Consider the following 72,089-nt stretch of genomic DNA (forward strand, 5'->3'; position numbering starts at 1 on the left):
TTTGTTTCACTAAGCTTACATACTCATGTGGTCTTACCCTTTCATTTTCCTTTGCAAACCAATGTTGAGCCTTTTTAACCCCATTTATTCTTTACTTTAGCTCATCACTAACTCTAAGCAGAAACAATAATGTCATTAATTTGAATCCTTGGTTAGTTTAGACTAGTGAGAGTGTTCATGATTTAAGTGTGGGAAAATTGGGTTTGGAAATATTTGGTTTGGGAATTGAGTATGTTAGACTTCTTGTGAAAGTGTGAAAAGAATGTTGAGGACATGTTCATGCATTCAATACCTTAATCATATGCATTGAGAAAAACAAAAGAAAATAAAAATAAAAAAAAAGAAAAAAAAAAGAGCAAATAATAAAAGGGGATAAAATACCCTAAAGTAAATGGTGATAGCAATGCATATGTACTATACTCAGAATAAGAATGCATGAATATGTGGAAAGCATATTTAATGGGTAGCTAGATTTTGCATTTTGATTACGTGGAATGTCTTAGGTTAGGTGGGAAGTTTAGGTTGATCAAGGATTCAAATTTTAGTCCACTTAACCAAATACAATCCTACCTTGACCCTAACCCCATTACAACCCTTGAAAAGACCTCTTGATATGTATATTTGTGCACTAAATTTTTGTTAATTGGTAGAAGAAGAGCAAGCCTTAGAAAGCAAAATTAGTAGAGAATTGAGAGAATCGAACCTTAAACACTTGAGTGATTAGAGTGTATACACTTCCGGTGAAGGTTTGATGCTCGATTCTTTGTTCCCGGCTTTCATGAGCTTTCTTCTTGCAAGTCTATTTGTACTTCATTTATGATTTGAATTAGTGGAACCCATTTCATATTTGTTCTTGGAGAATTTGATTTACTTTTAACCAAGTAGGTAGAATCATTTTTACATGTAGTTGCATTCATATAGATACGTTGCATTTAATAAGTCCTACCATCCCTCTTCACTCTTTTATAGTTTCTCTTGAGCTTAGCATGAGGACATGCTAATGTTTAAGTGTGGGGAGATTGATAAACTGCTATTTTATGGTTTATTTTGTACTGAATTGAGTGGATTTTATCCATTATTCTCACACTTATTCATAGAATTTGCATGTTTTATATTTTCCTTCCTAATTTTGTGCTATGATTGAAAACATGCTTCTTTGGCCTTAAATTTGCTAATTTTAATCCTCTTATTACCATTCGATGCTGTGATATGTGTGTTAAGTGTTTTCAGGTTTTATAGGGCAGGAATGGCTTAGAGGATGGAAAAGAAGCATGCAAAAGTGGAAGAAACACAAGAAATTAAAGGAATTGCTAAGCTGTCAATCTTGACCTCTTCGTACTAAATCGATCATAACTTGAGCTACAGAGGTCTGAAAGAGGCGGTTCTAGTTGCGTTGGAAAGCTAACATCCGGGGCTTCAAAATAATATGCAATTTGTCATAGTTGTCTTGCAGTTAGATCATGCGTACACGTCGCTCATGCGTTCGTCTCGCAGAATCAGCGTGACCAGTGCAAGAGGCAAGCGACGCATACGCGTGGATGACGCGTACGCATTACCAGGAATTGTTCAGCGACACGTACGCATGGCTGACGCGTACGCGTGACAGAGTGCCACGTGCTGCAATTGCAGAAAATGTTGGGGACGATTTCTGGGCTGCTTTTGACCCAGTTTCAGGCCCGAAAATACTGATTAGAGGCTATAGAGTGAGGCTGGAAGGGGAATCAATCATTCAATTTTCATTCACATAATTTTAGGTTTTAGGTTAACTGTAAAATGGATGGATGAGATCAAAATAAGGCTAAAAATATACTATACATATCAGAATTTCAAAACACAAATATCAAGCTCCAAACTCGACCTGCGAAGCTAAAGCAAGCCAGACTATATAATTATATATGTATAAAACCCAAAATAAAACTTAAACTACATAACAAAAACATGTTTCTCCAAGTCACCTCTAGGAGGGACAAACATAAAATATATACAGAGGAGAATCTATATACATATATACATAGCATAAATACAAAATACAGCATCGCAAAACAACCAAACTTCACTTGCACAGGAAACTCTAAACGCTCAACGAGGTGCCTCTCGACCTGTATTTGAAAAACAACAGAATATATATGGAATGAGAACCGAGGGTTCTCAGTATGGTAAAGGTGCCCACAAAGTTAATATAAAAGTCCCTGGAAAAGCCAAAGGCTTTCCTAGAATTCCGACAGTTAGATTTCAGCTTAAAGACCCAACTAAACCAGAAATTAGGTAAGTTATCTAAGGCATTCAAGTTCTAAATCTAAATTTAACTTAACACTTCACTCTCTATCTCCTTCAACCCTCCAAATCACCGGTGGAACAACTCATCCTCATACCTTTGCCAAGAGGAATTTCTCAGAAAGCATACACATACAATTCAAGTAAGAAAAACATAGACAGGGATACAATTACAGCAAATAGAACAAGTAACAGATAAGCAGAGTTAAGCAATTAAGCAAAGCAAAACAATGCACACCCAAGCAAAACATACAAATGCACATGATGTATGCCTGTCTTATGACTGATGAGTCTCATCTGTCAGTTATAAAGCCAAACCCGACATCTCTGGTAGCTAATCCGAACACAGTCTCTCTGTTGTGCATTAATACCATTAGAGGAAATACGTGCCCTGTCACCACTAGAGAGATTATGTGCCATGTCACCATTAGAGGGAATAGGTGCCCTGTCACCCTTATAACTAGAGAGAAAACACAGACACACTTGTCATCAATCATCCTCAATCATGTCTCATTTATCATAATCATTCAATTTCATTATTAAAATCAGTTTTCATCATTCTTCTTTCTCATCTCTTTTTCGGAGCAAGTGGACAACGCTACTGCCTCTTACTCGGGGTCTCAACTCTTAATCAAATTTAATTTCATTTTCAAATCTATTTTTTCAATGTCATTCAATTCATTCAGAAATCATACTTTTGAAATCAAATCTCATCATCATTCCTTCAAATTCAATCATTATCATTCCGTTCATTAATAATTCAAACTCAAAACGTAATTCATTCTTTACTAAATGAAACAAACTCAAAACGTAATCCTTTTCTTAATAACTCAAAATCAAATTATAAAATCCCTAAAAAATCTAAATCTTTCTAAATAACCACTTCAAGTCAAAACTCCAATTCTTATAGAAATTTTGGAAGTATCTCCTCTAAAACTCAAACTCCTGCCACCCTTCAAGGGCCCCAACCACCAAACAAAACACCTCTTAGACATTCAAATCGTTTCCAGTATCAAATTATTTCAAAATCAAACAAATTCCAATATTAAATCTTTTCTCAAAACTAACCTACTCCAATAGCAAATTATTTACAAAAACCGAACCACACATCATATACCATATACATAATCCATAAAAAATTCATTCATTTCATTCCTATCTTAAGGTCTTCTACCCTAAGTTTTCATGTGACAATAAACATTAACTATGAGAAACCAAAACCATACCTTGGCTGATTCCTCCCTAAGCTCAGAACTCCTCAAAAACCTCTCTTTTCACAAGCTCCAAGCTTCCAAATGTCAATTCCTCAGACTTAATGAGCCGGATTTCGTTTCAAACCGCCTAATTAAACTCCAAATCAACAATAATACAATCTAATTCATACAATATCACTATAATCATTATAGGGTTCACTAATTCAATATTTCACAAGGGTTCAATTGTTCCTTACCTTACCCATAGATCTATTGGATAAAATTCAGTGATTATCCACTATTAGAGTTTACCGAAATCATCAAAATCATTCAATTTTTCAATATCCAAACTCTAAAATCACAAAATTGAAGAGAAGGAGAATTGAAAAAAAATGCTAATTTATTACATTTGTTTTTTGTAGGATTTGGTCTCCCAAAAACACCAATGGTGCCTCAACAAAAGGATTGCCCTGGTGGTTGCAATTATCTAATAAATGCATGTTATCCACTATTTCCTGCGTGTAATAATGGCAATTGTACATGTGCAAAGTTAGACAATAACAATGCAAGCACAAAACAAGAACGCTACTATGTCATAGATGGTGAAAAGGGAAACTAGTAGCTACATGCCTACAATTAGAAATAATGCTATATTAGTTTACCTATATTTTAATAATAAAAATCTTGGAATTTAATAATTTGTTATGACTCATGAATGTAAAATTTGTGTGGTCTTGTGTACTTATATATTACCATAGAATTATTAAATAAAGAAATAAATTTACAAGTGGTAATTTCATTTTTTTTTTGTTAATACCAACGCTATAGCTATCCGTAAACATAAAAAATAAAAGGGATAAGTACGATTTTGGTCCCCGACGTTAAAGGTCAGAATCGAAACCGTCCCTGATGTAGTTTTCGACTTAAAACCGTCCTTAATGTTACATTTCATTTTAAAATCGTCCTTTCTAATAAATTTTTTTAATTTATTCCGAAATTACCCTTACTTTAAAAAAAATATAAAATTAAACAAAAAAAAAAAAGAAAACGCGTTTTGTTGGGGGAGGGGAGGGAGGCAAAGGGTATACCAAGGGGAAGGGGGAGGGGGAAGGGGAAGAGGAAAGGGGGGAGGGGGGACGGCGCCGGCGGCGAAGCTTGGAGGGGAAGGAGAAAGGACGTGGGGTTCGGAGTTGGGGGAAGGGGAAAGGACGTAGGGTGGAGGTGGGGGGAAGGGGAGAGGCGGAGGGGGGAGGGAGAAGGGGAAAGGGGAAAGGGGGGAAGGGGATGGCGGCTGTCGCTGTCGCCTCGGCTGTTCCCACCGCCGCTGGATACGTCGCGTGCGTCTGCCTCTGCCTGGCCTCCACCTCTGCCTCGCCGCCTCTGCCTCTGCCTCTGCCTCTGCCTCTGCCTCGCCGCCTCGCCGCCTCTGCTTTTGCTTCTGCTTTTTGTTTTCTGCTTCTGGTGTTGTTTGATTTTGTTAAATTTGTGTTTGAATTTTGTTAAATTTGTGCTTCTGGTGTTGTTGATTTTCTGTTAATGTTTCTCTGTGTGGAGGTGGAGATAGAGGTGGGGGGTGGGGGTGGTGGAAGGGAAGACGGGGAGGGGGAGGGGGAAGCAGGGAGGCAGTGAAGGGAAGGGGGAAGCAGGGGAGGCAGTGAGGGGGAGGGAAAACGGGATGGGGGGAAGGGGGAGGCAGTGAGGGGGAGGGGGGAAGGGGGAAGCAGGGAGGCAGTGAGGGGGATGGAACATGGGGTGGGGGGAAGGGGGAAGCAGGGAGGCAGTGAGGGGGAGGGGATGCGGGGTGAGGGTGAGGGTGAGGGTGAGGGTGGGGGTGGGGGGAGGGGGAGGCGGAGGCGGAGGGAGACGGCGGCGGCGTTGGTGGTGGTGTTGGTGGTGGTGGAGTGACAGTGGGTGTTGATGATGATGATGATGGTGATGATGATGTTGATAATGGTGGTAGAGTGGCAGTTGGTGGTGGTGGTGGTGAAGGAGGTAATTATGTTGGTAGTGGTGAGGGTATTTTTGTCCAAAAAAAATTAAAAGGACGATTTTAATACGAAAAAAAACATTAAACACGATTTTAAATCGAAAATTAGAAGAGGGACGATTTCGATTCTGATCCTTAACGTCAGGGACCAAAATCGTACTTATCCCAAAATAAAATTATCAGGAAAATTATTTTACCAACAGTTAATGAGGTTGATATTAATAATAATTATTTTTGACGATCACAAAATTGATAAAATAGATTCAAAAATTATCAATAATAAGATAATTAATGGATATTTTGCCGTTAGTAATATTAAATTTTTTAGTAGTAATAGAATAAGTTAAATTTTAAAGAAAATCAATTTTATTTTAAAATAATAATAAAACACAGACACACTTGTCATCAATCACATCCTCAATCATGTCTCATTTATTATGATCATTTAATTTCATAATTAAAATCAGTTTTCATCATTCTTCTTCTTCATCTCTTTTTCGGAGCAAGTGGACAATGCCACTGCCTCTTACCCGGGATACCAACTCTTAATCAAATTCAATTTCATTTTCAAATCTATTTTATCAATGTCATTCAATTCATTCAGAAATCATACTTTTGAACTCAAATCTCATCATTCCTTCAAATTCAATCATCATCATTCCTCCCATTCCGTTCATTAATAATTCAATCTCAAAACGTAATTCATTCTTTATTAAATGAAACAAACTCAAAACGTAATCCTTTTCTTAATAACTCAAAATCAAATTATAAAATCCTTAAAAAATTCAAATCTTTCTAAATAACCACTTCAAGTCAAAACTCAAATTCTTAAAGAAATTTCGGCAATATCTCCTCTAAAACTCAAACTCCTGCCACCGGCCTTCAAGGATCCCAACCACCAAACAAAACACCTCTTAGTCATTCAAATCATTTCCAATATCAAATTATTTCAAAATCAAACAAATTCCAATATTAAATATTTTCTCAAAACCAACCAACTCCAATAGCAAATTATTTACAAAAACCGAACCACACATCATATATCATATACACAATCCATCAAAAATTCATTCAGTTCATTCCTATGTTAAGGTCTTCTAGTCTAAGTTTTCACGTGATATTAAACATTAACTACGAGAAACAAAAACCATACCTTAGCCGATTACTCTCTAAGCTCAGAATTCCTCAAAAACCTCTCTTTTCACAAGCTCCAAGCTTCCAAACGTCAATTCCTCAAACTTAATCAGCCGGATTTTCTTTCAAACCGCCTAATTAAACTCCAAATCAACAAGAACACAATCTAATTCACACAATATCACTATAATCATCATAAGGCTCACTAATTCAATATTTCACAAGGGTTCAATTGTTCCTTACCTTACCCACAGATCTATTGGATAAAATCTAGTGATTATCCGCTGCTAGAGTTCACCTAAACAATCAAAATCATTCAATTTCTCAATATCCAAATCCTAAAATTACGAAATTGAGAAGAGGGAGAACTGGGAGAAAAATTATAATTTCTTACCACTTTGTTTAGATAGAATTGAAAAGAATTTTGAGACAAAGACGTTGTCGTTAACGGCTTGTCAATCGGAGTTCCGAATTGAAAGTTATGGACGATTGAATTTTCGGTGACAAGGGTTAGGGTTTTAGCGTTAATTCCCTTTCCTCAATGTGTTTGCACAAGTGAAATAGGGAAAAGAAGCTCACTGCCTGTTTATAGGGTGGGCCTTGGGTTCTTGGGCCTAGTTTGGGTTCGGTTCGGTCTGTTCGGTTTAATCTTGAGCTAAGTTTTTTAAAATTCGTGTTAAAACTCATTTTAATTATTTCTACTTTATTAAACTATAAATTTAATTTTTTAATTTCGTTGATTAATAATTAATTTATTAGTTAATTATTTACTAATTATCTGGAGTTTACAATGTTAATCTGTTATGTCATCGTGTCACGAGACTCTTAACATTATCGTCATTATCTAACTGACAAAAAGATCAATATGATTATTAAAATTTTTTAAAGACCAATTTAAAAAATAAATTATTTTTTATGGACAAATTTAAGGATTAATTATCCCTAAATCTTAATTATTATTTGTTATATTATCATGAATGAGGCTCCTACTAAAGATACTACATCAAAAGATTTCAATTATTACTGCATAAATTAATCACAATTAATTATCAACAAAATTTAAATCCTGCACTTTTTATGGGTAAACTAGCATGTGCCATCAGGGCACATTTTAGAATTTTCAATTAGAAAAGTTAATTTAAATTTCTAATATATTTATTGTTTATTTATTAAAGAAAACAAATTAATAATTTTTACTAATGGTTAGTTTAATATGTGTTTTTATTATGGTATAATTTAGCTAAAATCTTGTATTATTATCGAACCCACTTTGGCCATTTTGGCATAGGACTAGCAATACTAGCTCTATAAATGGATATTCAATCCAACCCAATTCATTCTGATAAAGTTGAGAACATAGTGAATTAAACTGCAGGCAGGATCAGGTATATTGTTAAAAAATATATTACTTGTATATTGTTAAAAATTATATTACTACCCGTATAATGAAGTTAGTAGAGATTAAACTCACACATCCTTTTTTTTATAATTTTAACATAAATTTTTTTATATTTTGTTGCTTTTAATTTTAATATGAATTTAATTTTGTATTTTTTATTTTATTAATATATATGAAATATGGATTGATTACATATTCTGTTTGATTGAAAATTTTTATTTTGTTGCAGGTAAGGCTGAATAGAGTCGGGTAGGAAATATTAGGGTATGACTAGGATTAAAATTAAAAAATTTTCAATGCGCAAATAAGATATAATTAAATTTTAGTGATAATTTAAATTCACGATGATAGAGTTTAAATATCTTCGCCCCTTTCCCCCAAAAAATTTCAACTATTTATAAAGTTATTAGTTTGGAAAACACTATGATTTTATTTTGTCAACATTAATTAAATGATTGATGTAACACCCTACCACACAGAACTTTACGCTTAAGCCATAAAACAGAGTTGGTGTGGTACTACAACATTTAAAATAAAATATACATACATAATATAGTTGAAAAAGTATAATATTCGAGGAGCCTTGAAAGTTGGTTAAAGCAAAATCGTGAAAATAAAAGCGTAACGCTCAAGATAATGTTTACTTGCATATGAAGAAAAGTAAAGATACACATACGCAATATAAGAAAGGAGTGTCAAATGATACAAAATATTCAAGCTCCGGGCTCAACCGGCGAAGTTAAGGTTGGCCGGAGAATATCATATACATACATATACAATCCAAGTCCCAAAATTGTAAGACCCGGTTAATTAACAGCTAATTAACCCATAAATGAGAATTTATTCTAGAAAGTCAAAAATGTTATTTTTATGGCTTAATATGATAGAGGAAATTGAGACGAGAATTTCGATACTAATTTTATAGAAATCGGACTAAGATTGGACCGAACGGGCCAAACCGGTCCAACCGGACCCAAAGTGGGCCCTTGGCCCAACATAACTAAACCAAAACCCTAGTTTTCAGCACTCTCTCTCCTCACAACACACTCAAACACGCTGAAAACTAATATGGAGGGGGGAAGAACACTCTCTCAAGTTCTCTCCCTTGGTTGATCTTCAAACCACCATAACTTTTGATCTAGAGCTCCGATTGCCGCTCCATTTGCGGCCACGCGTTTACCCCGGAGAGCTCTACAAAACCCATACAATTAATCTTGAGGTAAGCCACGTTTTACTGTTTGAAATTCCAGCCCTTGATTTCGAGTTTCATGAGCAAAAATGTTGAGATTTTGGGTTCTTTGATGTTATAGGACCCAACTCTCTTGAAGGAGAAGGTTAATCTTGTCTCCTTAGACCTTGGGTGTGGTAAGATTCTCAACCCTAGCGTGATTTATTGTTCTATGATGTTTGGGTATTGAGATGTTGTGTATGGGTATGATGATTGTGGCTTAGGTTGTGTATATGTGAATATTGGAGCTTGATTGGTGATTTTGGAAAGCTTGGAAGAGGGTTTTGTGTGATAAAATCTGTTCTTGGAGGTGTTGATACCTTGAGATCTTGTGGACAAGTGGTTTGAAAGTGCTCCGGTTGAGCTTGGGAAATCGGCTAAGGTATGGTTTTGGTTTCCCGTATCTAATATGTAATGTGGTAGGAAATACCTAGGCTAGAGGCCCTAAGATAGGCATTGAATTGATGATGTTGTTGAATGATTGAGATATATGATGTGATCATATATGTGATTATGAATATTGATCCCTTGATTGTGTGATATATGGGAAAATGCATGTTGTGATATATGCTTGATGAATGATTGAGGTTGAATTGATGGGTGGTACCATGTTAATGGTGAGTATGATGATGATTATGTATAATGATGGTTGATTGGAAATGGAATTATTGGAAATTGGGATGAGGAAGGATGTATGACATGATATTGTGTGTGTCCTTTAGCCATTTGATTGAGAAGTGTTAAAATGGTTGGATGTGGTTTTGGAAATTTTAGTAAAATTTCAATGTGTGAGTTGAGGATGGCTTGATATTGATTTTGGTACATTTTGAATGATTTCAAAGAAAAGGGTTGAAATTGGCATGTTTTGATTGATTTTGAAAAGAGTTGAAAGTGGCTTATTTTGAAAATGGCACTTTGTGGTTTTGAATGAAAATATGGTTTTTGGGCATACTTTGATGGGACATAACTTGGACTACGGATCTTTGATTTGTGCCAAATCTGTTTAGAAATGAAATTGGATCCGGGATGTCCATGCCGTTTGAAGAACGGGTGAAAATGATTTAAAATGAGAGAGTTATGAGCGTCGGAAGATTGGGGGTTGAATCTGTGAATTCTGCAGCTTTTAACTTAGAAAATTTTTAGCAGAATGACCCCTCGCGCGTAGGCGCACTTGGCGCGTACGCGCCGTTCTTCGAGAAAGCAACATCCACGCGTGCGCGTGGTGTGCGCGGGCGCGTCGATGTGCTGCATCGAATGCCCAACCATTTTCCAGAGAGTTGTGCCAGAGTTGTGCCAGTTTTGTGCCTGGGGCACAATGTATTCGCGCGTATGCGTGGCTGACGCGTGCGCGTCGTTTGGCTAATTTTCAACCCACGCGTTCGCGCGTATGACACTTGCGCGTCGATGAGTTTTTAAGGCCATCCACGCGTGCGCGTGGAGTGCGCGTACGCGTGGCCCTGTTTTCATCCCAAAGTTGATTTTTGAGTTTTAAAGGCCAAATTTCATACTTCTAAGCCTCCGATCTCACCACTTATGTCTTGAATCATTATGATATGCCTAGCTATGAGATAAGGAGCTAGTGAATGTGGTAACTTGCGAGTGAAGCAAGGGAAAAATGAATGATCATTGAGGATCAAAGATGATTATGTGAGATGCGGAGAATGGCGGCGGAAGTGCTTGTTACCATGGGCCGAGGGGCCGTAATTGTTAATGAATTGGCCGGTTTTGGATTTAACCGTGAGCCGGATGGCTAGATTATTGCCGTGTTACGGCGGAGCCATGATTATGGCTAAGTATAAATGCATATATGCTGTTGAATGAATTGTGAATGTTTGCACTTCCACCATTGGAGATGAGGGTTTCCCTGGGTAGTAGCAATGGCTAGCCACCATGTGCTCCAGGTTGAGACTCGAAGCTCTGTTAACCCAATGTCGTAAGTGTGGCCGGGCACTGTGAAAGGCCCGGATGAGCTCGCCCCCATAAATATTCACCAGTGATGGTGATGGATAAATATTCACCAGTAATATGGATCATGATTATGATCAAGTTTATGATGAGTATAACTCGAGTTGGGGATGCACGACAGAGGGACAGTCCAATGGTTAGCTACCAGGACTTGTCGGGTTGGCTCTATAACCGACAGATGATATCATCAGCCACTAGGGACAGGCATGCATCATAAGCATACTACATGAATTGTTTGAGATTGCCTATTTGACTGCATATTACTTGCTAATTGTCTAAATGCCTTATCTGTTCCTATTTGTAAATCTCTTGTCTGATATAACTGTGTTTGCTATATTATACTCCTGCTGGTGGTTGGGAGGTTTGAAGGAATTGGAAAGGGAAGTATTAGTTAGACTGAAGAATCTTTAGACAGTTGCCACTTATGGTTTAGCTTGTTTATAAGCTTTGATTTTATCTGGAGGAAGTTCTAGGATTGCCTTCGGCTTTCCTCTATTATTATGTATTATATATGTGGAAGCCGTTACCATGCTGAGGACCTCTGGTTCTCACCCATGCGGATTTTGTGGTTTTCAGATGCAGGACGCGAGGCTTCTCGTTGAGGCATGCTGGAGACTTCTGGATTAGCGAAGATCTTTGTTCTCGGGGCTCTGTTTTGGTTTATATATCTTGTTTAGATACTTTTATCTCCATTAAATAATACAAACTGTGATGACTCCTTCTAGAGGTGATTTTTGGAGAATAGGTTTTCTGTATTTGTGTCCCTTTGGGTTTCCTTTGGGGTTTCCCTTATTTTATCATATGTATATATTGCTATGCTCAGGCCGGTTATCTTCGCAGCCGGATTTTGAGTCTTGATATTCCTATTTTTGACACTCCTTTGTATATATATGATCTCGCGTTAGCTTATCCCTGTTCGTTACGTTATCGATCGGAGTGTTGCGCTTTCGAGTTATGGTTTTTGTTTACCCCTTTTTCTATAAAGGCTCCTAGTTATAATCAATTATTCATACTACTAAATGTACTAAATTTTGGTTTTAGAGGTCGTAATACCTTGCCATCTCTGAATTATGACTTAAGCATAAGACTCTGTATGGTAGGGTGTTACATTATGGTATCAGAGCAGTTCGTTCCTGTAGAGCCTGAGGAATGGACTGACTATGCTTCTGTGCATTCTCTGTGTGTGTGTTATGTGCTACTAATATATCTACTTGATATAATTGGCATAAACGTTCATGAGCATGCATTTGGGACTTTGAAGCACTAGACTTCCGATATTGAGACTGATCAACTTAATATCGATTGTTTGGTGTGTATAGGGACCAGATGGCGCCTCGTGTACGCGGTAGAGGTCGTGGGAGAGGTCGTACTAATGCTCGTGCGCCGGAGACTAACCCGAATGACCCGGTGAACTTTATGACTGCGTTGGAGAATATGGCTGCTGCTATGCAAGCCACTGCTGAGGCTCTTGGTCAACAGATGAATAACCATGGTAATGACGGAGGTGGAGTTCAATGCCCGATGACACTGGCGAACTTTTTGAAGGTTAATCCACCGAAGTTCAAGGGAACTACTAGCCCGACTGAAGCCGATACGTGGTTTCAGGCTATGGAGCGAGCACTACAAGCGCAGGTGGTGCCTGAAGGACAGCGTGTTGAGTTCGCTACCTATTTGCTCACTGGTGAAGCGTCACATTGGTGGCAGGGTATCCGATGCCTCCTGCAGCAGGGTGATGACTATATCACCTGGGATGTCTTCCAAGAGGAGTTCTATAAGAAGTACTTTCCGACTTCTGCTAGGACGGCCAAGGAGCTTGAATTGTTGCAGCTGAAGCAGGGTACTATGTCCGTATCTGAGTATACTGACAAGTTTGAGGAGTTGTTCAGATTCTCTCGTATGTGTCAAGGGACTCCGGTGGAATATGAGGAAAGGAAGTGTGTTAAGTACAAAGGAGGACTCCGGAGTGATATTTTCGGTTCGGTGGGGCCAATGGAGATTAGGACTTTCTCCGAATTGGTGAACAAGTGTAGGGTTGCTGAAGAGTGTGTGAAGAGGGCAGCCACTGAGAAAGGAAATCACAAGGGATCATTTCCACAAAACCGAGGAAAGAGCTTTGCACCTAGAGGTCCGCCCTTCAAGAGGGGAGGTTCTTTTAGGAGGCCCAACAACAACTACTCCCAAGGGAAAAGGTTTGGGAAGCAGCCTCAGAATGATCAAGCTTGTACTAGGTGTGGGAGTCACCATCCGGGAGTACCATGCAAGGCCGGATGGGGTTTGTGCTACAATTGTGGAAAGGTGGGGCATAAAGCCGCAAGTTGTCCAGAGAAGCAAAAGCAAGGTGCTGGGAAAGCACAACAGACTGGTCGGGTGTTCACCACCTCAGCTGTGGGTACAGAGGGATCCGAGACACTCATTCGAGGTAACTGTGAAATGGCTGGTCAAACTTTAAATGCTTTATTTGATTCGGGAGCATCGCATTCATTTATTTCATTTGAGAAAGCCCATGAATTAGGATTGAAGATCGTAACCTTAGGTTATGACTTAAAAGTGTATAATGCTACCCATGAAGCCATGGTAACTAGGCTAGGATGCCCGAAAGTTTCGTTTAGGTTCAAGCAGCGTGATTTTGTCCATAATTTAATCTGCTTACCGATGATCGGTCTTGATCTTATCTTGGGATTGAACTGGTTATCCGAAAACCATGTCCTGCTTGATTGTTCTACCAAGTCGGTGTACTTTATGCCGGAGGATACAGAAGGGCCGGTTGTGGTGAATAATTATTACTTGAATTCGATGATGGTGAACTATTCTGGAATCGAATGTCAGGGTATCCTGTTGTTAACCGCGGGTGTTTCGGGTGATGATCAAAGGTTGGATCAGATTCTGGTAGTGTGTGAGTTTCCAGAAGTGTTTCCCGATGATATTGAGGAATTTCCACCTAACCGAGAGGTCGAGTTTGCTATTGAATTGGTGCCTGGGACGGGACCAATCTCAAATGCTCCTTATAGAATGTCACCATTAGAGATGGCCGAGCTAAAGTCTCAGTTAGAGGAATTGTTGGGTAAGAACTTTATCCGACCAAGTGTTTCCCCGTGGGGTGCTCCAGTGTTACTGGTAAAGAAGAAAGATGGAAGTATGCGACTCTGTGTGGATTACAGGCAGTTGAACAAGGTCACCATAAAGAATAAGTACCCATTGCCGAGGATTGATGATCTCATGGATCAATTACAAGGAGCTGGGGTTTTCTCCAAGATCGATTTGCGATCCAGTTATCACCAGATAAGGGTGAGGGGTGAGGATATCCCTAAGACCGCTTTCAGGACTCGTTATGGTCATTACGAGTACACTGTAATGTCCTTTGGGTTGACGAACGCTCCTGCAGTATTCATGGATTACATGAATAGAGTATTCCGTCCGTTTCTGGATAAATTCGTTGTTGTCTTCATTGACGACATACTGATTTACTCCAAGACTGAAGAAGAGCATGCAGAACACTTGAGGACCATGTTGCAGATTTTAAAGGAGAAGAAACTCTATGCGAAACTGTCTAAGTGTGAGTTTTGGAAGGATGAGGTGAAGTTTTTGGGTCACGTGGTGAGTAAGAAGGGAATAGCCATAGATCCAACTAAGGTAGAAGCTGTGATGGGTTGGAAGCAACCAACCACAGTAACTGAGATAAGGAGTTTTCTGGGTTTAGCTGGCTATTACCGAAGGTTTATCAAAGGCTTTTCGCAATTAGCTTTGCCGTTGACAAAGTTAACTCACAAAGACACTCCGTTTGTTTGGACTCCTGAGTGCGAGGAGAGCTTTCAGACATTGAAGAAAAAGTTGACCACTGCACCTGTGTTAGTGTTACCTGAGCCGAATGAGCCTTTTGAGGTGTACTGTGATGCGTCGTTAAAGGGCCTAGGGTGCATGCTGATGCAGCATCATAATGTGGTGGCGTATGCCTCACGACAGTTAAGAACTCATGAAGTTAGTTACCTTACGCACGATCTGGAACTCGCTGCGGTCGTGTTTGCTTTGAAGGTGTGGAGGCATTATCTCTATGGGGTTAAGTTCCAAGTCTTCTCCAATCACAAGAGCTTGAAATACCTCTTTGATCAGAAAGAGCTTAATATGAGGCAAAGGAGGTGGATGGAATTATTGAAGGACTACGACTTTGAGTTGAATTACCATCCGGGAAAGGCGAATGTAGTGGCGGATGCGTTAAGTCGGAAGTCATTATATACGGCTTGGATGATGCTTCAAGAGGAAAAGTTGCTCAAGGGATTCAAGAGTCTAAAAATTGGTGTTCGAGAAGTATCTGGAACCTTGTGTTTGAGCCAATTAGAAATCTCAAGTGACTTTAAGTTCGAACTCCTAAAGGCTCATGAAAACGATGAAGCGTTATGGAAGGTGTTACCGGCTATCGAGCAAGGAAAACAGTGGAGAGTGTCGGAAGAAAAAGACGGGTTATGGAGATTCAAGGGTAGGATCATTGTGCCGGATGTTGGCACTTTAAGGCAAGATATCTTAAAGGAGGCACACTAAAGCGGATTCTCCATTCACCCGAGAAGTACTAAGATGTACCATGATTTAAAGGGGATGTTTTGGTGGCCGGGTATGAAGAATGATGTGGCGGAATATGTTTCAAAGTGCTTAACTTGTCAAAAGGTAAAGATTGAACATCAAAGACCTTCCGGGATGTTGCAATCCTTAGAAGTTCCGCAATGGAAGTGGGAAAGTATTGCAATGGACTTTGTGTCGGGATTGCCAAGGACTAGGACTGGTTTTGATGCTATCTGGGTGATCGTGGACCGACTGACGAAGTCAGCTCACTTTTTACCCGTTCGGATGACTTACACCCTTGAGGAGCTAGCTCGGTTATACATAAAGGAGATTGTGAGACTCCATGGTGTACCTGCTACTATAATCTCTAATAGAGATCCTCGTTTCACTTCGAGGTTCTGGGGTGCATTTCAGAAAGCTTTTGGAACCCGATTAAGCTTGAGTACAGCTTACCATCCTCAAACAGATGGTCAATCCGAGAGGACGATCCAAACACTAGAGGATATGTTGAGAGCTTGTGTTTTGGATCAACCAGCGAGTTGGGATCGATATATGCCATTAGTGGAGTTTGCATACAATAATAGTTACCATGCGAGCATCGGAATGGCTCCGTATGAGGCATTGTATGGGAGGAAATGTCAATCTCCGCTATGTTGGTATGAAGCTGGAGAGAAAGGCTTGTTGGGGCTGGAGATGATAGCTGAGACCACTGAACAAGTGAAGAAAATCTGAGATAGGATGCTTACGGCGCAGAGTCGCCAAAAGAGTTATGCCGATCAGAGGCGGAAGCCCTTGGAATTTGAAGAAGGAGATCATGTTTTCCTTAAGGTTACTCCGACCACAGGAGTAGATAGAGCGATTAAAGCAAAGAAGTTGAATCCTCGATACATTGGTCCATTTCAGATCCTAGAGAGGATTGGGCCGGTGGCGTATCGGATGGCTCTACCACCTCATCTTTCGGACCTGCACGACGTATTTCACGTGTCGCAGCTTCAGAAGTACACTCCTGATGCTAGCCATGTGTTAGAACCTGAATCGGTTCAGTTAAGAGAAGATTTGACGCTTCCAGTGGCTCCAGTCAGAATTGATGATACTAGTATCAAACGGTTGCGTGGAAAAGAGGTTTCATTAGTCAAAGTGGCTTAGAGTCGAGGCGGTGTTGAGGAACACACTTGGGAACTTGAGTCGGAGATGCGAACGGATTATCCGCATTTATTCTCAGGTAATTGAATTTGAATTTTGTGGGCAAAATTCCCAATTAGGTGGGTAGAATGTAAGACCCGGTTAATTAACAGCTAATTAACCCATAAATGAAAATTTATTCTAGAAAGTCAAAAATGTTATTTTTATGGCTTAATATGATAGAGGAAATTGAGACGAGAATTTCGATACTAATTTTATAGAAATCGGACCAAGATTGGATCGAACGGGCCAAACCGGTCCAACCGGACCCAAAGTGGGCCCTTGGCCCAACATAACTAAACCAAAACCCTAGTTTTCAGCACTCTCTCTCCTCACAACACACTCAAACACGCTGAAAACTAATATGGAGGGGGAAAGAACACTCTCTCAAGTTCTCTCCCTTGGTTGATCTTCAAACCACCATAACTTTTGATCTAGAGCTCCGATTGCCGCTCCGTTTGCGGCCACGCGTTCACTGCAGAGAGCTCTACAAAACCCATACAATTAATCTTGAGGTAAGCCACGTTTTACTGTTCGAAATTCCAGCCCTTGATTTCGAGTTTCATGAGCAAAAATGTTGAGATTTTGGGTTCTTTGATGTTATAGGACCCAACTCTCTTGAAGGAGAAAGTTAATCTTGTCTCCTTAGACCTTGGGTGTGGTAAGATTCTCAACCCTAGCGTGATTTATTGTTCTATGATGTTTGGGTATTGAGATGTTGTGTATGGGTATGATGATTGTGGCTTAGGTTGTGTATATGTGAATATTGGAGCTTGATTGGTGATTTTGGAAAGCTTGGAAGAGGGTTTTGTGTGATAAAATCTGTTCTTGGAGGTGTTGATACCTTGAGATCTTGTGGACAAGTGGTTTGAAAGTGCTCCGGTTGAGCTTGGGAAATCGGCTAAGGTATGGTTTCGGTTTCCCGTATCTAATATGTAATGTGGTAGGAAATACCTAGGCTAGAGGCCCTAAGATAGGCATTGAATTGATGATGCTGTTGAATGATTGAGATATATGATGTGATCATATATGTGATTATGAATATTGATGCCTTGATTGTGTGATATATGGGAAAATGCATGTTGTGATATATGCTTGATGAATGATTGAGGTTGAATTGATGGGTGGTACCATGTTAATGGTGAGTATGATGATGATTATGTATAATGATGGTTGATTGGAAATGGAATTATTGGAAATTGGGATGAGGATGTATGACATGATATTGTGTGTGTCCTTTAGCCATTTGATTGAAAAGTGTTAAAATGGATGGATGTGGTTTTGGAAATTTTAGTAAAATGTCAATGTGTGAGTTGAGGATGGCTTGATATTGATTTTGGTACATTTTGAATGATTTCAAAGAAAAGGGTTGAAATTGGCATGTTTTGATTGATTTTGAAAAGAGTTGAAAGTGGCTTATTTTGAAAATGGCACTTTGTGGTTGAATGAAAATATGGTTTTTGGGCATACTTTGACGGGACATAACTTGGACTACGGATCTTTGATTTGTGCCAAATCTATTTAGAAATGAAATTGGATCCAGGATGTCCATGCCGTTCGAAGAACGGGTGAAAATGATTTAAAAAGAGAGAGTTATGACCGTCGAAAGATTGGGGGTTGAATCTGTGATTTCTGCAGCTTTTAACTTAGAAAATTTTTAGCAGAATGACCCCTCACGCGTAGGCGCACTTGGCGCGTACGCGCCGTTCTTCGAGAAAGCAACATCCACGCGTGCGCGTGGTGTGCGCGGGCGCGTCGATGCGCTGCATCGAATGCCCAACCATTTTCCAGAGAGTTGTGCCAGAGTTGTGCCAGTTTTGTGCCTGGGGCACAATGTATTCGCGCGTATGCGTGGCTGACGCGTGCGCGTCGTTTGGCTAATTTTCAACCCACGCGTTCGCGCGTATGACGCTTGCACGTCGATGAGTTTTTAAGGCCATCCACGCGTGCGCGTGGAGTGCGCGTACGCGTGGCCCTGTTTTCATCCCAAAGTTGATTTTTGAGTTTTAAAGGCCAAATTTCATACTTCTAAGCCTCCGATCTCACCACTTATGTCTTGAATCATTATGATATGCCTAGCTATGAGATAAGGAGCTAGTGAATGTGGTAACTTGCGAGTGAAGCAAGGGAAAAATGAATGATCATTGGGGATCAAAGATGATTATGTGAGATGCGGAGAATGGCGGCGGAAGTGCTTGTTATGCCATGGGCCGAGGGGCCGTAATTGTTAATGAATTGGCCGGTTATGGATTTAACCGTGAGCCGGATGGCTAGATTATTGCCGTGTTACGGCGGAGCCATGATTATGGCTAAGTATAAATGCATATATGCTGTTGAATGAATTGTGAATGTTTGCACTTCCACCATTGGAGATGAGGGTTTCCCTGGGTAGTAGCAATGGCTAGCCACCATGTGCTCCAGGTTGAGACTCGAAGCTCTGTTAACCCAATGTCGTAAGTGGGCCGGGCACTGTGAAAGGCCTGGATGAGCTCGCCCCCATAAATATTCACCAGTGATGGTGATGGATAAATATTCACCAGTAAGGGTGATGGATATGGATCATGATTATGATCAAGTTTATGATGAGTATAACTCGAGTTGGGGATGCACGACAGAGGGACAGTCCAATGGTTAGCTACCAGGACTTGTCGGGTTGCTCTATAACCGACAGATAATATCATCAGCCACTAGGGACAGGCATGCATCATAAGCATACTACATGAATTGTTTGAGATTGCCTATTTGACTGCATATTACTTGCTAATTGTCTAAATGCCTTATCTGTTCCTATTTGTAAATCTCTTGTCTGATATAACTGTGTTTGCTATATTATACTCCTGCTGGTGGTTGGGAGGTCTGAAGGAATTGGAAAGGGAAGTATTAGTTAGACTGAAGAATCTTTAGACAGTTGCCACTTATGGTTTAGTTTGTTTATAAGCTTTGATTTTATCTAGAGGAAGTTCTAGGATTGCCTTCGGCTTTCCTCTATTATTATGTATTATATATGTGGAAGCCATTACCATGCTGAGGACCTCTGGTTCTCACCCATGCGGATTTTGTGGTTTTCAGATGCAGGACGCGAGGCTTCTCGTTGAGGCATGCTGGAGACTTCTGGATTAGCGAAGATCTTTGTTCTCGGGGCTCTGTTTTGGTTTATATATCTTGTTTAGATACTTTTATCTCCATTAAATAATACAAACTGTGATGACTCCGTCTAGAGGTGATTTTTGGAGAATAGGTTTTCTGTATTTGTGTCCCTTTGGGTTTCCTTTGGGGTTTCCCTTATTTTATCATATGTATATATTGCTATGCTCAGGCCGGTTATCTTCGCAGCCGGATTTTGAGTCTTGATATTCCTGTTTTTGACACTCCTTTGTATATATATGATCTCGCGTTAGCTTATCCCTGTTCGTTACGTTATCGATCGGAGTGTTGCGCTTTCGAGTTACGGTTTTTGTTTACCCCTTTTTCTATAAAGGCTCCTAGTTATAATCAATTATTCATACTACTAAATGTACTAAATTTTGGTTTTAGAGGTCGTAATACCTTGCCATCTCTGAATTATGACTTAAGCATAAGACTCTGTATGGTAGGGTGTTACAAAAATACTCAAAAAAAAATCCTAGTTCTCCATAAAAAGCCTCTAAGAGGTACATCAGTGTAACCGGCACAAAGGAGAAATCTATACATAAAACACCCAAAAGAAATATCCCAACTCTGTTGTGATAGGAACTCCAGACACCTAGCGAGGTTCCTTTCGACCTGCACATAAAAATAACAACATTTGTATGGGATGAGAACCAGGGGTTCTCAGCATGGTAATGATGTCCACATACATAATATATAAGGTCTCTAAAAAGTTAGAGGCAATTCTAGAACTTCGACACTCAGATTTAAATTTTAATGTTTATAAATTGAAGACCATAAATAGGGTAGGTGATCTAAGGTTCTTATTTCTAATTTCCTTTCTAACTTAAGCCCTAATTACCGCCTTCCTCCAATCCTCCGAAACTCCAGTAAAACCACACACAAACAATACAGACAAAGACAAACACGAGTACAGTTATTGCAGGTAGCAAGTATAGTAAATAGCATATTGATTCACATAGGCAAGCCCAATTAATACAAAATCAAACAAAACACACATATGCATATGATGTATGCCTTTTCTATTGGACGTGAGCTCATGTGTTGGTTACTTTGCCAAAATCTGACACACTCAGTAGCTAACCAGGATATCGTCTCTCTGACATGCCGCCACACTCTTGGGATATAGTGTCCGTCACACTCTTGGGATACAGTGTCAGTCGCATTTTCTGGGTTAAAGTGTTCCCACACTCTTAGGATATAGCGCCCACCACATTCTCGGGATATAGTGTCTGTCACACTCATGGGATATAGTGCCCAACACACTTTCCAGGGTAAAGTGCTCCCACACTCTTGGGATATAGCGTCCACCACGCTCTTGGGATATAGTGTCCGACACGCTCATGAGATATAGTGTCCGACACACTTTACAACAGAGAGAAAACTCAAGCATACTCATCATCAACAATCTCAATCAGGCCTCAATTATAATATTCATTCATTAACTCATATATGCATCTCCGGCATACTCGCAACATTTCTGCACTTTCTCAATTAATCATAATTATTTAATTATCAATCATATTTCAATAATAATTCATCATTTTCAATTAATCGGCATCATTTCAACCTCATACATCTCATACTCACCTCCCACACTTCCTCAGCTCATTTAATATCAAGTTCTTCATTTATAACTTTCTAACTCAAGTTCTTCTTTTCTCAACTTTTTTCTATGGGTCTACTATCCTTCCTAAGCTCCAAAGCAAGGTATTGGACCAAAAAGAATAGGCAAAAGAGGTTGGAAAGCTTGATGATTAGTAAAACATAAAAAAATCACATGTTCTCCGAAAACAGGGACTTGTGTACGCGCCTTATATAGCCGCGTACGCGGCCTTGAAAATCTCCCATCCTGCTTACGCGGGGATGCGAACTTGAAATGAAATCCTGTGTCGCGTGAGTGTGTCCATCATACGTAGGGGTGTAAAAAGCGAGGGTTTGCATATGTGGACTGCTCTGCGTACGTGAGACGCCTGGGCAATGCCCACCATCCGCATCGCGTGTGCCAGTCACGTACGCATGCCTCCATTTCCCTCCAAAAATCAGCAAAGTTGCAGAATTCACTTTTTGTGTACCAAACTTTAAACACACATAACTCTTTCGTTTTAAAATATTTTTTTATCCGTTCTTTGAACGACATAAACTTCATGGACCCAATTTTTATTTAAATCAAGTTTGACAAAAATTGAGGATCTGGAAGCCAAGTTATGACTCGCCGAAATTGGTCCAAAAATCAGTTTTTACAAAAACAACACCAATCTTCTTTTTCTACCAAAACCTCAAAACACATAACCTCTTTTCACAACCATTACAACCCCATACTCATAATCATTATCATTATTCGTTATCAATAACTGCTAACCAAATTACTCTCAACAATTTTCAATACAAACCATACATAATCCTCTCTATGCAACATCATTTCATAATTCATTATCATCACACAATCTCATCATCATTATTACTCAACATTTACCATCGTCAATCTTTTAATATACATTTCAACTGTCAAAATAACAATTATCAACACAAGTCATTAATCCTCAACCATACATACCATACAACCTATCTTAGGGTCATCTAGCCTAAATTTTCACGACACATCATATACTACATACGAGAAACCAAAACCATACCGTGACCGATTTCTCCCTAAACCCAAAGACACCTCAATTTGATAGAGTCTCAGCCTCTAGGCCACCACCAAGATCCCAGCAACCAAATCACAACCCAAGCTTCTAATTTCCACAAATATACTCCAATTCACATATACACTTCCTAATTCATATTATTACATCCACATACACAAGCTCAATATCTAAACTCATATAATCAAAGAATTCACAAGGGTTTGAGAGTTCTTACCTTACTCACGCATCAAATGAATAAAATCTAATAATTTTCTCAAGCTAACTCAAGCCTAAAACATCAAAATCACATAATCTATCAAACTCAAAACCCCCAAATTTTGAATTAAATAAAGAAAAAGATAAGTAAGATTTTGAGATTTTCTTACCAAATTATTTTGTGAATTTTGTAGATAATTTCAAGATGAACACGTGGCTGCTGACGGTTTATCAATTGGAATTCCGGATCAAAAGTTATGGACGATTTAATGTTGTGGTGAATAATGTTTGGGGTTTCACACTTTCTTCCCCCTTATGTCTAGCATTCAACGTGATTCCCTTTCTTTTTGGAGAAGAGTGGCCGAAGCCACATATTAGCGTGGTGTCAGGTTAAGTTTTGGGTCTATTTTGGGTCTGGTTCAATAAATTCAGTCTGTTCGACTCAATCTTAAAGCAAAATTTTTAAATTAGTGTAAAATATTATATTTTAATTATTTCTTCCATTCTAAATTAAAAATTTTAATTTTCTAATATTTTTAAATAATAATTAATTTATTGACTAATTCTTTATAAATTCGCAGATTTTACAATTGACTATTCTCTCGGTTAATTAAGACTTAGATTCAAATTTGACCAAAAGATATTTTATCAAATATATTTTCTCTTATATAAAGAGTATTACAAATAAATCAAATCTATATTATTATTATTATTATTATTATTATTATTATTATTATTATTATAAAATATTTTTTCTTTTATCACTTTATTTATATGCATACATATTAACAAAATTTAAAATTAAGGGAATTCTAAAGAATAAATCTATTAAACTAAACTTATTTAGAGTCAATAACTCAAAATGTTATACGAAAAATACAAATCACATTCAATTATTGCTAACATGATCATTAATTAATCATTGACTTATAAATTTTTCTTAAAAAAGACAAATATTGGATTTGTAAAAAATTACCAAAGCGGCAAATAATTTGGGGAAATAATATATTTTAGCATTAATTTTAAAAATAATTAATTTTGAAAAAAGATAATTTACTAAAAATATGAATAATGATTTAATGAGAGAACATACTCAATTTTGATAGTGGTTAATCTATGAATAGAATATAATCTACTTATCTACTTAATATACTAAAATTGGATTTTCTCCCAACTAATAGAAGCTAAGTGAGGTGTCAATTTCTTATGAATCCTTTTTTCCGCCAAAATGAATGCACTATTTTCTCTTCTAAATTTATTCTATAAAAATATCTATATTATAATTATACCATAATTTGTATTTAAGTAATAATGCATAATTATACTAATTTAGAAAAATATATTTATTATAGTTATAAATAGAATCAATTTTTAATGCATTATTCAACTACTTATCAATTATCAATCAAAAATATTTTTAATCATTTTATTTATACTGATAATAATAATAATAATAATAATAATAATAATAATAATAATAATAATAATAATAATAATAATAATAATAATAATAATAATAATAATAATAATAATAATATGATAATGGCACTGATTATTAATAACCAATTTATATTTCTCTAAATAAAATTATTTTAAAAAATATCTTTATTATAATTATATTATAATATTACAATTAATATTTAATGAATATTGCATAATTATACCAATTTAAGAAAATATCTTTATTATCTATCTATCTATTCTATTATATAAAAATAAAATTTTTGCACTTAATGAAGGAATGATGTGGCATACTCTTGAGGTGTTTCTTAATTTATTTCATTTAATTCGTTAAAGCAAATCAATTATAATTAATTAATTATATCAATTAATTAATTTGATTAGACATTCAAATTTTACCATTTATTATAATTTATATGAATTGATTAATTATATTAATTATTTGATTTGATTGGAGTAAATTACAAATTATTTAATAAATAATAAATATGATAACGAAATATATGAATTAATTTAATTAGTTTATTTTTTTCAATATCATCTATTTATACAAGATCAAATATTTTTTACTCATTCTCTCTTTTCTCTCCCTCCCTCCTTTTCTCTCTCTCTCGTGTTTAAGGTACAATTTTTGTAATTTATTTTTTTGTTTCTTTTATCTTTATTGATATATTTCATTTTTTATATTTTTTTAAAATTTTTGTTTATTTTAATTGCTTATTATTAGACGCATACTTTTTTTTAGCTTCTGATACAAAAAAGATGTGTCATCTTTACGTTATTTTTAAATAATCTTACTATAATTTTGTTTTGTAATATTCTATTTTGTCATGTGTACTTCAATTCATATATATATATATATATATATATATATATATATATATTGTTCATGTATGTGGTTTATATGTTAATGTTTTTATTAATTCTCTTTATTATTATTTTTTTGTATACCTCTTTGTTGCTCTTTATTTTAGTTATACTCATTAATTTCTCTGTATTGATGCTCTTTTTATATCGTGACAATTTAGAATGTATGTTGTGACCCATGTGATATTCGTTAATTTGGTGTATCTTTTTAGATAATTTATGTTATAATGTGTTTAAGGGGTAGACTTAAAATTATAATATGATATATAAATTTATAATATGATTTATAGTATGCTAAAATATTAGGACATTATCATATAGATATTTTTTATTTGTCCATTAGATTCAACTATATAGGATTTTAAAAATTATGCAATTATGTAATTAGTTATTTTTTTATATAATTATTGTATTGATAATTTATATTAGTGAAACTATTTTCATTATTAATATTTATAAATATGCTATTATTTGTATAATTTATTGAATCATCTTATTCGTTTAAATTTAATTTTATTGAATTAATTATTCAAGGTGCCATCGCTATTTTTATTTTTAAAAATTTTTTTTAATATTATTTAACAATTCTAATAACATAATAACAATTAAAAAAGACAGAACAAAAATTTTTTTAATGTGAAAATAGATCTAAAAGAATAAATTTATTTAATAATTTTTCAGGATATATATGTTTTTTTATAGATAATTATGGTAAGGCATGAAAAATTATTAAATTCTAACAATAATTATTAAGGACAAATAATTATTATAATTAAAAATAATGTCAATTTAAATGATATACAAATAAACCATGCCAAACATAACAACTTAAAAGGATTATTTTAAAATATTATAGTTTATGATATTTAATTTTTTTACTATTTATTAAAAAAACATAATTACTTAACGATATTTATTTTTTAAATTCCCTATGTATGTAGTTTTATTCTTTGCGAATAATTATATTTTTATTTTTTGATATAATCGATATATTATTAATAATAAATAGTAATTAACCCCTCATATTTTTAATCAAAACATTTTGATGATAGTTTTTATTTATAGATATTAATGGATGACTATTTCTTTAAAAATAAAATGTATTATGATTTTAGGTTATTTCATAATTAACAATAATACTTGATTATTTCTTTAAAAATAAATTGCATTCTGATTTTAGGTTATTTCACAATAATAATTAATGTTCATAATATTAAATTACTCTAAATTTTTTATTTTTTATCGTTAGTAGTTAATCCCAAATTAAAAAGATTATGTTGAATTGTTGAATAGTTCAAGTATAACCGAAGTTAATTTAGTTTATTTGTTTATTAATATAATTGATTGAAAGCATAAATGATAAATAAAACAAGCAAATAATTAAAAAAATAAAATGTTATTACTTAAAATAAATAACAAAATAAGTTATAGGGTATTATTTTATTTAAATTATTTATAATTAAAAGAATAAAAGGTCAGTAATTTTTTTTAAAATAGACATTAAATTTAGTTTTATGTTACTAGTTTATTTGAGTTGTTAATAAAATTTTATAATTTCTAGATTTATATCTACTCAATTTATGTATTTTATTTTATTCTACTTTAACAAAAAATTGAGACGTGCATTTTTAATTATTTATTTAGAAAGTATATAGCGAAATGAGTTATATCAATTATAATTAATTATAGATAATTGATATCAATTAATTGATTGTATTAATTTGTAAGATGAATAACGTATAATAAATGTTGTGAAATTAATTATAATAAATTAATAATTAATAAATAAAAAATTAAAAGGGAATTTTTTATTATTTTTTAATGGCTACACATTTTTATAATTTCACTTTCTCTTTATTTCTTTCTTTTACATTTTTTTCTTTTAATTTATTGAACTAAATCAATTATACTAATTATTTGTATTAACTAATTAAGTACTTTTTAATGGGTTATTATAACTATGCCTTTAGACCATAGGTTAAAATTATTATAAAAAATATTTTATAAAAATTGTTAAAAAATAAATATTTTTAAAATGTGTCCTTAAGACACAAATTAACTAAATTATTTTTTAATTTAATGTATTTAATTCATTCAATTGTATTAATTATAACTAATCAATTATGTAATTTGATTTTATTAGGATAAATATTTCATCATTTAATATTTTATTTGATTCATTAAATTACATTAATCATAACTTCAAATATTTAATTTAATTAGAGTAAATATCAAATTATTTTAAATTTATTTGATTCATTAAATCAAATTAATTATAACTAATTTATTATTTAATTTGATCGAGATAAATATTAAATTATTTAATAAATAATATATAAAGCAATGAAATAAATGAACTCAATTAATTTAATTTATTTTTTATTATTTTATTTATCCCTTTTCTTTCTCTCTATTTTGTACTTCAGGTAAAATATTTGTAATTTTATATTTTTATTTTTTATCTTAATTTTGCTAATATTTTTCTATGATTTTGTTTTATATTAATTATTTTTTATTTATTTTGATTAATAATTCTTAAGGGTATTATTATTTTATTTAAAAATAATTTAAATTTTTTGTAATATTTTTATAAAAGTTAATTAATAGGTTCTTCTTTAAAATATTTTTTTGAAATTTTTTTAATAAGATCGTATTTTGATTTTTCTCTTTCATCCTTTGTATTAATTAATTATATTAATCTTTTATTACAATACATTTTTTATTTACTCCACGCATTATCTTTTCTATCTTCTTTTACTTTTTTAATTGCTCTTTTTACCTTATTTTTTATTGTTTATTTTACTTTTACTTCTCATATATAGATTTATTATAATTCATCACAGGTTCTTTTTTAATTTAAGTGATTTTTTAGATTATTTTACCATTGATGCTTTTATTTTGTTTAGTGTGTATTTTTAGTCTATGTTTAATATAATAATCTGCAAATATCTATTCTATTATATAAAAATTAAATTTCTGTACTTAATGATAAAATTGTCATGGCATGTTTCTAATGGTATTTTTCGATTTATTTCTTTTTACTCATTAAATTCAATTTATTATAATAAATTAATTATATCAACTAATTAATTTGGTTAATTATTTAAATATCATACAATTTATTATAATTTCTATCAATCAATTAATTTTAATTCAAATTGAATGATTATTTTGTTACGAAATTATTATTTTCTAATCTATTTATAGGTAATACATATATTAATTATAATCACAAATTAAGCTATTTTACATTAAATGAGTTATATAATGGTCATCTCATTTATTATCATAAATACTGAATTAAATAAATCATTATTACTTTTAATTTAGAATTAAATGAGAATAAAATCAGAGATACTATTTTATTTGGCCTTTAGGGTTTAATGGGTGTCACACTCAAATATAAATAGTGACTTTTGGATTTTAGTTTCCAACACATCAAAGCCACCTCCGTAACCTTTTTTTTCGTAAAAGGAATTCCGATTCAACTCTATCAGGGATACATAAGGTTTTCAAAGAACAAGGAAATGGTATGAATTTTGCACAAATTCTAAATGCTCGAACTTACGATATTGTTTCAGTTAGTTGTCGTTACGAGAATGACTCTAATCTATACGTGTCTAAGAACTAGAATAGATTAAATATTATTTAAGTAATTTATTTCTAATATTAGTATTTAATTAAATTAATTTTAGAAAAATTTAAATTGTTGACTCAATTTATATATTACAACTATTCTTTTTTAATATATTATTTTTACATTTTTTAATATTAAATTTTTTTTCTGATTTTTAAGTTTATTTTATTTCTTGGATATATGTATCACCTTTTTTTCTCATTTTATATTTCAGATTAGTAATGTAATTATTAAGAAAAATGTATTTAAAAAAAGAAATATTAAAATATCACTATTTAAAAAAGAAGAAGAAAGATATGTAAAAAAACGAAAAATTAAAACATCACTATTAGAAAAAAACTGTTAATATGCTTATGAATAAGGTCGAGATTGAGGAATATATATAGATATAAAAAATAAAAAATTATGTACGATTGTAGAATAAAAAATAATCATATATATATATAACAAAATAATTATAATAAAAAATAATTAATATATGAATTTAAATATTTTTAATAACTGATAACATGGAGTTTAATAAAATATAATTTGTATATTTTTTTATTTTTGTATATGTATAAATTTATTTATGTATATGTATATATATTAAGAAAAACTACCGTAATATATATATAATTATTTAACAAAATTAAATATAAGGTTATGAAAAGTCCCATCCAAATTTAATAAGAACAAGACGACTTACATGAAAATGGTTCTCATTGATAATAAAGTAAGTTGATTATTTTTCATGATTCTTTTAAGTGATGCTAGGTCCATTTTATAAATATTTTTTGTTCATATTTTAAGTTTATTTGATAAGTAAACCCTTATACGAATCAAAGACAGACCGATTTTATAGATTTATAAGTGTTAATAGCCTTTATATTTAATTTATTTTATAGTGTGATAATAGCCAATATATTTGTTGGTAGATTTAATTATTACTATATTATTTATGATCACATTCAATATATATCTGATTTATTGAAGAAAGTAGATTATTAAAACAACTTCAAAGTTAAATATTTTATGTATGATATAATATAATTTATTGTTAATTTTTGGCATTCATCCAACTCTATAAATTTGCATCAAAAGGCCCTAATGGAAGCCATCAAAACACAAAATATTTTATTTGTGACTCCAACCTAGACTTTACTTTTTAGTTCAAAAAATTAAGAAAGATGGTGAGGATTACAATCAAGATATCATTTGTAATGATTCTTCTCGTTTTAGTAGCCACCAATGGTATTTTTTTTTCATCTTATTATATGTGTTTTTTTTTTCGATATCTAAATAATCATTTTACTAGAAACCTACTAGTTTTGTTTATATTTTGTGATTGTGTCTCTTAAAATAATTCTGTTAACTACTTTTTTTCAATCTCAAAATTGAGACTACAACACAGGAGTCTAGCGTAGAGAGAAAAAGATAAATAAATTTTTGATTTTTTATCACAAAAAATAAATAAATTCTTTATCAAATTAAATATAATTAAATTTGTGACTTTTGTAAATAGAAGATACATAGGTCTCTCTACGAATAGATCTATATGTACTCTCTTTATTTACAAAAATCATGAACCTATTTATAATTAGATTTGGTGAGCGACTTTATTTTTTTAATAAAAAATCTTAAAAAAAAAAAAGGAGAAACGTTTTAAAAGCCAATCCAGAATTCCAGACACATCCATTTGTTTTCTTCCTCTGTGTGTTTGTTAAAACATTTTAAATTTTCTACCATGATGTTCCAAATATATTATATATGACTATCATTTTTATTTTTAATTTTTAAATTTTTTTTTTGGGTAGGATTTGGTCTTCCAACAACACCAACAAATGTGATGCCTCAAAAGGATTGCCCTGGTGGTTGCAATTATCTAATAAATGCATGTTATCCACTCTTTCCTGCGTGTAATAATGGCAGATGTACATGTGCAAAGTTAGAGAATAACAATGCAAGCACAAAACAAGAAGGCCACTATGTCATAGATGGTCAAAAGGAAAACTAGTACCTAGATGCAAACCATTAGAAATAATGCTATATTAGTTTACCTATATTTTAATAATAAAAATCTTGAAATTTAATAATTTGTTATGACTTATGAAGGTTAAAATTTGTGTGTTCTTTTTTTAGATCAGTAACGAACAACTCGATCTTCTTAGAAAGTATACAGTACTAATGTCAAGTGATTAAATTTAATCTCCTTCGATATTGTCATCAAGAACCAAAATTTATGTGATCTTATATATATATATATATATATATATATATATATATATATATATATATATATTACCATGGAATTATTAAATAAAGAAATAAATTTACAAGTGATAATTTTAATTTTTTTTTAATATTTTGTCAATATCAACGCTATAGCCATCCGTAAAAATAAAAATAAAATTATCAGCAAAACTGTTTTACCAACAGTTAATGAGATTATTTTATTAATAATGATTATTTTTTACAGTCACAAAATTGGTCAAATAAGTTCAAAAATTATCAATAATAAGATAACTAACGGATATTTTGCCGTCGCTAATATTAATTTTTCTAGTAGTAATAGAATAAGTTAAATTTTAAAATAATAATAAAATTATTATTATTATTATTATTATTATTATTATTATTATTTGTCGAAGACATACTAACATCAAATTGGAATTTTTTAAAGAAACTCGATTTTATTTTTGGAGTCTCTTTTAGAAAAATTTTCAATAATTACTTTTCAAGAGTTTATATCAATTGCATTGGATGCACCTAGAGTTGTTGGAATATATCCCGAGATTAAGAATTCAGTATTTATTATAATAATGCAGCATTAGACAATAATAATGCAAGTACAAAAGACGAATGCCACAATGTCATTGATGGTGAAAAACAAAACTAGTAACTAATATATGCAAAATATCATTACAAATGTAATACTATTGATCAACATATATTAGAGATAGATTATGCTACGTGTATACTAATTAAAATTAGTGACTAAAATTTATTATTAATATAAAATATATGTTAAAATATAAATACATATTAAAATAAATTAAATCACACATATATTTATATATAAATATATTATTAACTGATTTTAGTAAATAATTTTAATGTATAAATAACATTTTTTATTAGAGATATATATGTGTGGCTTGTGGCTTAAATATGATATAAAATAAAAAATGCTACGTGCATATTAAAAAGCGGTTACCAAATTAATTATTATATATTTGTATATAAATATATTATTTATAATTTAATTTATTTTTTGTGTATTTTATACTAATACGCTAATTTTAATATATACCTAATACAATTATAAAATAAAATATCCAATAATAAAATTCTTAAAATTGAATAATTTGTTATTTATCATGGTCAATAGGTCAAGGATGTAAAATTTGTGATGGTTTATAGTTATATACTAGATTGGAATTACAGTAAAGACTCACTTAGATTTTTATCTATTTTTACAAAAGAAAACACAATTCTTTATAAAATAAGACATATTGACCAAACATTATTATTTTGAAATAAGACAAACCTCAATTAAAAAAATCATCAAATATTAACGGAAATTAATTTTAAAAGGAGAGGGTTTATTTGTAATTTATGTACTTTAAACCTCCATAAATTATTAATATGTTAAATTTTAAAATATTGATTTGACTTACGATTGTATTTCATAGGAATTAATATGACTAATAAAATCTTTTAATTAAGAACTAATTTAAAGAATGAATTATTTTTCACACGTAAATTTGAGGATTAATCCCTCCTAAATCTAAATAATTATTTATTACATTATCATGAATAAGTATTTGTTTGGATGCTATTAAATTGATAAAATAAGATTTTTTTTAATGAAAAAATATATTTTTTATTTTCTAGCGTATTTGATAAATTTTTAATAGTAAAAGTAAAAGCATTAGAAAAAAAATCTTTTTTAAGAAATTACAATTTATATTTTTTTAAAAGATCTTTTTTCTTAAAAAAAGATATTTTTTACATAATAAATAAATAAATAAATAAATATTTTTATATTATTATGCCCAAACATAATTGATAAATAAAAAAAATTACATAAAATATCTAAATATGAAATTACTTTTACTTTTCTGTACATCTTAAAAAAAAAATCATTCAAAAAAATTTTTCTTAAAAATTCACTCGAATAAACCCTAAACCTCTTCCTACTAAAAGTATATCATTAAAAAGATCTTACTTACTATTGCATAAATTAATCACAACTAGTTACCAATAAATTTTAGATTATACATTATATTATGGATTTAACTAATATGTGTTATAAGCTATGATGCACAGACATTGATACGGTTACAGGACACGACACAACACTAGACACGCCGACACACAAATTTTAAAATCTTATAAGAGACAGAGACACGTATATATACATATAAAATATAAAGTATTTTTTAAATAAATCGTAATGTTATTTTGATATTTTATTGATATTAAAATATAAATTAAGTTTTTTGATTATTTTTAATGTCTTATTTTAATTATATCAAGTATTTAAAATATTTTTTGTTTTAATAAATAATAGTATATACTATATCTAAATTTATTTTAAGAATATATGTTAAGAATAAGACTGGACACACTGATATTTGATCGCATTTAGGTGTGTCAAAGCATGTCTGGAGAAAATTTTTTTTACTTTTTATTAAGACACAGTTGGACACAGCAGACACGCATGTCGGATGAATGTCGGTGAATGTCGTGTCCGAAATGTGTCTGACACATACGACAACTCAACAAAGTGTCCGTGCTTTATAAATTATAAGAGCACATTTTAAGATTTTCGTTTAAAAAAATTTGATTAAAAAGGTATAAAGTTTAAAATTTCAAGATATTTATTATTCATTTATTAAAATAAACAATTTTAAAAAATTTTATTAACAACAACTCTAACCTATGTCCTTAAGTGATTACTAGTTCAGGAAATTTTATGATTTATTCTGGTCAACATTAATTAAATAGAGATTTAAATAGAAATTTATGACTATTTAATTCTCTCGGTTAATTGAGATTTAAATTCAAATTTGACTAAAAAATATTTTACCTATCATATTTTCTCTTATATAAAGAATATTACAAATAAATCAAATCTATATTACTATTATTATTGTTATTATTATTATTAAAAAATATTAGTTTTCTTTTATCACTTTATTTATATACATACATATTAATAAATTTTAAAATCAAAGAGATATCTAAAGAATAAATCTAGAGTGAATACACATTTCAATTTTTAATAATTTTTTTGAAAATTTATGAGATTCTCAATAAAAGAAATATTTATTTTGTTTTTTAATATTTAATTTTGTAAAACTAATTAGTTTCTCTATCAATAATCTCTCTCCAGAAAATATTTATGTGACACATTAATCACTAATATATTTTTATTTAATTTTATAAATAAAAATAATTTAAAAATTAATAATATTTTTTAATTTTATACAGTAAATTTAGCCAATATATTTGAAAAAGATAACAAAAAAAATAAACGTCCTGACAATACAATTATTTCTAAAAGATAATGAAACTCCTAATAGAAATGAATTTGTTAATACTAGTTGACTCTTAACAAATAAATCAACAGTTTAATATATAATGTAGGCTTATTTTATTAATACAAAAAAATATTAATAAAAAAGTTAACCAATCTAATAAAAATAAATATTAAGAATCAAAAAAATATTTTTTATTAAAAATCTCATTATCTTTTAAAATAATTGTCAAAATTATTTAAAATTTGCTTCCTCAATCTATTAAACTAAACTTATTTAGAGTCAATAATTCAAAATGTTATATGAAAAATGCAATGGCACTTTTAATTTCTGCTAGCATGATAATTAATTATCCTAAGGATATAATTGATCATTGACTAATAAATTTTACGGAATATAAAAAATATGAGAAACGTTTCTTTATGCTTCTAGAATGAAAGTAGTATTTTCCAAACATTAACTACTTACTTTATTTTTTGAGTACGTAATTTGTATATATTATGATTATAAATTTGAAAAAACAGAAAATTTGCAAAATAATATTATGATTATAATTTTTTTTAGAAAGACAAAAATATTTATTTAAAAGGACATAATAATCTAATCACTATACATTCATATGTGTCATATATATTACATAATATTATTAAGATAAAGTATTTTTAATTAAAATATTATTAAAAGAAGTGAACATGTATTCTTTATTAAAAATTATGTAATTATTTTATTTTATGCCGCTAAGTAAATATATAATAAATAATTATACTTATTAATTTTTCAAAAATACCATGTTATGTAAAATATGTTTTTTAATATGAATGTAATTTATTTTTATTAAAAAAGTACTTATATATTTGTTATGTTTAAAGAGATTAACTATTTCTATTCTAATAAAAAGTATCTTTGTAAATATATCTAAATACAATTTTTTCTATTATTTCTACTTTATTTCTGCTTATTAAAAAGTACTTCTTTTAACTGTATAAACAAACACAAACAATTTTTCAAAAATATTATATTTTAGCATTAATTTAAAAACAATAATTAATTTTAAAGAGAAATAATTTACTAAAATTATGAATAATGAGCGAATATACTCAATTTTTGTATTTGCTAAACTATGAACAGAATATAATTTGGTTTAAGGATTTTGAGCAAACATTCTTTTTGAGGGCTTGTGAGATCAAGAAGAATTTTTGGTTAAATAGCCAAGATATTAATATCACTTTAATCGATGTCTACAATAATTCTTTATTTGCTTTAAGTTGCACAATTATGTTGTTCGGGCATCATATGTATATCTCTCTTAGTAATAATAGCAATTTTTAATTACTACTAAAAAAAATGGTTGAATACCATTAAATTTATTGTCGAATTTAGCATTGAGATTATTAGTGAATTTACTGGCGAATTTGGTAATAATTCGCTGGCCAAAAAAATTACTGTTGAATTTTATTTTTTTGACGGTGAAATTGTCGGTAATATTTAGAGAGAAAATAAGAATAAGTGGCGCGATCATTACCAGCAGAATTACCTTTATCCGCCGATAAAACTCAATTAATGGAACGTTGCGTTTTGATCACGGGCAATACATTACTGTTAGATTTATCCGCCGAAAATTTTGCCCTAAATTAGAATTGCGCGTCCTCTCCCCTCATTTTAAAATACTCTCTCTCTCTCTCTCTCTCTCTCTCTCTCTCTCTCTCTCTCTCACAAACCACCTCTGCCTGCGTTGACACCACCAACAGCCTCAAAAGGATCTTCTCTTCAGTCTCACTGTTCATAGTACCGAAACACCCACATTCCAACTTTTCTAGCATCGCATCTCCTCTTACTCTCTCAAACTCTCATAGAAACGAAGCTCCTCCCTCTTTTCCGCTGTCGACATCGCCCCTACAACGCTCTAACTCGCGTCCCGCGACGGCGTGACCCTTTTCTCTCCCTCTCCCATCCTCGAAGTGCTTTTCTCTCTATCCTCCTCCACATTGCCACGCACTAGCAGTTGCCGTTGTCCTCCACGCACCAACAGTTGCGGTCGTCCTCTAGCATAGCAGCAGCACGCACCAGACGGTATCTGATTTAGGATTATTTTATTTTATTTTGATTTAGGATTTTTTTAATTCTATTTTGATTTATTTTTTTTAATTTTGTTTTGATAATTTTGTGTTTGAAATTTTGTTTATGATTGTAATTTTGAATTCTGTTTTTTCTTATTTTGTGTTTCAAATTAGGTGGTTATTATTCTAATTTTTTATTTTGTTTTTATGATTTTGCAATAATTCTGTTTTGATTTAGGGTTTCTTTTAATTCTATTTTAATTTAGAATTTTTTTAATTATGTTTTTATTTAGGTTTTTTAATTCTGTTTTGATCATTTTATGTTTGAAATTATGTGTTTATGATTCTAATTTTTAATTCTATTTTTATGATTTTTTTCAATAATTCTGTTTTGATTTAGGTTTTTTTAATTCTATTTTGATTTAGGTTTTTTTTTATTTTGTTTTGATGATTGTATTTGAAGTTTTGTTTATGATTCTGATTTTAGATTTTGCCTTGATGATTTTGTGTTTTAAATTCTGTGTTTATTATTCTAATTTTTAATTTTGTTTTTATGATTTTGTTTTAAATTCTGTGTAATTATACAGTTTGATATCAGTTCAAGTGAGAACATTGGTAACACAGAAAGAGCAATAAGACCTGGTGTTACTCATTCGAATGAATCTGTAAGTATAAGATCCCCAATTACATCGTTCTGATTTATGTTCTAGTATTGTTTGAGTTGATTATTTTTTGAGTTAATTAGTTGATTGTTAGTAATTGTCTGAGTTGGTCTAAACTTGTTATTCTCTGAGTTAATTATTGACTTATTGTTTATTGTTGTTAAATTTTTAAGTTTATTATTATCTGAGTTAATTATTTTCTGAGTTAATTAGTGTTGTATTTTCCTACTTATTAATTTAAAAATGATTGAATTTAAATATTTAAAATTATATGTTAAACTTTTAAATAAATTTTTTAAAAAATTAAAATTTAAGTTTACCATTGGTTAAATCTGCAGGTAATTATTAATTTAATTAGTAATTAATAATATATTATCGTCGGATTTAATGGGAGAATAATCCGACGATAAAAATTATCAGCAGAAATTTTTTAACAGTAATTAGCGGCAAATGAAAAAATCTACCGATAAATAATTACTGACGAGGGTTATATCATCGGATTTATTTCAACGATAATTCTGACAGTAAACATATTATTGACGAATTTTTTTAAATAAATATGACGTTATTTAATAATTTTTTTATAGTAAAATACAAGTTTTTTAAGTTTTTTTTATTTGGATAAAAGTCGAAATAACAATAAATTTATTTAATAATTTAATAAGGTAGAAATCTTTAATCATTACAAATATATATTGATTAATTAGTCTATAAAACACTCATCGAAGATGGTTAATTATTTCTTTTCGTGCTAGTATTTTACAACTAGTACTAGCTATTTATTACAAAACAATTTTTCTCTCGTAAATAAATTCAGCTAATACTTAAATTTGTTCCTAAAAAGATTCAACTTTTAAATTGTTCATAGAAAAATTTTAAAACATACAATTATAAAACAAGTCGATCATTTCATCAGTTAGATAATATTGTATTATATTAAATACTACTTGACATGACAACATAGTTTATTAGAAGATAATGTGTTACGTTAAGTGTTGTGTGTACTATAATGACATAACCAGTTAATATCACATATCATAAAATAATTAGTTAACGTATCATATCACATTAAGATACAATCAATTTGTGAGACATTAATAACCTATTACGTCATAACGTCATGTGACTGTTAACATAATACATCATCATCAATAACAAAAATATCGATTTAATTTATAATTGTATCTTTTAAAAATTAATATAATTATCAAAATTTTTCGAATACAAATTTCAAGAACGAATTATTTTTTATCGTTGAATTTGAGGATTAACCCCCTAATTATGAATTATTATTTAATACATCATTATGAATAAGTCTCCTACTAAAGGTACCTCATCAAAAATTCTTAATTATTATTGCATAAATTAATCACAATCAATTGCCAATAAATTTTAGATCATGCATTATATTATAGATTTAACTAATATGTGTCAGAAGGATTTTAGGATTTTTAATTAAAAAAGTTTGTATAAAAAATTTAAAATTTAATTTTTTAATACATTTTCATTTATTAAAATAAATAAATTAAAAATTTTTACCAATGGTTATATATGTCGTTATGATACAAATTAACTAAATTCTTGTCTTATTATCAAACCCACCTTGGCCCTCTTGGGTTAGTAAGGGCTGGCAATACTAATCTTATATTATAAGTAGATATTCAATCCGACTTGACCTATTTTGGTATAGTTGATAATCCGACTTATAGCGCGTCAGGTTGAGCATAGTGGATTGAGCAGTGGGTAGGATTGTGAATTTTACCCGACTAACTCGATCCCGAAATAAATTAAAGTATGTTGTTAAAAAAATTATACGTATATAATAAAGTTGGTAGGGATAGTGTAAACGCCGCTAAAATCGGTATATAATTAGTCAATAAATCGAATTTTCAATAGGAAAATTAAATATGCAAAACTAATATCAAAATAGGATAAAGCTCGGCAAAACGAGAATTTTGATATCACTTTCAAAAAATTTGGCCCAAAATTGAGCCGAATGGGCCGAGCCGGTTGAACCGGGCCCAAACCAGGCCCGTGGGCCCAACCAGCCCAGTATATAAATGAGCTAAAGCCCATTTTCTGCCTTAGAACACAACAGAAGCCGCGTAAATGCATGGAGAAGAAGAGAATGAATTCCAAAACCTAGCTTGATCTTCTTTCTTTAATAACTTTTGATCCGGAGCTCTGATTGACGAGCCGTTTGCGGTCACGCGTCGGGCTCGTTGAGTTCTTCAATTCTATTCAAATAAAACAGTAAGTGAATCGCTTTTTCCTAGCTCCATTTCTGCTGGTATATGAATTTCGGGTTTAAGGTTTGAGAAACTCAATTCCTTGATGATTTTCATGTTTTAGGGGTCCACTAGACTTGATTTCTTGTGGGTATTGCCCAAGGATCAGTGGGTAAAGGTAAGAGATCTTAAACCCTAATGAAATTTCTGAATTTAGGAATTTGGGTATTGAGTTGTTATATTTGGATGTGTTAATTGTGGTTTAGGTAGTGTGTATGTGAATGTTGATGCTTGTTGGAGGCTTGTTGGTGATCAAGCTTGGTTTGGGGCTGTTTGATTGAGCTTGGAGGGGCTGTAATTTTGAGTTGTGAGGCTGCCTTGGGTGAATTAAGTGATCGGCCAAGATATGGTTTAAGTTTCGCACGTTTAATATTTACGGTGTTGTGAAAACTTAGGTTAGAGGAACATAGAATAAGTTGGATTGTTTGTTGTATTTAATGATTAGCCTTGTAATGTTGTTAGAATAGATTTGTTAGTGAATTTATATATTAGAATTATGAGGTGTGAAAGTTATTAATGGTGTGCTCTTATATTTATTTATGATGGATTAGAATTAGTGTTTGTTAATAAGGATGTAGAGTTGTGTTGTGGTGGTATTGTATATGCTGTAACTAATTATGTAATGATCGGAATTGCATGAGACCAAGTTTGGGCTAAACTTGGGAATATAAGGAACTAAACTGGAAAATTTGGGACCTTTTTGTTAAATATACAATTTATGGCAAATTTTTAAAGTTAGGTTGTTAAATCTGTCGAGCAGCAGAAAAGATCAAACAGGGCAGCAACTTGTTTGTCTTGCTGTGACTTCTACGAGTTGAGTTTTGGAGCAAAACCAATTTTGTTATAAAATTTGATTAACTTGCTTTATTTCTCTAAAATTTCAGAATTTTAGGAGTTGAGGATTGGGAGCTGTGAATTTTTGAATATTGGTGGGCAAAACTGAAAAGAAACAGATTTCAGCAAGCTATGCATCAACTTCCAATGCTTGTAACTCTTAGAATTAAATAGAAATTAGGTTGCAACTAAGACACACTTATTTCTAGATGAGCTAGGGGTTCTCAAATCAAAAATTTAGCTTAATTGGAGTTTTGTAATAAAAGTTATTCCAATTGAAAGGTACTAAGCTTGTTGGTTTTTAAAACAGATTTTGTCTCATTTTTACTTAACTTCCAGGTAATGTAACTTTTTCATTAAAAATGGTATTGACTCAGAACTAAATGAGAAAGAAACCTGGATGAGTAAAGTTTAACTACATTAATTTTCAAAGTCATTGGATTTAACTTGGATTTTATATTGAATTTTGAATATCACATGCTGCTGCTGTTTTTCTGGTTTTATGCACTGCAGAGCAGTCACGGTTTTTCCTTTATTCCTGAGGATAGAAAAATCAGAAAATTATGATGTTTAGTTTATTAGAAAGCTTATTTCAATATGAACACCTGGACATAAAGTTTGTGCAATTCCGAGTTCATTTGCTATATTAGAAACAGAAAAGAAAATAGAGTGTCGAGGATGTCTTAGTGATAGTCATGAGTTCGAGAAGTTAAAGTTCAATCCTCGTGTGATGTGATTGATTTAATGTTAGAGTTGGGTTGATTTTAAGAGTATTCGATATTAAGAAGGATGAGAAGAGTTTGATAGAAAGTTTGGTCAGGACCCGGAAAGGGTAATCAAGATGAATTATAAGGGAATGACGATGAAAAATGTGAAAGGGAGGTTGTTAATAAAAGGAGTTAATATGCCATGGCTTGATGAATGATTAAATAATGATTATGACTATGAAATGGCTTATGAATAATGCTATCTGAGATACGAGTTCCCTGGGTAAGAGCCGTGGCTCGCCATCACGTGTTCCAGGTTGAATCTCGATACTCTGTTGACTCTACGTCGTAAGGGTGACCGGGCACGTATAAATTCCCGGGTATGGATAGCCCCATTGAGTGATTTTATGAAATATGAATGTGAACTCTATGCATAGACTCTTGGGATGCGCGACGGGAGACAGTCTAAGGTTTTCGGACTTGTCGGGTTGGTTGGATAACCGACAGATGGGCCCCATCAGCCATAGGACAGGCATGCATCATATGCATTTGTTTGTATTGATTGCTATGCATTTTCTGGGTATGCCTAATTGATATATATTACCCGCTATTTGTTATACTTGCTATTTGTACTATTTGATCATTACTTGTGCGTGAACTTGTTTGGTTGCTTGTTTCTGTTGCATTCTGAATGATGAAAGGATGGAGGAAACGAAGGAAATGGTTTGGTGTTAGGTTAATCTTGAACTTGAGTAAGTTAGGCAGATTTAGAATACCTACCCCTGTTTATGGCTTCTGTTTAGTACTTAAGTTGGATAAGTGAATAACGGAGTTCTAGGATTGCCTATGGCATTCTCAGGACCGTATTTCTTATGCGCGTGGCACTTTTACCATGCTGAGAACCTCCGGTTCTCATTCCATATTGTATTGTTGTTTTTCAGATGCAGGTCGAGAGGCTCCTCGCTAGACGTCTGGATCTTGGGAAGCGAAGTAGTCCTTGGGTGTATTTTGGTTTTTTTGGTTGTATATATGTATATATTTGTTTAGCTTACTCTCCAAGTAACTTGTGTATGCTGCTCCTCTTAGAGGTTGAGGGAGAGATAGGAGTTTATTTTGGTATTTTGGTATATTTTGGGGATACCTATGTATGTTCATATGTATATATATATATATATATATCCTCTGGCCAGCCTTAGCTTCGCAGGCTGAGTCAGGGGCTAGTTATGCTGTTTCCTTGGCTTTCCTTTATTCTTTTGCTTAACTTTATCATGTTCCTATTAGGTTTCTTAGCACGCAAGTAATCCTTTCCTGAGCGTTGCGCTTTTTGTTTTGCGATTTTTGTTTTACCCATTTTTCAAGGCTCCTAGTTAAGTATCTTTTCTCTATTATTATATATATATTACTATTTTTAGAGGTCGTAATCCCTTACTATCTCAGTCTTATGACTTAAGCATAAGATTAAGTATAGTAGGGTGTTACATTATGGTATCAGAGCAGTTCGTTCCTATAGAGCCTGAGGGACGGACTGATTATGCATCTGGGCATACTCTAGGTGTCTATACATGCTATTTAGGGTATCTAACTGATATATGAGGCATGAATGCTCATGAGCATGCATTTGGGACTTTGAAATACTAAACTAGAGATATTGAGACTGATCACCTTGATATCACTTGTTTGGTGTGAATAGAAACCAAATGGCGTCTCGTGGGCTCGGTAGTGAGCGTAATCGAGGTCAAGGATGGAGAGCTAATGAAGTAACCATACCAATAGATAGTTTGACCGATATCGTGACCGCAATGACGAGTGTTGCTGCTGCCATTGGTACTGTTGCGGCCGCGACCATCCGAGTAATGGGTGGAATGGAACCACAAGCTGGAACTGGCAACAATGATGATAATGAATATGAAGGTGGACATAATGCTCCGAATACAGGGGTACCACTTAGTTATCTGGAGCAGGTTAATGTGGGTCAGACAATAGGAGAAAGCTCAAGGAGGGCTGAGGTAGCAAGAAGTAATCATCGAGAACCCTTCACAAAGAAAAAGGGAAAGATTACACCGAGGAGCTAAACTTTCAAAAAGAATCGCTTTGTCGCTTCACATTCTCAGCACTGGAGCAATGACCGAAGGAACGATAACCGTTCGGATCCGAATGCTAAAGGGAAAACTAGTACCCAACTGGATGATTTAAGGTGCCCAAGGTGCAAGAAGTACCATCCAAACAGACCGTGCAGGGCCGGATTAGGCGTATGTTACAAGTACGAGAAGTCGGGGCATATAGCTCGAGACTGTCCACACAAGAAACGCCAGGATGCAGTCGAATCCGATCTTCAGACCCGAGGTAATCATAAGCTAGCAGTTGAGTTTTTAACTACCTTGCGTATCATTAATATATGTATGATCCATTTGTGAAGCACGACAAGTTTTGATGATCGCGGAGTCCGAACCGATGGTTAGTCGAAGACTACTAGTTATTAAGATGGAGCGATACTTAACTAACTTAGATGAGTGACTAGGTTCTTAAAGGATGAGAGTCAGAATAATGCAGTAGAATCAGGGTGGTTAGACTTTTGAAGGTTAAGGATTAAGTGACGTAGTGGAAGCAGGTTGGACCATATCTAAGGAATCAGAAGTGTTGAGGGTTATGCGGAGTTATTGTTTGGAATTTAGTGACGGTGAAACTTTGAGGAAGAGGAGTAGAGCGAACACAACCTTTAGATGTTAATTGTTCAGAGGTAAGTGGAGATGAAACCAAATCTCTATACGAGAGAGTTTCTAAGACAATTCTTGAAGGTGTGTCAAAACTTCCATTCCAGAGAGAAAGCGAGTTTGCGATAGGCTTAGTATCGGAAACCGGATTAACTTCAATTGCACCACAAGTGAAGACATCATTATAACCGGTAGAATTTAGGATTGAGTGGAAGGGAGTACTAGAAGAGGGAATCACCTAACCAACTATTTCTTTGTGGGAAGCATCGGTTATGCTGGAGAAGAGGGAAGAGAACGGTAGGAAACCTTATGCAGAGAGAGTGTGCTAACGAACCTTCGCGACTCGATCTAATCCTTCTTTTGAAACCTACATTGACATTCGATCCGGAGCTCTTCCTAAATAGCTTGACTACCTTTCTAACTTTACTCCTTGTGCACATGAATATTATTTCTTCCAGGATGAGTCTGAGCTTGTCTTGGTATAAGCGCGTAATCCTTGAATCTTGTGTGCTCGCTATGACTAGAGTTGCCCCTATTCGCAAACCATGTTCTTCAGAATCAGCTGAGACTTCTTTGACTCTGTACGCTCTGTTCTTCCTACCAAAGGTCTCTAATTTGAACTCTTTTCTTGAGATGCACCTAGGTTCCTCTCCTTGTGTATTCCATCATTTCGGTATAATCCTGAACAACCGTGTACAAAATTTCCTTTTTGACTCATTACGAACACCGTTTGTATTGCTCATTCATTTTTCGAGCTTAATGTCCTTTTGAAAATCAACTCGAGCCTATATTAGTATCACGTATAAAATATAGTTGTGACTGTGGAGATATTGATTCCTTAAGAGCATGACTTTTGGATACGGAAGATGAAGCAGGTAAGCGTGCACCGTCAAAAAGAGTTTTGGAGTTTTAAATTCTTGTCGACCACAAAGCCTATGATTAGTTTAATGCGCTAGAAATACACCGGTTACATAGATATCCGAATATGAAGAGAGCTTTCAAACTCCAAGAGAAGGATTAACCCTAAATCCAGTAATTAGAATACCCGAACTTATTTAACAACTCGGAATTAGTGCGATACATTACCAGAGGGGTTTAGGATACGTGTAAATACAACATTGTGAAGTGGTAACAGATGCCCTGAGTAAGAAATTTTTGGGGAAATGCTTGGATATAAATTTCGGAGAATGGAAGGCTAGATAAGTTGGAACTTTAAATTGGATATTAAGGGTATAGATAAAGGAGTCAAACTAAATCTATTGCGGTTTTAAAACATAGCAAAGACGAAATGCAGGAAGCGTGAGGGAACGATAAAGACCTACCGAGGATGTCAAAGTCTGGCAAACGAAAGGGAACTAAGAAAAGATTTATATGTTTAATGTCGAAATAGAGATTGTAAAGTCAAAGACTTAAGGAGTGCAATAACGGTGATAAGGGGCTACTAAGAGTACTGAAACCGGTTGAATCCAGAAGACACCAAGAGAGGGTTATGTGTTGAGGTCGGAAGTTGAAATAAGAAACTGTTGTTCGAAGCTTACAGGAGAAAATTTTTGAAGTTACCTTGAGATTTCTAAAACCTACCACGAATCAAAGAAGATATTTTGAGCAGACAGAAATGAAGGACGAGGTGGAAATCTATGTGATTACAAGTTTGACGTATGAGAAAGAAATGAAAGACCACCAGAAACTGTTCGAAATGCCACAACCGTCGAAGGTTCTACATTAAAGATAAAAGGGAATAGCCATTGATTTCATAATAGGTTACCGAAGACTAGGACAAAAGGTGATACTGTTAGGGAACTGTGGATCAAGCGACCAGGCCCATTTTGCCCATCGGAGTAAACCACTTATTGGGGATATCAAAGAGACTATACATCAGGGAGAAGGTGAGACTTCACAGTATGCTAAACACCTTTGAATTAACCGAAAACTGGAATGTCAAACGTCTTAGTTCCTGAATTTGACAGCCGAAACAACAGAGGAAGAGTTACGCAAATCTAAGTTAGAATTCTCACTATGACAGCCGACAAAAGAGTTAGGTGGATCTAAGAAGAAGACTTCTCAAGTTGGAAGGAAGGGGATACCTATTTTTGAAGATCACTTCAATGAACTAGAATCGGATGATCAATCAAAAACTAAAAAGCTTAATGCCTATCACATCGGACAAGTGGCGTATAGGATCGCTTTACTATCACATTGTTCGAACCTGCATGACGTGTTTCATATATCGCAGCTTCGTAAATACAATTTTGATCCTAGTCATGCCCTAAAGCCGGAATTAGTTCAAGTGAGAGAAGATCTGACGTTTTTAATAACTCTCATTAGAATTGATGATACCAGCATTAAGCGTTTACACGGGAAAGAGACTTTCTTAGTGAAAGTAGCTTGGTGTTGGGCTAGTATTGAAGAATATACCTAGGAGCTTGAGACAGAGATGAGGAAGGACTACCCACACCTCTATTCAGGTAACGCACTCTGAATTTTGAGGACAAAAATCCTAATTAGGTGGGTAGGATGTAAACCCCGCTAAAATCGGTATATAATTAGTCAATAAATCAAATTTTCAATAGGAAAATTAAATATGCAAAACAAATATCAAAATAGGATAGAGCTCGGCAAAACGAGAATTTTGATATCACTTTCGAAAAATTTGGCCCAAAATTGAGCCGAATGGGCTGAGCCGGTTGAACCGGGCCCAAATCAGGCCCGTGGGCCCAACCAGCCCAGTATATAAATGAGCTAAAGCCCATTTTCTGCCTTAGAACACAACAGAAGCAGCGTAAATGCATGGAGAAGAAGAGAATGAATTCCAAAACCTAGCTTGATCTTCTTTCTTTGATAACTTTTGATCCGGAGCTCCGATTGACGAGCCGTTTACGGCCACGCGTCGGGCTCGTTGAGTTCTTCAATTCTATTCAAATAAAACAGTAAGTGAATCGCTTTTTCCTAGCTCCATTTCTGCTGGTATATGAATTTCGGGTTTAAGGTTTGAGAAACTCAATTCCTTGATGATTTTCATGTTTTAGGGGTCCACTAGACTTGATTTCTTGTGGGTATTGCCCAAGGATCAGTGGATAAAGGTAAGAGATCTTAAACCCTAATGAAATTTCTGAATTTAAGAATTTGGGTATTGAGTTGTTAAGTTTGGATGTGTTAATTGTGGTTTAGGTAGTGTGTATGTGAATGTTGATGCTTGTTGGAGGCTTGTTGGTGATCAAGCTTGGTTTGGGGCTGTTTGATTGAGCTTGGAGGGGCTGTAATTTTGAGTTGTGAGGCTGCCTTGGGTGAATTAAGTGATCGGCCAAGGTATGATTTAAGTTTCGCACGTTTAATATTTACGGTGTTGTGAAAACTTAGATTAGAGGAACCATAGAATAAGTTGGATTGTTTGTTGTATTTAATGATTAGCTTTGTAATGTTGTTAGAATAGATTTGTTAGTGAATTTATATATTAGAATTATGAGGTGTGAAAGTTATTAATGGTGTGCTCTTATATTTATTTATGATGGATTAGAATTGGTGTTTGTTAATAAGGATGTAGAGTTGTGTTGTGGTGGTATTGTATATGCTGTAACTAATTATGTAATGATCGGAATTGCATGAGACCAAGTTTGGGCTAAACTTGGGAATATAAGGAACTAAACTGGAAAATTTGGGACCTTTTTGTTAAATATACAATTTATGGCAAATTTTTAAAATTAGGTTGTTAAATCTGTCCAGCAGCAGAAAAGATCAAACAGGGCAGCAACTTGTTTGTCTTTCTGTGACTTCTACGAGTTGAGTTTTGGAGCGAAACCAATTTTGTTATAAAATTTGATTAATTTACTTTATTTCTATAAAATTTCAGAATTTTAGGAGTTGAGGATTGGGAGCTGTGAATTTTTGAATATTGGTGGGCAAAACTGAAAAGAAACAGATTTCAGCAAGCTATGCATCAACTTCCAATGCTTGTAACTCTTAGAATTAAATAGAAATTAGGTTGCAACTAAGACACACTTATTTCTAGATGAGCTAGGGGTTCTCAAATCAAAATTTAGCTTAATTGGAGTTTTGTAATAAAAGTTATTCCAATTGAAAGGTACTAAGCTTGTTGTTTTTAAAACAGATTTTGTCTCATTTTTACTTAACTTCCAGGTAATGTAACTTTTTCATTAAAAATGGTATTGACTCAGAACTAAATGAGAAAGAAACCTGGATGAGTAAAGTTTAACTACATTAATTTTCAAAGTCATTGGATTTAACTTGGATTTTATATTGAATTTTGAATATCACATGCTGCTGCTGTTTTTCTGGTTTTATGCACTGCAGAGCAGTCACAGTTTTTCCTTTATTCCTGAGGATAGAAAAATCAGAAAATTATGATGTTTAGTTTATTAGAAATCTTATTTCAATATGAACACCTAGACATAAAGTTTGTGCAATTCCGGGTCCATTTGCTATATTAGAAACAGAAAAGAAAATAGAGTGTCGAGGATGTCTTAGTGATAGTCATGAGTTCGAGAAGTTAAAGTTCAATCCTCGTGTGATGTGATTGATTTAATGTTAGAGTTGGGTTAATTTTAAGAGTATTCGATATTAAGAAGGATGAGAAGAGTTTGATAGAAAGTTTGGTCAGGACCCGGAAAGGGTAATCAAGATGAATTATAAGGGAATGACGATGAAAAATGTGAAAGGGAGGTTGTTAATAAAAGGAGTTAATATGCCATGGCTTGATGAATGATTAAATAATGATTATGACTATGAAATGGCTTATGAATAATGCTATCTGAGATACGAGTTTCCTGGGTAAGAGCCGTGGCTCGCCATCACGTGTTCCAGGTTGAATCTCGATACTCTGTTGACCCTACGTCGTAAGGGTGACCGGGCACGTATAAATTCCCGGGTATGGATAGCCCCATTGAGTGATTTTATGAAATATGAATGTGAACTCTATGCATAGACTCTTGGGATGCGCGACGGGGGACAGTCTAAGGTTTTCGGACTTGTCGGGTTGGCTGGATAACCGACAGATGGGCCCCATCAGCCATAGGACAGGCATGCATTATATGCATTTGTTTGTATTGATTGCTATGCATTTTCTGGGTATGCCTAATTGATATATATTACCCGCTATTTGTTATGCTTGCTATTTGTACTATTTGATCATTACTTGTGCGTGAACTTGTTTGGTTGCTTGTTTCTGTTGCATTCTGAATGATGAAAGGATGGAAGAAACGGAGGAAATGGTTTGGTGTTAGGTTAAGCTTGAACTTGAGTAAGTTAGGCAGATTTAGAATACCTACCCCTGTTTATGGCTTCTATTTAGTACTTAAGTTGGATAAGTGAATAATGGAGTTCTTGGATTGCCTATGGCATTCTCAGGACCGTATTTCTTATGCGCGTGGCACTTTTACCATGCTGAGAACCTCCGGTTCTCATTCCATATTGTATTGTTGTTTTTCAGATGCAGGTCGAGAGGCTCCTCGCTAGACGTCTGGATCTTGGGAAGCGAAGTAGTCCTTGGGTGTATTTTGGTGTTTTTGGTTGTATATATGTATATATTTGTTTAGCTTACTCTTCAAGTAACTTGTGTATGCTGCTCCTCTTAGAGGTTGAGGGAGAGATAGGAGTTTATTTTGGTATTTTGGTATATTTTGGGGATACCTATATATATATATATATATATATATATATATATATATATATATATATATATCCTTTGGCCAGCCTTAGCTTCGCAGGCTGAGTCAGGGGCTAGTTATGCTGTTTCCTTGGCTTTCCTTTATTCTTTTGCTTAACTTTATCATGTTCCTATTAGGTTTCTTAGCACGCAAGTAATCCTTTCCTAAGCGTTGCGCTTTTTGTTTTGCGATTTTTGTTTTACCCATTTTTCAAGGCTCCTAATTAAGTATCTTTTCTCTATTATATATATATATATATATATATATATATATATATATATATATATATATATTTTTTTTTTTTTAAAGGTCGTAATACCTTACTATCTCAGTCTTATGACTTAAGCATAAGATTAAGTATAGTAGGGTGTTACAGATAGAACCTATATCATTTCTTTTTTGTAATTTTAATAAGGATTTTGTTATAATTTTGTTGCTTTTAATTTTAATAAGGACTTAATTTTATATTTTTTATTTTATTAATATATTTATGAAATATAGAATGATTAGATATTGTGTTTGATTGAAAAAAAGTATTTTGTTGCAGATAGGATCAGATGAAAAATTTGAGGATATAATTAGGGTTAAAATTAAAAAATTTTCAACCCACAAATACGACATAGTTAAATTTTAATAAGAATTTAAAGTATTTAAACCCACAAATAAAATTAAGGTATAGTCTAAATTTTGTCTTTGTCTTTTTCCAAAAATAAAATCAACTATTTAAGTAAAGTAATTAATTTGAAAAAAGTTTATGATTTTATTTGGTTAACATTAATTAGATGATTGGCTATTCCCCGTTAATTAAGATTTAGATTTAAATTTGACCAAAAGATATTTTATCAAATATATTTTTTCTTGCATAAAAAATTTTATAAATAAAGTCAATCTATATTATTATTATTGTTAGAAAATATTTGTTCTTTTATCACTTTATTTATATGCATATATATTAACAAATTTTAAAATTAAGAGATTTCTAAAGAATAAATTTATTAAACTAAACTTATTTAGAGTCAATAATTTAAAATGTTATATAAAAAAATATAAAATCACATTAAATTTCTGCTAACATGATATCCCAAGAATTTAATTAATCATTGACTAATACATTTTACATAAAAAGAATATTGGGTTCCTTTTTTATGCTTCTAGAATAAAAAAGGTATTCCCCCAAAATTTACTATTTTTTTTGAGTAATTTGTTTAAGTTTCTAAAAAAATCTAAAAATAAGCAGTTTTTTTAGAAGAACATCTTGACTGGCTTCTAGCAAAAGCAGTTGAAGAAAAAAAAGGGCAAATAACTCATATAAACTAAGCATTAGGTATATGTACACGATTCCACCAAAGTAAAAAATGTTACAAGGTTCCACCAAAAGTACTTTTTTATATAGTTCGAATTAGTGCAATTCGAATTACACATTCATAGTAATTCGAATCATATTAATTCGAATTACACACACATACTAATTCGAATCAAACTGGTTCGAATTACACACACACACACTAACACACTCTAATTCGAATGGGTTAGGTTCGAATTAGTCAATTTGTCGTGCCCATAGTAATCAAACTCCCTGTTTTGCCTATATAAGGAGTTTGAACTAACCTCATTCGAACCACTATTCCAAATTCATACCCACCAAATTCCAAAAAAAATGACCCAGAACGACTCCAATAAAGGCTTGAGCAGAATATTTAGCCGATGGGGGATAATCTGGACCGACTTTATCGTTTGGATGGAGTAGCCCATATAGCTGGTGTCATCAACGAAGAGGTTAGTGCGAACTTGTTGTTTTAAAATAAGAGTGAATAACTTATTTTTTTATATATTTTTTGTTAGTGGTTTTGATAGTGAATGATGTTAGTGGCATTGTTAGTGAATGATTTTAGGGGTTTTGTTAGTAGTTTTGATAGTGAATGATGTTAGTGGTTTTGTTAGGGTTTTCTTAGTGGTTTAGGAGGTTAATGATGTTAGTGATTTTGTTATTGGTTTTGTTAGTGAATGATGTTAGTGGTTTTGTAAGTGGTTTTGTTAGTTGTTTTGTTAGTGGTATTGTTAGTGGTTTTGTTGGTGGTTTTGTTAGTGGTTTTGTTAGTGAATGATCTTTTGTTAGTGAATGATTTAAGTGGTTTTTATTTTCTGATACATTATTTTTGCAGCCCCAATGATGTATCTCGAGCATGCGACGGCAGCAGGGTATGCGTCTGGACGAGAGGTACGTTCCGTACTTGCAGATGGCCGGCTTATACCATCTTGTGTAAGTGGTTACTCGCTGCAATGTCATTGCCACTGTCATCAGCAATGAAGTCAGGCTCCACATCATCATCGCCATTATCATCCAGCAATGCATCACCGATCCCAGTCGGTGTCCCACACTGCAAAGAAATCGACACCCTCTCCACGATACCAACCTCTCTGTCGCCACTGCAGTTGAGATCAACGGTGAACGATGAGGACGCGACAGGCTCGTCCCTAGGTGCATTCACCGGCACGGACGAACATGCACCATCGGGTCTCGAGCTAGAACCGGCTACGGTGCCTAGAGTTTGGGTATTCCGGTTTGAACCTACCGAACTAGATACCACATCAACCAACTTTGTCAACATCTCAGGTGTCCTGACCTCGGGAAACTGGTGACGACAATGGAACAGGACCTGCAAATCCTCGTCACTCCCTATAACGAAAGAGTCGTACTTCACATCATCTCTAAGCACTAAGATCGGAATGCGATAGAATAGTTTCTGAACCCGTTTCACGCCTTGCAGCCCAAGTTTCTGTATTATAGAATTCAAGAAGTCATCGAATCTCATCGTTAGTCTCATAAAAATACTCAGAGGATCTTTATCAGTAAACTTCACATCAGAGCGTGTCTTTCTCTTAATCAACCCTCTGTAATGCACTAATACTACAAAGCTCTCCTCACTAGCCATTTGGTTTTACTCAAATGAACTCAATTCACGTTCACACCATATTTATACACATCAGGGACTTCTTAATTCGAAACAGCCATTTTCGAATTACATACACATAGTTCGAATTAGCTAGATTCGAACTATAATTCGAATTCCTCACCATATAATTCGAATCAGGGATTCAAACTTCCCCATGCATGGTTTGAATCAGTGTGATTCGAACTACTAATACTGCAAACTCCTTCACTAATTCGAACAGGGTTGATTCGAATTATTAAACTTTTTAGTTCGAATGGGGTTGATTCAAATTATATAGAGACATGCTTTTGGTTGATCCATGTCTCATTTTTCCATTTGGTTTAATCATGTAAAATCTTATGCAAACTGGTTTAATACTGCCATTTGCCTAGAAAAAAAGCTTGCAAAATAATAATAAGGTTATAAGTTTATTTTCTATATTCTTAGAAAGCAAAAAATATATTTATTTAAAAAGACATAATAATCTAATCACTATACAAATGTATCATATATATTACATATTATTATTAGAATAAAGTATTAGTTAAAATATTATTAGAATATCCCATGTATTCTTTAATTTATTAAAAATTATGTCATTATTTTATTTTATGCCGCTAAGTAAATATATAATAAAGAATTATACTTATTAATTTTTCAAAAATACCATGTTATGTAAAATCGTTTTTTTTTACTTAAGAACGTAATATTTAAATTTATTTAAAAAGTACTTATATATTTGTTACGTTCAAACAGCTTAACTTTTTTAAATTCTAATAAAAAGTATTTTGATTAATTACTCAAATCGATCCTTAAAGATTTTAAAAGTAAATATTTTAGTCTCCAACAAAAGTTAATACACAGATCAATTCTTAATGTTTTATTTCGGCAGAAAAATTAGTCTTTAATTTATTTTTTGACATTTCCGATAGAAAAATGACCCAGATCAGTCTCTAAGGATTTTAAAAGCGAATATTTTAGTCCTCCAAAAAAAATTAACATACAGATTAATCTCCATTGTTTTTTTCTATCAGACATAACAGTCATCCATTCAAAATAAATTATTATTATTATTATTATTATTATTATTATTAATTGCATAATAATACTGTACTATAATTTTTTGTATTTTTTAGACAAAAGTAATGATAAATTTATTCATTAGATTCTTATGTATGTATTTATAATATAAAAAGTATATATATAGTCACTCAATAATAATGTTAAAAACAAGAGACTGAGAGAGTAATCTGAAAAGTGTATTATTGAGTGTGTTCAAAGGTACAATATACAAGGGGTATTTATAGGTGCTAAATGAATCAGAGTAATAAAGGCATAGAATCCTATAATTAATATACAGATATACTATATAAATATAGACGATACTAATTGGTCTAAATTGATGCTAATGATTCTCTAACATCCCCCCTCAAACTCAAGTGGGAGCTAAGGATACCAACTTGAGTTTGGATAACAAATTCCAGAAACGAGTCGGGTGATGAGCTTTCGTGAAGATATCAGCAGTCTGATCTAGTGTTCCAACAGCAATGAGACGAACAACATCAATAAGGATACATTGTCGAACAAAGTAACAATCAATCTCAATGTGTTTGGTGCGTTCATGAAACACATCATTATGGGCGATCTGAATAGCACCACGGTTATCACAAAAAATATCAGTAGGGGACGACTGAGGAGAACCCAGATCTTCGAGAAGCCAACAAACCGAGATAACTTCAGCACTGGTGTCAACGAGGGCACGGTACTCAGCTTCTGTGCTTGAGCGAGCAGTGAACGTTTGCTTCTTAGCACGCCAAGAAATGAGAGCATCGCCAAGAAATAAACAGTAACCAATAGTAGAACGACGATCAGTGGGATCACCAGCCCAATCAGCATCGAAGTAAGCCTGAAGAGACAAAGAGGAATGGGCAGAAAAATAAAGGCCATGAAATAGAGTGCCTTTGATGTAGCGAAGAATGCGAAGAACTGCCGCATAGTGAGTAGTACGAGGAGATGACAAGAACTGGCTAAGTACATGAACCGGATAGGCGATGTCTGGTCGGGTGACAATAAAGTAGATGAGACCGCCAACTAACTGTCGATACAGAGTCGGATTATCCAAAACAGTGCCATCCATAGGGGTAAATCGAACATTAGGCTCAATAGGAGTAGACTCAGTGTGAGTATCTATACCCAGCGCGAGCAAGAAGATCTGAAGCATACTTAGCCTGAGAAAGATAAATGCCATCATCAGTGGAGATGACCTCGAGACTAAGAAAATAGCTGAGAGAACCAAGATCTTTCATCTCAAAGGTACGGTGAAGTGAGGCCTTGAGATCAGAGATACCATCAATATCATCCCCAGTAATGACCATGTTATCAACATACAAAAGTAGAAAAATAACTCCATGTTCGCTTTTACGAATAAAGAGGGCATTCTCATGAGGGCTAAAAGTAAAACCAAGTCTGTATATGGTAGTGCTGAACTTGTCAAACCATTCACGAGGAGCTTGCTTAAGTCCATAAAGTGCCTTGCGAAGGAGACAAACCTTATTAGAAGGACAAGGATATCCCAGAGGTGTTTCATATAGACTTTCTTTTTCAAATCCCCATTAAGAAATGCATTCTTCACATCCATTTGACTGAGAGACATTTTTTTAACCGCGACAATGGCAAGAAGAGCTCTAATAGACGTAAGATGAGCGACAGGAGCAAAAGTCTCTTCATAATCAATACCATACTCTTGCGTACAACCTTGAGCAACCAAGCGGGCCTTATAACAGTCAATAGAGCCATCAGAGCGAGTCTTGATCTTGTATACCCATCTACTGCCCACAACTTCCTAATCAGAAGGAGGATCAACCAAATCCCAAGTGTGTGCTTTTTCAAGTGCCTGTATTTCTTCCTGCATTACTTGTTGCCAATTTGGGTTTGAGGAGGCTTCTCTAAATGACTTAGGTTCATGTTGATGAAGGATAGTAGAAAAGCAATGATAATCAAGAAGATGAGGAGGTGGATTCCTTACCCTAGAAGAACGACCGGTCTGGAATCATCGGGAGATGGAGAAGGCAGAAAAACAGGAGGCTGTGGAGGGTCACTCGAGATAGAATCTGGATAATCATCACTAGGAAAAAGATCAACATTGGGGTTAGTAAACAAAGGTGACTGAGTAGTAGGAATGGACTCAAAGGATGAGAACCGAGAAAACATGTGGTGCTCTCAGAAGACAACATGACGAGATATACGAATACGTTTAGAGAGAGGATCCCAACAACGATAACCCTTGTGTTCAGTGCCATAACCAAGGAAACAACACATACGAGCCCGAGGTTCAAGTTTACTATGTTCATGAGGCTGAAGAAGAACAAAACATACACAACCGAAAACTCAAAGAGAACTATAATCTGGGGGGGTATGATAAAGATGCTCAAAGGGAGTAACATTACCAAGAACAGAAGAAGGGAGTCTATTGATAACATGAACAGCAGTAAGAACAGCTTTACCCCAAGTACGCTCAGGACACGAAGAAGAAAGGAGCATTGCACAGACGAAGTCAAGAATGTGACGGTGTTTGTGTTCAGCTCTACCATTTTGTTGAGACGTACCAGGACAAGAAAACTCTGATAAAGTACCCTGTTCTGCAAGAAAGGCTAAGAGTTTGGAATCACGGTATTCCATAGCATTATCACATCGGAAAACCTTAATGGCCTTGGAAAATTGAGTTTTAATCATAGTAGCAAAGTTGATATAGATTTGAGGTAACTCATGGCGATTAGTCATCAAATAAACCCAAGTAAAACGGGAATAATTATCAATAAAAATGACAAAGTATCGAGCTCCGCCCATAGAGGCAGTGGGAGCTTGGCCCCAAACATCAGAGTGAATGAGATCAAAAGGAGAGCAAGCAAGAGATGAATTATTGTGAAAAGATAAAGCAGGTTGTTTGCCAGTTTGGCAAGAAATGCAATCAAAAGATTCATTTGGAACCTGACCTATAACACCCTGAGACACAAGAGGACGCAGTTTTCCTAAGGAGGTGTGGGCAAGACGTTGATGCCATAAGTGAAGGATAGAGGGAGAAAAAGCAGCACAGAGATTTGGTACAGGAGGAATATGAAGATTCTCGAGTTCAAACAACATTCCGACCTTACGTCTAGTCCCGATGATTTGTCCCGTCTGAGGATCCTGTACACGACAGCCAGAAATGGAAAAAGTGACTTCAAAACCCAGATCAACAAGTTGACCAACAGAAATAAGATTGAAGTTTAATTTGGGAATATAATAAGTATCAGGAAGATTAAGAATTGACTGGGATATAGAACCCTTGTGTATTGCGTGCAAGAGGGAGCCATTTGCAGTATTGACAGAAGGTCCATTTGTAGTGTTAGACATGGACGAGAAAATATTACGCAACAGAGACATGTGATTAAAGCAACCCGAGTCAAAGTATCATTTAGAATTACCTGGAGGGGTCGATAAAGCAGCAGGGGTATTACCAGAAACAGAGAAAAGATGCTGAAGAAGGGATGTAATATCAGATAGAGAGACAGAAGACGAGTGGAGTGGATCAAGACGTGGTGGGCGAGTAGGACAGGCAGTAATTAAATGTCCCAAGAGCTTGCAGTAACGGCGAAACAGGTGTGAACAATGGTAGCAAATATGACCTGTCTGGTGGCATGTGCGACATTCAACAGAAGGACAGTTGGGGAAGAGGTGCCCAGAACGGTTACAGTTTCGACAGAATTTATCCTTTCTATCGGTGGCAGCAAAAACATCTAGCTTTTCCATGATAGTGGTCACAAAGATCAAAGAGAGGAGAGAAAACGGAAATTTCGGAGTAGAAAATGAAAAATCGGAGTGCAGAATCGAAAAGAGCTCACCAAAAAATCTTAGGGAGGGTCACGCTTGTCTGCCACGTTAGCGCCACGTCAGCGAGACAATGACACGTGGCAGCACCTGAGTGGACGAGAGAGACACGCTGGCGATGAGGTGGAGGCGCGGGTCAAGTGCGGGTCGGGTCGGGTCGTGGATGCCAGGGATGGCTTCGTTGCGACACATGGCAGCACCAGGAGCGTGCGATCAGCACCAAGATCAACGGCTGATGAAGCTTCTCGAATGAAACAATGGAGGTGGACAGCGAACTTCTAGCGGCGCATGACGGCGCGTCTGGGGGCTACTGGCAGCGATCTCGGCGGCGTTGGAAAGATGACGAAACAAAGAACACGATGGTGCCGGAGGTGACGAACCAAAGCGTCGAAAACAGATCGAAAAACGAGAGCGAAGAGGCACTGTCAGAAGAGAAAAATAAGGAGGCTAGGAACAGAATTTCATTGAAAAAAAACTTTAGGCTCTTGATACCATGTTAAAAACAAGAGACTGAGAGAGTAATCTGAAAAGTCTATTATTGAGTGTGTTCAAAGGTACAATATACAAGAAGTATTTATAGGTGCTAAATGAATCAGAGTAATAAAGGCATAGAATCCTATAATTAATATACAGATATACTATATAAATATAGACGATACTAATTGGTCTAAATTAACGCTAATGATTCTCTAACAAATAATAAGAAGAAGAAGGAGGGACAAAAGTACACCTGAAAGTTCGCACGCTGGACACGATTACACTTGAATCATTTAATGAGTCATATGTGCACACCATTTATACACTCTGGTAGACACATTTACCCTTCCGACCATCGGCATGTGGGGGCGTTAAATGATTGAAGTGTAATTGTGTCCAGCGTGTGAACTTTCAGGTGTATTTTTGTCCCTTCTTCCTAAACAAAATAAACACGAAAAATACTGTGTCCACTGGAGTGTATAAATGGTGTGCACGCGTAACTCATTAAATGATTAAAGTGTATTCGTGTCCAGCGTACGAACTTTCAGGTGTACTTTTGTCCCTTCTTCCTAACAACAACAACAACAACAACAACAACAACAACAACAACAACAACAACAACAACAACAACAACAACAATATTCAATAAAGTTATTAGAGATTATTCTACAAGAAATTTAAGGTTTAAACTATTTAATATTTTTGTATTTAATATAATCAAAAGATATCATATTTTAAAAAATATATTTATATTAAAAAAATGTTTTAATTTGAATTTCAAAGCATCATTATTCACCTTACTTGTTTCTAACGAAAAGAGTGTATTAATATGTTAGTATCGTCATATCCACATGCACAAAGCTAAGTTAATAATAATAAAAGTCGGCATATAGTAAAAGTAAAATGGATGGAAGATTGTTATATTTGATAGAGAAAAACGTTGGAGATTGATCTGTGTATTAATTTTTTTGGGGACTAAAATGTCTGCTTCTAAAATCCTTGGAACTGATCTGGATAATTACGCTGTCGAAAAATGAATTAAGGACTGATCTGTCTACCAAAATAAAATCTTAGAGATTGATCTATGAATTAATTTTTTTTTTTGAAAATTAAAATATCTACTTTTAAATATTTGGAAACTGATTTGAGTAATTACTCAACAATTTTTGTACATATATCTAAATACAATTTTCTCCTTCTATTTCTACATCTATTTCTACTTATTAAAAAGTACTTCTTTTAGTTTAAATGCACAAACACACAAGAATATTAGTAGAATAAAAATTATCAAAGCGGCAAATAATTTGGGGAAAAATTATATTTCAGTATTAATTAAAAAACGATTAATTTTAGAAAAAAATAATTTACTAAAAATATGAATAATGAGAGAATATATTTTATTTTGGCAGTTGCTAAACTATGAATGGAATATAATTAAAAGAAAATCCAAAATTAAATATTTTAGTTTAAATGCGCAAACACACAAGAATATTATTAGAATAAAAATTATCAAAGCGAAAAATAATTTGGGGAAAAAAATTATATTTCAGGATTAATTAAAAAGAGGATTAATTTTAGAAAAAAGTAATTTACTAAAAATATGAATAATGAAAGAATATATTTGATTTTGGTAGTTGCTAAACTATGAATGGAATATAATTAAAAAAATCCAAAATTAAATATTTTATGTACATATTATAATTTATTGTTAATTTTCGACGTTCATCCAGCTCTATAAATTTGCATGAGAAGGCCTTAATGAATCCAAGTCATTATTGAAAAACAAAATATTTTTTTTGTGACTTTAATCTAGGCTTTATTTTTTAATTCAAAGAACTAGAAAACATGGTGAAGATTGCAATCAAGATAGCATTTATAATGATCTTTTTCGCTTTAGTAACCACCAACGGTATTTTCTTTTTCATCTTATAGGTGTTTTTTTTTCCGATATCTAAATAATTATATTATCTAATACCTACTAATTTTGCTTATACTTTATGATTGTGTCTCTTAAAACAATTCTATTAATTATTTTTCTTCAATCTCAAAATTGAGGCTGCAAGAAAAAAGTCTAGTGTAAAAGACAAATAAAATTTTGATCTTTAATTTTATTATAAAGACAAATAAATTTTTTACTAAATTAAAATATAAATAAATTCTTAACTTTTGTAAATAGGAGACATATAATAAGTTCCTCTATCGATAATTTGTTTGATTTTAGTATGGATGAACTTTTTTACATTTCCATCACCTATTTATAAGATTTGGTGAAAAACTTTATTTATTTTTGAAATAAAAGATCAGAAATTTATTTATTATCTTCTCTTAGTATAACATTACATCTTTATGCTAACCCGATTTTAGTTGATATAAAGTGTTTGTATTTTTTTTTAAAATTTTTTCTCTCTCTAAAACAATAATAAGATACTTTTACTTAAACAAACATGTGGATCTGTTTTAGGAAAAAATATAGAAGATTTTTCTAATGAAATATTTATTTAAAAGATTGTCTTTTTAAAATAAAATTATTTTTTAATAAAAAAAATTCTTCAAAAAAAAAAAAAACAGAAAAATATTTTAAAACTCAATCCAGACACATCCATTTTTTTCCTCCTCTATTTGTTTGTGAAAACATTATAAATTTTCTACTATGATGTTCTAAATATATTATGTATGTGACTCTCTATTTCATTTTATTTTTTAAATTTTTTTTTTGTAGGAATTGATCTCCCAAAAATAGCAAGAAAAGTGGTGCCTGAGACAAAGGGTTGCCCGGGAAATTGCGCTTATCTACAACCATATTGTGATCCACTATTTCCTGCGTGTCTATATGGCCATTGTACATGTGCTAAGTTAAGCACAATAGAAGAACACCACAATGTTGTACATGCTGAAAAACAAAACTAGTGGCTAGCTGCATACTGTTACAATTAATGTAACATTACTCCACCTACCTACCTATATTCAAATAAATATTTAAATATTGGAATTTAATAATTTGTTGTTACTCATGGATGTAAAATTCGTGATGTCTTGTATACTTATATATTACCATGGAATTATTAAATAAAGAAATAATTAAGTTTATATAAGTGGTAATTTCAATTTTTTTATTTTTTGTTAATACTGACGCTATAATTATCCGTAATAATACAAATAAAATAATCTGCCAAACTATTTTACCAACAATTAATGATTTTTCAAAGAAACTCGATTTTATTTCAATTGTCTCGAATTTAAATGCACCCTAATAAAGATAAAAAAGTTTGTGTGAAGAATGGATACATGTATAGTTCTTTATTTTTTAATCAAAATTTAAATTAGATTAATTAAATTTTTAGTAAACAAATTTTAATATATGAATAAAAAAGTATATATCTAATATTTGGCCACTTTGATTCATTTAGCTATTGAATGGACCATTTCGCCTAATAAACTTGCTTATTATCATGTTAAAATCTGATAGAATTATTTTTTTATATAAAGAAAATTAATATTCTAAATTTTATTTTATAAATATTCCAATTTGTGTACTTGTTTTTCACTCACCAAGTGCCAATCATGTTGTTCCAACTATGCACAAATAACTATTTTTTTGCAAAGATGGTATAAATATTACAATATAATTTCTCTGTTGTATATAGATTTAGTTAATATTAAAATTCATTTTTCATGTTAAAATATAAGAAATTATTTTGTGATATATTAACTTTTTATGTCATCGTGACAGGCGAGACTTAACGTGATATGTCATCATCTAATTGATAAAAATATCAATTTAACTTGTGGTCATATTTTTCAGAATTAATATGATGACCAATAAAATTTTTCAAGAACAATTTAAAAAATAAATTATCTTTCACCCGCAAATTCAAAAATTAATCCCTCCTAAATCTAAATAATTGTTTATTACATCATCATGAATAAGCCTTGTAAAATTCTGTTAATTAATAATAATTAACTAATAAATTAATTATGAGCTAAAGAAATTAGAAAATTAAATTTTATAATTTGAAGAAGTAAAAAAATTTAAAATATGAACTACAACATTAATTTTAAAGATTTTGGCCCAAAATTAGGTCAACAGACTAAACCAGTTGAACTGGACTTATATTGGGCCCAAGCCTAACCCATATAAGCTTCACTCTCACCAGTACACATTTGTCCCATAGTGAAGAAGAGAGTGAGACATGGTGAAATTGAATAGAAGAGAAACCATGACCCAAAAAAAAAAAAAAGAAAAAAGAGAAGAGAAACAAACCCTTCAATTCAAAGCTTTGATCGCCACGCACTGTTTGCGGCCACACGTTTACCTCGTCGAGCTCTTCAAATCCATCCAAACAAAGTGGCAAGAAATTCAAAATTTCTCACCCAGCCCTTATTTCTCTTCACTTTAACGTTTTTGGTTTTGGGTATCGAGGAATTTTGTAATTTTGATGGTTTAGTATACTCTAGTGTGATATATAGCTGTGTTTTATTCAAGTGTTCAGTGAGTAAAGGTGAGAAACTCTTATCCCCTTTTGAGTTGTTTAATTTTATGAAGCTTAGGCATTGAAATTGCTGGTTGTGTATGAAATTGTATGAAATTAGATTGAATTCATGTGAATTGAAGTCAAATTAGTGAATTGGAACTTGGAAGCTTGTGAAAAGGAGGTTTTGAGGTGTTTTGGCTTGGGGAGAAATCGGCTAAGATATGGTTTCGGTTTCTTGTAGTTAATATATAATTTTGTGTGAAACATAGGCTAGTAGCCTTAAGATAGGTTGAATTGCATGAATTCATTGATTGAATAAATAGGATGATGTAGAATATGAAATGAGGTTGTATATGAAGGAGTGTTGTTATGATGTTAAAGATTGATGATTATTATTGATGAGTATTGGTGTGATTTATGTTGGATTAGAAATTGTGAATGAGTTGATAAGGTGAGAGTTAAATGATTTATGTGTCTGAATGTTTGAGAAATGATTGAGGAGAGCTTGGTATTGATTTGGATATGGTTGGCTTGGCTTTGAATTGAGAATTTTCAAAAACTTGAGGATTTGTAACTTTTGGTAAAAACCTATTTTTGACCAACTTTAGCGGACAATAACTTGGATTCCGGACTTTCAAATCTTATAAAACTTATTTTGAATAAAAATTGGGTCCGTGAAGTTTATAACAATTGAAGAACGGAGTAAAAATAATTTTTAATAAAAAAGTTTTGCGCGTTTGAAGTTCAAGGTTAAAAAAACTTAATTCTGCAGAAGTTGCAGAAAATTGTGGTCACGCGTACGTATGAGGGGCATTACAGACTAGAAAGAGCTTTGTGCGAGTGTTATGCATATACCATGCGTATGCACAAAAGTAAGGTCATGCGTACGCACGCCTTGCATTTTCAGAATCAAATGTTTTTTGTGCGCGTACCATGAGTACGCATAGAAGGGGACTTGCGCGTACGCACGAATGTCTTGTTTTGCTGAAAATATTTATTTTAACTGTTTTTGCCTATCCACTTTGCTCTTTCATCTCTGTAAACTCTGTTCAAGGTTCGACAACTAGTTTTTAGACTTCGGAATAATAACGAACATACTGGAGAAGTTAGATTGATATTGAGGGAGATTATGGAGTGGAGAATTGAGTTAATGATGAACCAATGCTATTGAATGAGGTAATGATGATGAGGATTATGTATGATTATATCTATGAATGTTGAGATGTTAAGTAATGGTTTTGAGGATAGATGAGTAATCCTTATCCGAGGTATGATTTTAAGGATAGATGAATAATTCCTATCCGAGATGCGATTTTGAGGGTAGACGAGTAATTTCTATCTGAGTCATGGCTTGAGGATAGACGAGTGATCCTTGTCCGGGTTTTGGTTTGAGGCACCTGCCTGAGTCAATGAGTAATGCCTACTCCGGGTTGGGTGAAACACCGGAATGGGTGGACGAGTAATGCCTATTCCGTGTTGTGGTGTTCTATATCCAGATTAGCTACCGGACATGTCGGGTTTGGCTATATAACCGACAGATGAAATCATCATATTAGTATGCTTTTGTTTTTGGCTTGCCTATTTGCTTAACTATAATCAACTGCTACTTGATCTACTTGCTGTATATGTTTTCCATATTTGTGTTTTCCCTGTTTGTTTTGTATATGTTTGCTTTGAGAGATCCCTCATGTTGGTGGAGGTGATGTTGAGGGTTCTTCCATATTGGTGATTGGGAGATTTGCAGAAAACTAGAAATGAAGAGATAGATTAGAAGTACTAGATGGAATTACCCTGTTTCTGGAAGAACATTACGTAACCTTTCCTAATATTAACTACATAATATATGTACCTTTATATCGATATCGCGTTCCAGTTTTGTGAAAATACTAGAAAATTTTGTTCAAATAAAACCGTTCATCAAAGATCTTCAAACAATAATAGTCACATAATTATTAATAATAGTAAATGTTATTCAAGTAATTTCAAATAAATCTTAGATACAACACCTATCCCTCTAAATAAAATAAAATCTTAAGCGACAAGTGCGAGGGGACTCTATAAAAGCACTTAACTCATAAATAAACTCCACTATTCATCCGCGGATTCATACTGAGTCTTCAAAACCTGTGTCACTAAAAGGTGAAAAATTTTGGGGTGAGAACTAACCACTCGTTCCCAGTAGAGGATGAGAATACCGTAAAAGTAAAGAATAAAATACAAATAATCAACTTATAACTTAAAAATGATTATCCTAATGAATGCCTTAAAAATTCTTTGCGTCCTAATGTAAACAATTTAGTTATTGTCCTTCAAATTACATTCAGTTACATTAATCAATCCTCAATTATATTAGTTCTCAATCACCTCAGTTAACAGTCACATTTATAAACTAGCAAATACAGGCAAGGTACATAATACAAACATACAAACAATTCACGCAAGTCAAATAGTAGGGAATTTCACAAATAACCTAACACAGCAATAGAAAGCACACCCAAGCAATTCATACAAATGCATATGATGAATGTCTATTCCTATACAGGCTGTGAGCCCACGTGTCAGTTCGTTGCCCGTTACCTGATAGTGGTCCTGAGATAGGCGTTATGTATCACCGTCCTTACCTCAATAACGTCCCTTCCATGAGCATTACGTTCGTCTTCATGGGGAACCTTCCTTCTGGTCTCAAGTGGGTGTTACGTATCGCCGTCCCCACTAAGCCTCAAGTGTAACAGCCCAGACTACCCGCTAGCACGATATTGTCCGCTTCGGCACACAAGGCCTCACGGTTTTGCCTTTGACGATAGGGATGATAGCCTAAGCCCCCCCACACTCACTCGTCAAAATGCGTCATGCTAGGGAGAGGTATCCACACCCTTATAAGGCATACTTCGTTCTCCTCCCCAACCGATGTGGGACCTTACAATTCACCCCCCAAAGGGAGTCCAGCACCCTCGCTGGTATATCGATCCGGGTTCTGGCTTTGATACCATCTGTAACAGCCCAGACTACCCGCTAGCACGATATTGTCCGCTTTGGCACACAAGGCCTCACGATTTTACCTTTGACGATAGGGATGATAGCCTAAGCCCCCCCACACTCACTCGTCAAAACGCGTCATGCTAGGGAGAGGTATCCACACCCTTATAAGGCATACTTCGTTCTCCTCTCCAACCGATGTGGGACCTTACATCAAGCACAATATCTCAAGTGAGCATTATATTTTGCCTTTCTTATGAGATTATGCTAAAATTCAAATTCTTTAATTCAAATCATTCAATCTTTTTCCATCTTTTCCTCAATCTTTATTCCTCAAACCTCAATCTTTAATTCTTTAAACCTTTAAACCTTATTCCTTAGTTCCTTAAGTATTAATCCTTAAATCTTTATTTTTTAACCCTTAAAATTTAATTCTTTAAACCTTAATCCTTAAACTTTAAACCTTAAATCTTAACCCTTAGACCTTACTTCATTAAACCTTAATTACCTCTTTCCCATTCAAACTTGATTCATACAAATGCATATGATGAATGTCTAATCCTATACAGGCCGTGAGCTCACGTGTCAATTCGTTGCCCGTTACCCAAAAGTGGTCCTGAGATAGGTGTTACGTATCGCCATCCCTACCTCAGCCAACGTCCCATTCATGAGTGTTACGTATTGCTGTCCTCATGGGGAACCTCCCTTTTGGTCTCAAGTAGGCGTCACATATTGCCGTTCCCACTGAGTCTTATCCTTCGTGTCTCAAGTGAGCATCCCCACTGAGCCCCATGCACAATATCTCAAGTAAGCATTATATTTTTCCTTTATTCACGAGATTGTGCTAAAAATCAAATTCTTTAATTCAAATCATTCAATCTTTTTCAATCTTTTCCTCAATCTTTATTCCTCAAACCTCAATCTTTAATTCCTTAAATCTTTAAACCTTATTCCTTAACTCCTTAAGCCTTAATCCTTAAATCTTAATTTCTTAACCCTTAAACTTTAATTCTTTAAACCTTATTCCTTAAACTTTAAACTTTAAACCTTAAACCTTAACCCTTAGACCTTACTTCATTAAACCTTAATTACCTCTTTCCCATTCAAACTTGATTTAATCTCTTTATCCTCATATATTCAAGTGATCTTAAATTATTATTTTAAGCTTGTTCTTCTGTTAAAAGATCATTACATTCTTACTAATGTTTAACCTTAATACCTAACCTCTTTGATCGAAACCTATATCCTTCTTTAGTACCTCATCTCCTTTTCTTTTTCCTTTTAATTCTTAATATTTTTTCTTAAATTTTTTCTTATTTTTATAAAATTTTGGACATAACCTCTCCTGAATATAAGACTTAACCACCCTAAAGGGTTTCCTCAGTCACAAAAATCCACCAATCATTTTTTTAACAATTACCAACAAAAATAATTTTTTCAAAAATCAACTTAACATATTTCAATTTAACCAATAACTCTAAATCAATCACCATTCCTAGCCACAACTCAATAAATTCTCATTACAACCAGCTAAAAATTAAAATTTTCAAAATTCTCAAACAATCAAGAAATCAAACACAAATTCATCAAATTCAATCATTTTCACAATCACAAACCCAACTCAAACTCATCATTCAATTATTCCAGGCAATTATGAATTATTTGTGATTTTTTGATAAACTTTATTGGCATTCATAATCTAAAGTCTTTAGTTTGAAAATGAATCCCCTACCTTAAGGAATTAATCTCGCACGATTTTAATGCAATAAACCCTTTTTTCATGTTAATCTACAGCAGCGGCAGCAACCGCAGAAATTCCCAAGCGACCACAACCGTATTATCCAAAACTACAGTAACGACATCAACTTTAATCGCAGAATGAAATTACCTCAACTCAATCTTAGGACATTATCGTCACGAAATCTCAATAAACGTACAATGAAGTAGTAATAGCGAATGTTTTCAACCAGGGAAACTTACTGCAATAAAAGAACAAAGTAGCAACGACCTCTGAACCGATTTAGCGGGAGCTTTGGAAGCTACCTCCAATGATGACAGCGACCAGAAGCTCCAGTGGTGGTTTTCCACGACCATAGGTGCAGTGACGCAGTTGTAACGGCAATCAATGACAACAATATTCTCAAAAGTTAAAGAAAATGGAAATTAAAGGAAGAATGCCCTTACCAGCAGCAGACTCCACGACGGTAGTAGCCAAAAGCATGACAGCGCAACTCGGTTACGAGCTCTGTCGGAGCTCTCTTTCTCTCTCTTTGAAATCCCTCTCCTTGTGCACCGTCATAGTGGTGATTCACAACCCCAGCGATGGCGACGAAGCGGCTCCACGACGGCAACGATGTAGGATGCGGCAACGATGAAGATGAAGCTTTCTTCTGTACATCTCTGGCTTGCGCGTTGTCCTCTCCCGTGCGTGATAGCTCCGGTCCTCTCTCCACTCGGCGGTGCGACAGCAGCGACGGCCCCGAGCAGAAACAGCAACGGCTTGGTAACTCCCTCCTCCCTCTTTTGTTCATGCATCCTTCCTCCCTCTCTGCTACAACGTCAACGGTGGCGAGCCCTAGCGGTGGCGACGTCCCTTCCTCACCTCCCCTCTCTCTGTGTGTGTGTGGGGTAAGTCAGGGTTAAGGTGAGTGACGGTGAATGAGTGGGGGTTAAGGTAAAATTAGGGTTAGGGTTAAAAAGGATAATGGTGAAATTGGGAATTTTAATAAAATTTAAAGGGTAAAGTAGTAAATTAAATTAAATATTGTTCAATATAATTATTTTTTAGAATTCCACTTATTTATCAACTTATAATTTATTTTCAAATAAGTACTCTAATTTAAAATTAGATATAATTAAATTAATTTTTTAATCATAAAATTAACCAAAACTTCTAATTTAATTTATATAAAATTCTCATTATTTTTAATTACTAAAATTTTGAATTTTAATTAAAGAAATACCCAAATGATTAATCTCTAGTAAACAAAAATATCTAATTATTATAAAAATAATATAAATCTTAATTAATTTTAAACTCAGAATCATAAAATTTGATTTAATTACTTTTTAGTGAAATAATTTTTTAAAATAAAATTCTCAACAAATATAAAAAATCATAAATAACTCATTATTTAATTTTTAAAAACTCAGGATGTTATATTCTATCCAGCTTACAAAAATTTTGATCCATATAAAATAAAAAAGATTTACGTTAATTTCATTTTCAAACATATGAAAGAAAAGCAAAAAGTTTGACAGGTTTAATTTTAAGTATAAGAGAAATCATAAAAACGTAAACTTTGTGTTATTTCGAAATAATTTCAAATTAAAATAGAATATATGAGTACCAAATATAGAAGAGCAAAAGAGAAAAGTCAAGTTGAGAATCAAAAGAAAGAAAAAGCTTTTAAAATGGATTCAAACAGAAGCTTTAAAAACCCAACCCAGTTACATTCAAATCCTTTAATACTCCAAAGTGATGTCAAGTTGAACATTTAAGTTTCAATTGCAAATCTCTGCTAGACACAAGACACACTGAACCCATAGAAGAACAGAAGAGAGAGGTGAAAACTCAAAAAAAACGTTTTTAATAACCAATTAGAAGTAACCAGTTACATTTAGATCCTTCAACACCTAAACCTGTTGAATATATAAGAGCTAAATGTAGAACAAAAGACAATATTAAGTTGAAAATCCAAACAAGAATCTTTGAAAACTATAGGACAAAAATTTGAAAGCCATTCAGAAGTCACTCATTTAAGTACACAATCCTAGTTAAACCATCCAAGAAGAGGTTCTTCAATATTTCAAAGTTGACTTACAAATTCTAGATACTACCAAACACATGGTACTCAACATAGAAAAGTGAAAGAAATGACCCGAAAAAAAAGTTTCTAGTTATGCACAAAAACAAAATCATAGTTGAAATTTACCTAATAGAAAGTGAAATCAAGACATCATGGTTACTGTAACACCCTACCACACAAAACTTTATGCTTAAGCCGTAAAACAGATGTGGTGTAGTATTACGACCTCTAAATATATATATATACATATAATAATTGAAAGAATATAATATTTGAGGAATCTTGAAGGTTGGTTAAAGCAAATTTGTGAAAAATAAAAGTGCCACGCTCAAAATAACATTTACTTGCGTACGAAAGAAGAAGAGATACACACACATACACATATATATAAGAGTAGAGAGTCAAGGATACAAAATATTCAAGCTCTGAGCCCAACCTGCAAAGCTAAGGCTGGCCGGAGAATATTTACATACATACATATAACCCCAAGATCAAAATACCCATTATCAACCCTAGTTTTCTATCAAAAGCCTCTATGAGATACACTAGCAAAATATAACACAGGCAAAGTCTATACATATATATACATATACATAAAACACCCCAAAAAGCAATATCCCATTCCGCTACAACAGAAACTCCAGACGCCTAGCGAGGTGCCTCTCGACCTGCATTTGAAAAACACAAATATCCGTATGGAATGAGAACCGGGGATTCTTAGCATGGTAATGGTACCAACATATATAATATATAAGGTACTGGGAAAGCTAGAGGCAATCCTAGAATTCCGACACTCATATTTAAATCTTAAAGTTATAAATTGAAAACCATAAACAGGGTAGGTTATCTAATGTTTTTATATTTAATTTCCTTTCTAATTTAAGCCCAAAATTTTGCCTTCCTCCAATCCTCTAAAACTTTGGTGCACAGACAAGCAATACAGACAAAGCAAATACAAGTAGGATATAGATACAACAGGTAGCAAATATAGCAGTTAAGTATAATAATCACTTAGGCAATCCCAAATAAATGCACACTCAAACAAAACAAACATATGCATATGATGTATGTCTGCTCTATGGCTGATGATATCATTTGTCAGTTATAGAGCCAAAGCCAACATGTCCTGATAGCTAACCGTGGACAAAAACACCCATTGCAGAGCAAGTGGGTTTGAGTCATAACCCCCTTGATACTACTCGCTTAACCCAGAGCAAGTGGAATAAACCACTACAACTACTACTACCTAGGCGGGTATTTAAAAGCTCAACATGGAGCAATTAGAATAATTCACTATTGCTGCTACTACCCAGGTATCACAAACACTGACCTGGAGCAAGCGTGACGAACCAAAATTCTTGCTACTGTCCGGGTATCACATTCAGGAATTCATTCAATCTCAATTCAATTATCAATTATAACTCATCAACATTTCATCATTCTTAATCATGTCATATTCATTATTTTCAACAATTCATCATAAAGCTTAGCATTCCCGTACTTCTCAACTTACATCACCCCTTCACAATCTTTTTTCACTCGCAAGTTATTATCCTCCCAAGGTTCAACTCCCTCACTATAATTAAAACTATGTTTTAGGGTCTTAGAGAGTAAAAATAGAGGTTTAGAAGTTTGAAATCATGTTAAAATCACAAAAACTCAATGTTGCTGAAAACAGGGTCCCGCGTACGCATGCCATGTTGCGCGTACGCGGGGGTGTAAATTTCCTCACTTGCGTACGTGACTCCTGCTTGCGTATGCGAGCCTGGTGCACGAATTGTGAATCACACTTTTCACAACTCGTACCACTAACCAGCAAGTGCACTGGGTCGTCCAAGTAATACCTTACGTGAGTAAGGGTCGAATCCCACGGAGATTGTTGGTTTGAAGCAATCTATGGTTATCTTGTAACTCTTAGTCAGGATATAATATCAATAATAATTTTTAGTTTTAATTGTAAAAAGTCAAAGGGCATAAAATAAATACTTGTTACTCAATAATGGAGAATATGTTGGAGTTTTGGAGATGCTTTGTCCTCTTTATTTCAGCTTTTCTCTTGTACTCCTCTTCACACACGCAAGGCTCCTTCCATGGCAAGCTGTATGTAAGGTGTCACCGTTGTCAATGGCTACTTCCCGTCCTCTCAGTGAAAATGGTCCAAATGCTCTGTCACAGCACGGCTAATCATCTGTTGGTTCTCGATCATGTCGGAATAGAACCCTTGATTCTTTTGCGTCTGTCACTACGCCCAACAATCGCGAGTTTGAAGCTCGTCACAGCCATTCAATCCTTGAATCCTACTCGGAATACCACAGACAAGGTTTAGACTTTCCGGATTCTCATGAATGCCGCCATCAATTCTAGCTTATACCACGAAGATTCTAATTACAGAATCTAAGAGATACTCATTCAATCTAATATAGAACGGAGGTGGTTGTCAGGCACACGTTCATGGATTGAGGAAGGTGATGAGTGTCACGAATCATCACCTTCTTCATAGTGAAGCGCGAATGAACATCTTAGATAGGAACAAGCGTGTTTGAATAGAAAACAGAGATAATTGCATTGATTCATCGGGACGCTGCAGAGCTTCTCACCCCCTATAATGGGGTTTAGAAACTCATTCCATCAAAGAGTATAAAATTCAGATCTAAAAATGTCATGAGATGCAAAATAAATCTCTAAAAGTTGTTTAAATACTAAACTAGTAACCTAGGTTTACAGAAAATGAGTAAACTATGATAGATAGTGCAGAAATCCACTTCTGAGGCCCACTTGGTGTGTGCTGGGGCTGAGACTTAAGCTTCTCACGTGCCTGGACTGTTTTGGGTGTTCAACGCCAGGTTGTAACCTGTTTCTGGCGTTGAACTCCAACTTGTAACTTGTTTCCGGCGCTGGACGCCAGACTGCAACATGGAATTGGCGTTGAACGCCAGTTTACATCATCTATCCTTGATCAAAGTATGGACTATTATATATTGCTAGAAAGCCCTAGATGTCTACTTTTCAACGCAATTAAAAGCGCACCAAGTGGACTTCTGTAGCTCCAGAAAATCCATTTCGAGTGCTGAGAGGTTAGAATCCAACAACATCAGCAGTCCTTTTTCAGCCTGAATCAGATTTTTGCTCAGCTCCCTCAATTTCAGCCATAAAATACCTGAAATTACAGAAAAATACACAAACTCATAGTAAAGTCCAGAAATGTGATTTTTATTTAAAAACTAATAAAAATATAATGAAA

General features: G+C 33.4%; 2 protein-coding genes, 3 long non-coding RNA genes and 1 pseudogene across 5 annotated transcripts; 5 read left to right on the forward strand and 1 right to left on the reverse strand.

The window, feature by feature from the left end:
* The first annotated feature begins 12,506 nt into the window (after positions 1–12,506).
* LOC148581828 (uncharacterized) lies at positions 12,507–20,008 on the forward strand. Its single transcript, XM_088494746.1, has 2 exons — positions 12,507–13,599; positions 19,983–20,008. Exons 1-2 carry the CDS (start codon positions 12,507–12,509, stop codon positions 20,006–20,008), a joined length of 1,119 nt encoding a protein of 372 aa, XP_088350872.1.
* A 9,965-nt stretch (positions 20,009–29,973) lies between these two features.
* Positions 29,974–30,946, forward strand: LOC148581829 (uncharacterized). The gene is made up of 2 exons (XR_015892428.1): positions 29,974–30,104; positions 30,668–30,946. It is a non-coding gene; the product is annotated as an uncharacterized LOC148581829 (long non-coding RNA).
* An 8,283-nt stretch (positions 30,947–39,229) lies between these two features.
* LOC107622185 (uncharacterized) lies at positions 39,230–39,842 on the forward strand. The gene is made up of 3 exons (XR_001616119.3): positions 39,230–39,368; positions 39,468–39,521; positions 39,610–39,842. It is a non-coding gene; the product is annotated as an uncharacterized LOC107622185 (long non-coding RNA).
* Positions 39,843–42,641: 2,799 nt separating this feature from the next.
* Positions 42,642–46,894, forward strand: LOC110267534 (uncharacterized; annotated as a pseudogene).
* Positions 46,895–51,561: 4,667 nt separating this feature from the next.
* Positions 51,562–52,248, reverse strand: LOC107621120 (uncharacterized). Its single transcript, XM_016323158.3, has one exon. It carries the CDS (start codon positions 52,246–52,248, stop codon positions 51,562–51,564), a length of 687 nt encoding a protein of 228 aa, XP_016178644.1.
* Positions 52,249–59,367: 7,119 nt separating this feature from the next.
* On the forward strand, positions 59,368–60,588 carry LOC148581830 (uncharacterized). The gene is made up of 2 exons (XR_015892431.1): positions 59,368–59,500; positions 60,311–60,588. It is a non-coding gene; the product is annotated as an uncharacterized LOC148581830 (long non-coding RNA).
* The last annotated feature ends 11,501 nt before the right edge of the window (positions 60,589–72,089 follow it).

This window comes from Arachis ipaensis, chromosome B10, assembly GCF_059453495.1.
Source record: "Arachis ipaensis isolate K30076 ecotype BB chromosome B10, ASM5945349v1, whole genome shotgun sequence".
NCBI lineage: Eukaryota > Viridiplantae > Streptophyta > Magnoliopsida > Fabales > Fabaceae > Arachis > Arachis ipaensis.

Bases quoted from the DNA above. Each gene is read 5' to 3' on its own strand.
- LOC148581828 (XM_088494746.1), top strand. From the start codon at position 12,507: ATGGCGCCTCGTGTACGCGGTAGAGGTCGTGGGAGAGGTCGTACTAAT. The intron at 13,600-19,982 runs GTAACTGTGAAA...TGTGGTTTTCAG, and splicing joins ATCCGAGACACTCATTCGAG to ATGCAGGACGCGAGGCTTCT.
- LOC107621120 (XM_016323158.3), bottom strand. From the start codon at position 52,248: ATGGCTAGTGAGGAGAGCTTTGTAGTATTAGTGCATTACAGAGGGTTG.